The 67,897-nt window shown below is 39.3% G+C and overlaps 1 protein-coding gene and 1 pseudogene across 1 annotated transcript; one reads left to right on the forward strand and one right to left on the reverse strand.

Moving 5' to 3' along the window:
• Nucleotides 1–30,508: 30,508 nt before the first annotated feature.
• LOC122003808 (serine carboxypeptidase-like 34) lies at nt 30,509–33,104 on the reverse strand. Its single transcript, XM_042558813.1, has 8 exons — nt 32,831–33,104; nt 31,937–32,203; nt 31,763–31,855; nt 31,607–31,695; nt 31,228–31,524; nt 31,004–31,140; nt 30,841–30,933; nt 30,509–30,764 (listed from the first exon to the last, which is right to left on the reverse strand). Exons 1-8 carry the CDS (start codon nt 33,102–33,104, stop codon nt 30,509–30,511), a joined length of 1,506 nt encoding a protein of 501 aa, XP_042414747.1.
• Nucleotides 33,105–42,091: 8,987 nt separating this feature from the next.
• LOC122004413 lies at nt 42,092–47,180 on the forward strand (annotated as a pseudogene).
• Nucleotides 47,181–67,897: the final 20,717 nt, after the last annotated feature.

Below are 67,897 nucleotides of genomic sequence, written 5' to 3' on the forward strand. Positions count from 1 at the left end.
ACACTGATTAGCACAGTATTAACAGAATTCAAGTATAACCTAGGGTTACCTTCTAGGGTTGCCTAGCTTCACTCACTAGGACTTCTATTGCCTGGCTTCACTCACCAGGACTTCCTCCACCTAGCTTCACTCACTAGGGCCTGGCTTCACTCACTAGGACTTCCTCCACCTAGCTTCACTCACTAGGGCCTGGCTTCACTCACCAGGACTTCCACCACCTAGCTTCACTCACTAGGGCCTGACTTCACTCACCAGAACTTCCACCACCTAGCTTCACTTATTAGGGCTCGGCTTCACTCCCCAGGACTTCCACCCCCTGGCTTCACTCACTAGGGCCCTGCTTCACTCACCGGGACTTCCACTTTGCCTAACCTTTGGTTAGGACTTACCTTTGCTAGTCATCTAGTCCTGACTAGACTTCTCTCTCCCAAACATCAAGTCTTGTTTGGGTCAACCCTTGATCATATTATCAAACATCGAAACCCTAGAGGTCAATTGCGCCAACACTAGATGCCTCTCCAGATGGGCTGACCAGTTGATCTCCCCACTCGGCTAAAAGCGTTTACTCTAGCCTATCCATGTTGTCCTCCTCCATTTGAAGAGACTCAAATGTTGGGTAATCTAACATGGGTGCGTCCCATAACACGTTTCATAAACATGTGCAATAGAAAATAAAAACAATAATAATTCCTAATTATTACATCATACACCACACGCATACAAGGATACAACATGCTAGACATGATCGTATAATTAAAATTTTTTGAAAAGTAAATTTACGCTAGGTATACCTGACGGATGATGCGTAGAAGATTCCATCGGATAATCAAGAGTGGGAAGGAGATCAACCAAGTGACGCACGAGCCTCGCCTCTACTTGTATCCACACCGAGCTATCTTCGAGACGACTTTAATAAGTCCAAGTCATGTCTCCGCTTTAGTATTAGCCAAAGGTGAGAGACGGTTCGATCCGAAAGAGGGATCACGATCTAATTTGTACCTGGCAACAATTGCAACCAAACGGTATAAATCTGTTGGTTGGTCCTAAGAAGATCATACCGGTTCTACTGTACAAAATTTTTGTACAAATGTCGAACCTTTCCTAAACAACCTATTGTGTTATTTAGAAGTTAAATTAGGAATCACAAACGGAACTTAATATTATTGATTCCAAATTTAACTTATCTGTTCTTAATGGTTTAGACTTGGATCACAAGTGGAACTTAACACTATTGATCCAAATCCACCTATGTTATAAATTCAATTAAATATTAATTTCCAAAATTGACTTCCAGGTTAAACATGGCGAGGCACTAGGCCTTCTTGGATATGGGAGCAACCACCACTTCCTAAACAAAGTCTTTTAAGGAAAGCTAATATTTAATTTCCTTATATAACTCTAGGTTTAACCAAAAGGAACAATCAAATCACAAATTCGAAAAATAAAAAAAAACACAAACTCGAATAACAAATTCAAAAATCTAGAATCTAATGCCTCTTGTGTTTGGAATTCATACAAAGAAAAATAACTAGCATGATGCAGAAAATAATTACTAGTTATACCTTCCTTTGTATGCAACGACCTTTTGATCTTCTACCGTATTCCTCTTCTTATCCCGGATGTTGTGTGGGCAACGATCTACCGAGATGAGAACCACTCAAGCCCTTCTTCTTCCTCCTTGCAAGTTTCGGCCAAACCAAGACTCCTCCAAGGATGTAGAATTTCGGCCACCACCACCAAGCTCCAAGGGATGCAAGAAACAAACCTCCTTTCTTTCCTTCTTCTCCTAGCTAGAACTAGCCACCATCAAAAGCTCCAAGAGAAGAATGAAACCGGCCACTAAAGAAGAAGAGAAGAGGAGAGGGAGAACCTCTAGGGCCGGCCACAACCAAGGAAGAAAAGAGAGTAAGAAATAGAATAGAGTTGTTCCCCATGAAGGCACCTCTACCCTCTCTTTTATAATCCATGGCCTTGGCAAATAAGGAAAATTTAAATAAAAACTTCCTTATTACTTTGCCATGAAAAGAAAATTTTAATTAATTAAAATTAAAATCCTTTTCTTAAACCATATGGTCGGCCACTTTAAAAGCTTCCAAAACTAGGTAAGTTTTAAACATAATTAAAACTCCCTTATTTGTTTCCAGAAATTTTAAAAATAAAATTTCTCTAATAATTTTTCCCTTCATGGTGGGTTATAAAAGAAAATTTTATAAATTAAAATCTTTCTTTTAAACATGTGAATGATTTCTAAAAATGAAAGTTTTCCACTAAAATTAAAATCTCCTTTCAATCTACAAATAAGGAAAGATATCAAATCTTCTCTTAATCTTTTGTAGAAACATATAAAAGAAAATATTTAATTTTAAAACTCTCTTTTAAATCATGAACATGGTTACAAAAAAGGAAAGTTTTATCAAAATTAAAATCTTCCTTTCAATCTACAAATAAGGAAAGATATCAAATCTTTTCTTAATCTTTTGTAGAAAGCTATAAAAGGAAAGATTTAAATTTTAAACTCTCTTTTAAAACCATGATATCCACATAAGAAATAATTTTAAATAAAAATCCCTTTTTATTTTCTAGTGGCCGGCCACCTAAGCTTGGGACCCAAGCTTTGGCCGACCACCTAAAATTGGCTCCACCATTAGCTAGCTTGGTTGGCCACCTTAAGGTGGGTAGAAAGGTGGGTATAAGTGGATATAATTCTCTATATACAAGAGGTTACGATAGGGACCGAGAGGAGGAATTGGTTTTGGTCTCCCAATGAAATTAAGCTTCTCGTGTTCGCCCCGAACACCCAACTTAATTTTAACAATAATAATTCATACCACTAAAGAATTATTATTGAACTACCGCACCAATCCCAAATTACATTTTGGGCTCTTTCTTATTATGAGTGTGTTAGTCTCCCTGTGTTTAAGATGTCGGATGTCCACTAATTAATTGAGTTACTGACAACTCATTTTAATTAATATCTCAGTCCAAGAGTAGTACCACTCAACCTTATTGTCATGTCAAACTAAGTCCACCTGCAGGGTTTAACATGGCAATCCTTATGAGCTCCTCTTGGGGACATTATCAACCTAGATTACTAGGACACAATTTCCTTCTATAATCAACAACACACACTATAAGTAATATCATTTCCCAACTTATCGGGCCTATTGATTTATCATGTTAAATCTCACCCTTTGATAAGTTAAAGAAATGAATACTAAATATATGTGCTTGTTGTCATATTAGGATTAAAAGCACACACTTCCATAATAACTAAGGTGTTGTTCTTTTATCAAGTCAGTACAAAAAGAACTTACCTTAAATAGTCCTGCTCAGTACACTCAAAGTGTACTAGTGTAATTTATCAGTCAAGATAAATTAACACCTAATTACACTATGACTATTCCAATGGTTTGTTCCTTTCCATCTTAGTCGTGAGCAACTGTTTATAATTTATAAAGAACTGATAACATGATCTTCTGTGAGTGACACCATTCACCATGTTATCTACAATATAAATTAATTGAACAACTACACTCAGCAAATAAATGTAGACATTTGACCAATATGATTCTTTTATTTCTAAATAAATGTTTACAAAAGCTAGGCTTTTAGTATACATTCCAACAAAATCAACCGACGACAACAACCTTTGTTGTCACTATTCAGAGGAAAAACCCCGCTGCCCAAAACAGGACAGTGGATCTGACATCAGTTCTGTTCTGGCAGCAACAGTTTCTGGCTAGAACAGTGCTTCCGATGACGAATCAAACCCGGCTACGACGAAAGGATATGACGGCAGTGACAATTGCTGTTGTTCGCAGTTGATCCTGTCGGAAGTTGTGAAGCTGGAAAGCCAGGAAGGTGGCAATTCCACTGATTGGATGAAGACCTCGCTTCTATCTGCAAAATAAAACTAAAACCAGAGAAGGGATCCCTAGTGTTGGCCCTCCGATGCTTAAGTTAGAAACAAGAGAGGAAAAAAGTGAGAGTACTAAGGATAAAGATTTTTCTTGCCTTTCTTTATACCTAGCATGTCCTTTTTATACCTTTTCTGGTGACCCTCCATCTTCCCCTATTTAATGATATTGATTATTGACAGAGGATATCTTTATCTTGTCTTCTTCTCATTTAATGATAGATGAAGTGTTCTATTTGATTTTCACTGTCCTTTATTAATCATCCGTCTTTTCCTCTTTTATCATTTTATCAATTCATTATGTGTATAATGCCAATGCCATTCTTTGAGCCAGACGGGTGGCTAGCTCAGCTCGGGCTCCCAGTCTGCTTAGCTTGTTCTCCTGCCGACCGGGTTAACTATACTTATTTACTTAGATGGTCGATCGGACAAGGATCCCTCCGATCGGTCGATGAACTACTTCCCGTTCAGGTGCAACCGAGCCTTTCTTAAGCCCTGGTGTTGATCTCCATGACTTTGACCTACACCGTGGAAATTGACTCATGCTAGATAGGCTCTTCCTTATCTCCACATCACAAGCCTTCCCTTCAAGTCTAGTCGAAGGAGGTTGCAAGTTCGACTGACTGGACAGTTGACACCTTAGGTGATATCCATGCCCGATCGGATTGTGTTCGGTCCATTAACTGCTGAGCGACCCCTGAACCAATGACAATCAGCTACTTTTCCTTTGCCAATCAGGAAGATTTGATCATCGATCAATACTTCGTAAAATTTATGTCCTTCATTGTATCCCTTCGGGCTAGCATGATTTTGGCTGATGCCATTCTAATTTCTCGAACTTTACATAAATCCTCAAAGATTATGGCTAAGTACGTGGCCATACCCTTTTAATTAAGTTCATTAAATACTATCTGGTGACCGCAGGACGTGTGCCCCTTACTAACACTGCACGCACGATGTGATAGGTGGGCATCCACTTGTGACGAGACGTGCACTTTTTCAAAATCAATGGTTGGATCTGCCTCTAGGTTTTCGTAACCTTGGATTGGACGACTGAGGTCGATCGGTCGCAAGGTTTATAAACCTCACGTGCTTCATTGTCTTCCTCACTTTGCGTCTTCATCTTCGTCAGTGAGCACTCAGGGACACTGCGTTCTTCACTTTTACGGCAATCTCAGTGATCTCCCTAGTAAGCCATTGTATCTGTCCATTGTTCTTAGCATCCTCCTTTTCAACCGAATTTCTTCGTTGTTTCTCGTCGACCTTTATTTCAGATGGCAAGCTCCTCTCAACCTTCTGCCTTCGTCCCTGGGCTCTGGTATACGTCCATTGGGATGAGGTTTGATTGAGGTGATGCAGAAAGTTTGAGAGTTGCCTTTGAAATTCCCTCCGATTATCAAATCGGTCTTCCCTCGGCTTTTGACTGCCCGAACGAGCCACCTCCAGGTTTTATATACATTTTTAGGGACTAATTTACCATCGGTCTGTGGTTCCTTGTCCACTCCTTCTTCTCTACAGTTTGCAAATACTTTCATATTTCTCTCCATCAGCTAGTGTCCAATTTGTTTCGGTTGTTGTGCGGCGTTGTAGTCCTTTTTCGTCTGCACGGCATTCCTCAGTCCGCCCAGCTCTTCCACTACTTTATTATCCAAAACTGTCTGAGATGGGGACTTTCCTATTCCAAGCCCAGGCGGGTTTAGTCTTTTTCGATAAAATGATGTCCTCCAATAAACATTAGAAGGAATACTATTTTTTTTGTCGAATTCCCTGATCATCCTGATTTTTTGATCGGCTGGAAGCTAGAGGTTACGAATCCACCATTGATCGGCAGGTACAAAGGCTGATCAGACTACCTTCAGGCAGCTTCTAGCTTGGCTGGTCAGAAATATGATATTCAAAAGCTACTGCTGGAGGGTGTCCTCTACGTATTTGGCTTGAGTCCTATTCGTACAAGGCTTCCGTTCAACCTAGGTATGCTCCTTCTTAGTCTAACTTTTGAATCTAACTAATTTCTCCTTTTCTTTTGCAGCTCAAGTCATGTTGCGCTCACGCCTGGCTGGAAAATCAAAACTTGCGGACGCAGAAATCAATGTTACGGTCATGGCAGAGTTAGAGAGCCACGGTTTGCAGCCGGTCGGCCCTCATGAGGATCTGCTCAGAGAGAGCACAAGAGCCCCAGCCCAAGGGAGTGACAGAGTATCCAGCCATACAGTTGGTGGTGTAGCAAATTTCGCAATGAACCCCCTGCCCGAGCGTCTTCCGGTAATTTTTGTCACCGAGGCCTCGAAATCGGCTTCTTCCGGGGAGCATTGATAAGCCGAAAGAGGCACCGCGCAGAGATTGTCGCCCGATCTACTACCTCCGTGACACAAACTCCAACCAGGACCAGTCCACATCTCTCATTCGAGCGAGGTGAGACCTCCACCCTTGTGCCCGAGCAACCGATGGTCGTTCCACATACTTCGCTTTCATCCGATCGGATGTCATCTTTATCCGAATTGCCGCAAGGGGCAATCTGTGCACCACTGGTCGCTTTCATACCACCTCCACCGCCGAAGACTCAGAAGTCCAGCATCTGTCCGGCATCAACATCTAGGTTGGCTGCCAGAGCAACCACAACCCCGTCTGCCCAAAGTGGCTAGCGCCACATAACAACGGTCATTCATCTGCCTACGGACGAGTGGTGCTTGACCTAGAGTACAAAATAATCATCCAGGGATCGTTAGCACAGATATGGGTCGACGCCTAAGCCCGTGCTGCGTCTAGGGGCGCTTGCCGATAGTCACACCCAGATGTCCACTGGGGTAAGTATTTTACAAGTTACTTTTTGTCGCATCTCATCCCTAAAAATTTCTCATTTCCTCGCAATATTGGGTAGAGAGTCTGGCCATGTGCCAAAGGTTCACATTTTTAGAGTAAGAAGTCAAGCAGCTGCAAGCCCCGAGCGGCGAATCATCTACTTCCCAGGCGTAGCTGGCGTAGCTGGCGCAGCTGGCGCAGGTGGCGCAGCTGGCGTAGCTGGAGCATATGAGTGCTGAGATGGCTCAACTAAGAGCTAATCTGAATAAGAGCTCCGAGCAATTGGAGGCGGAGAAGAGAAAAGGCACCGAGCAGGTTGATCAATTGGCTCGACTTGTTAAATAGGTTAGCTCCTTCGAGTCCAAGCTCAATTTAGCCAACGCCAGAAAGCTTCAGACCATTGAGGACTTGGAGATCAAAAATAAAGAGTCCCAAGTGTTGGCCCAAAACCTAAAGGAGGTGGAGGCCACATTGAAGGCCAAGCGGGATGGACGATTGACCGACCAGACCTCAGCGAAGACCTAGCTCACTGAAAAAAATGAAGAGCTAGCCAAGTTGAAGGAAGAGCTAAAAGCTTCCCGAGAGGCCTTACAGACTTACCAAGGAGCTGAGTCAAGCAGGTTCAACCTCATGAAGCAGGCTTACATCCGCTAAGACACTTTTAACAAGAAGGTCGCCGATCAGGCACTCCGTCTATTCGACCTTACTATCGACAGGACTCTCAATCAACTAAAGGAAGGTGACTACCTCCCCACCGCTTAACAAGCAAGATCATTAGTCGGGATAAGCTGACTGAGTCGCTACCTCATAATATTTTAGATTATCTTGAGTGAACCTGCTCGTGTGAGTTTTACTTTTGTATTTTTTGAAGTATCAATAAATGATAGTCCGTCTGGCGAACCATTATTTTTTTTTGTCTCTTTCTGGTCGTTCGGCATTTTCGACTTGTATTTAGATCAGATATCGCATAAACTATGGCCTCATGTTCTTCCGATCTATTTTCTTAGTCGATCTATCTTTTCTGATTTAAGGTCGACGCTCGACCATTTTCATGGCGCAGATGTGGGTTTAAGGTCGTCACTCGATCTTCGTTAAAGACATGGGTTTAAGGTTGCTACTCGACCGTTGATGATGACAAGAGTTTAAGATTGCTGCTCGACTGTTGATGAAGACATGGGTTTAAGGTCGTCGCTCGACCATTGGTAAAGACATAGGTTTAAGGTCGCTTCTCGACTGTTGGTGAAGACATGGGTTTAAGGTCACCGCTCAACCATTGATGAAGACATGAGTTTAAGGTCGCCGCTCGACCATTGATGAAGACATGGGTTTAAGGTCATCGCTCGTCCGTTGATGAAGACATGGGTTTAAGGTCGCCGATCGACCGTTGGTGAAGACATGGGTTTAAGGTCACCGCTCGAGCGTTGGTTTAAGGTCGTCGCTCGATCGTTGATAAAGACATGAGTTTAAGGTTAGAGCTGTCAGACAGGCCAACCTGTGGTGGGGCGGGTCGGCCAGTGGCGGGCTAACCATTTGCCGGGGTGGGGCGGGCCAACCTGCCAACTTGGCGGGGCGGGGCGAGGCGGGCCAACCCGGCAACTTGGCGGGTTGGGGAATTTCCAACCCAACCCATTCTAAGGCGGGTTGCGGGTTTGGCGGGCCAACCCGCGGGCCCATCAAAAATTTTTAAAAAAATTAAAAACTATTTCATATCTTCAACATTTTACTTCGAAAAAGTTTTCTACAATTAAATGTATATATAAACATGTATTTTAAATATAAATGAACACAAACGAGTGCTTATGTTGGATGAAAAGTACTATTTTTATTTCAAAATTATAACAAAGAAAGATAATAAATTGCCCTAAAACTTAGCTTACATGTGTTTTGTAACCCGCGGGCCAACCCAAGCCCGAGCGGGCCGACCCGCGCAGGTCGCGGGCCTAGGCGGGTCGGCCCACGACAGACTTGGGTTGATAAAATTTCAACACAAGCCGCTTAAATTGTTTGGCGGGGCGGGCCAACCCGACGGGCCCAACCTAAATTGACAGCTCTATTTAAGGTCGTCGCTCAACCATTTGTGAAGACATGGGTTTAAGGTCGCCGCTCTACCTTTAGTGAAGACATGGGTTTATAGTCATCGCTCGACTTAAGTTGTTCGACCGACTCATGAGTCTGGAATGCTTGTAATTTTATTCATATTTGTCCTGCATTTGGAAGATATGCACGCACATACAGGTAAATATAATCATTCACACCTCTTACCCGACCCTATAGGGTTGGAGGTGGTTCACACTCCACAGTCACCTGAGCCATCTTCCATCTTCGTCTTCCAAATAATATGCTCCTGAGCAGAGTTTCTACACGACCTTATAGGGACCCACCCTTAGATATTCGAGTTTGGTGACTTCGCAGACCGGCTTTATCTTCTTCCACACTAGATCGCTGACCTGGAAGGATCATGGGATAACCCTCCGGTTGTAGTTCTATTTCATCCACTGTCGGTATGCCATCAGTCGAACGGTAGCCTTATCTCGTGCTTCGTCGACCAAGTCTAGCTCCATCAGTCTTCGTTCATCGTTCTCCTCGTCATAGTGCTGCACCCAATTGGACTCCACTCCGACTTCCACTGGGACTAGTGCTTCACCATCGTACACCAGATGGAATGGCATCACGTCGATCACTTCCTTTGGGGTCATGCGCAGGGCCCATAGGACGCTAGGGAGTTCGTCAACCCAGCTGCCTCCTGCGTGGTCGAGTCAAGCTCACAATCCTCTAAGAATCTCCCGATTGATGACTTCCGCTTGGCCGTTGCTTTGGGGGTAAGCCACCAAGGTGAAGGCATGCTGGATACCATAGCCTTCGCATCATTCTTTGAACCTTCGACCGACGAATTGCCTCCCGTTGTCTGAGACAAGCCGTCGGGGGATGCCAAACCGACATAAGATATTTTGCCAGACGAACTTGATGACCATCTGTTCACTTATCTTTGCCAATAGTTTGGCCTCCACCCATTTTGAGAAGTGGTCCACAGTGACGAGCAGGAACCTCCGCTGACCGGTTGACATGGGAAACGGTCCTATGATCTCCATACCCCATTGGTCGAATAGGCAAGACACTGTGGATGCTTTCATCTCCTCGGTTAGTCGGTGTGGGATGTTATGATACCTTTGGCAGGACAGACAAGTAGCTACTATCCGAGCAGCATCCTCTTGAAGATTTGGCCAAAAATATCCGGCCAGGAGGATCTTTCGAGCCAGCAAATGGCCGCCCAGATGGCTTCCGCAGGAGCCTTAGTGTCCTTCCTATAGGATATACTCTGCGTCCTCTAGTCCAACATGCTTAAGTAAAGGTCTGGAGAAGTCTCTTTTATACAGCTGATCTCTAACCAAGGTAAACTGTCTATCCCTCTTCTTTAATAGTTGTGCTACCTCTCGGTTGACCGGCGTGATACCTGATTGGAGGAATTCGATCAGTGACATCCTCCAGTCGCTCGAGCAGACCATTCTTTCCATTTGGTCGATGTGCGCCACCAGCAAGACTTGTTCGATCGGCTGACTGATCATGACTGGTGATAATGAACTAGCTAACTTAGCCAGTTTATCTACCGCTTGATTATTCGATCGGGGGATCTTCTGTATAGTGACCTCTTAAAAATTTACCTTTAACTTTTCGAAGGCTTCTGCATATAACTTGAGTCAGGAGATGCTAATTTCGAATGTCCCTGATAGCTGTTGAGCGGCCAACTGAGAATCTGAGTGAATGAGGACTTTTGTGGCTCCGACATGGCGTGTTGTTTGTAAGCCAACTATCAAGGCTTCATACTCAGCTTCATTGTTGGTGGCCTGATAATCCAGCTAAATGGAAAGTTGTATCCAGTGTTCTTGTGGTGAAATGAGCAGAATGCCAACCCTGTTGCCTTGTCGAGTGGACAAAACATCGACATATATTCTTAAAGTTGTTATCGGTTCGGCGTTCTGGACCTCTATAATAAAATCAGCCAAGGCTTGAGCTTTGATCGCTGTTTGGGGTTGATATTGGATATCAAACTCACTTAGTTCGGTTGTCTATTTGATTAGCCGCTCGGACATTTCTGGGTTGAGGAGGACTTTTCCTAAGGTACTGTTGGTCATGACAATGATCGGGTGAGCAAGAAAGTATGGACGGAGTCTCCGAGTGGCAAGCACTAGAGCATAAGCTAACTTTTCCAGACCAGTATAGTGAGATTCAGCATCTTTCAATATATGACTTAAAAAATACATAGGCTACTGTTCATGGTCATTCTACTTGATCAATGTTGATCCGACCGCATGCTCGATGGATGACAAATAGATCAAAAGAGGCTCTCTAGCATTCGGCTTAGCTAGCACAAGGAATTAAGATACTCCTTAAGTTCCTCTAAAGCCCGATCGCATTCTGCGTCCCATTGGAATCTTGTAGCTCGGCGCAGTACTTTGAAGAATGGCATACTCCGATCGGGCATCTTAGAAATGAACCTTGAAAACGTGGTGATCCGTCCGGTCAGTTGTTGAGCCTCCTTCAAATTATGAGGTCGAGGCGTGTCTTGCAGGGCTTTTATTTTACTCGAATTTGCCTCGATCCCTCGATCGGTCACAATATACCTGAGAAAACAACCACTCCTCACACCAAACAGGCACTTACTGGGATTCAGCTTTATTCCATAGGTTCTCAAAGTTTGGCACGTTTCCTCGACGTCTGCACAGAGGTCGTCCACTCAGAGGGATTTTATTAGTATACCATCGACATAGACCTCCATGTTTTGGTCGATCTGCCTACGGAACACTTTATTCATCAACCTTTGGTAAGTTGATCCAATGCTCTTCAGTCCGATTGGCATGATGTTGTAGCAATAGGTTCCGTCAACCATGATAAAACTGACCTTTTCTTGATCTTCTCAGGCGAGCAACACTTGGTGGTAGCCTTGGTATGCATCGAGCATGCATATTAATTCACAACCCGCTGTGGAGTCCACCATTTAGTCTATCCAAGGAAACAGATAGAAGTCCTTCGGGCATGCCTTATTTAAGTCACGGAAGTCGAAGCAAACCCGCCATTTATTGCCTGGCTTGGAGACTAGTACCACGCTAGCGAGCCAACTCGGAAATTGGACTTCCCGTATATTGTCGGCCTCCAGTAATTTTCTATCTCTGCCCGAATGATCAAATTCTACTCCAAGCTAAAGTCTCTCTTCTTCTATTTAACCAGCCGGGAGTCTGGTCGGACATGTTGCTCATGCTGAGCCACGCTCGAAGAAATGCGAGACAATTCATGCGTCGACCAAGCGAACACATCATAGTTTTGTTTGAGGCAGGCGACCAACTCTGCTTTTTTCTTGTTCTATAGATTGGTGGCGATAAAGGTTGTCACCTCCAATCAATTTGGATGGATCTGGACCTCCTCCTTCTCATCGTAGACTAGAGTAGGAGGCTTCTCCATGATGGCGCTCACCTCCAAGCATGGTGTCTTCCGGGCGGCTCGTGCTTCTGTTCTGACCATCTCGACGTAGCAACGCCGAGCGGCCAATTGATCACCTCTGACTTCGCCCACCTCGTCCCCTACCGGGAACTTGATCTTTTGGCAGAAAGTGGATACCACTGCTCAGAACTCATTCAGCATCGAGCGGCCCAGAATGACGTTGTAGGCTGACGGTGCATCCACCACGATAAAATTGGTCGTCCGTGTCCTCTTCAACGGCTCATCCCCGAGCAAGACGGCCAAACACAGTTGGTCGATCGGCAATACTTCGTTGCCAGTGAACCAGTAGAGTGGGGTCGTCATGGACAGTAAATTGCCTCAGTCGATTTGCAACTGATTGAACGCCTTCTTGAATATAATGTTCACTGAACTTTCTGTATCCACAAAAGTACGGTGACTAACATAATTAGCTATTACTGCTCAGATAATCAGGGCGTCATCATGGGGGATCTCTACCCCCTCCAAATCCTTCAGGCTGAAGCTGATCTCAGGTCCTTCGGCATTCTCCTTACTGCAGCCAACCGTGTGAATTTCAAGCCACCGAGCATGTTGGTGCAATCGACCTCTAGGGTTTCGATGTTTGACAATATACCTAAGTTTGGTCAATTTGACCAAGGGTTGATCCAAACAGGACTTGATGTTTGGAAGAAAGAAGTCTAGTCAGGACTAGATGACTAGTAAAGGTAAGTCCTACCCAAAGGATAGGCAGGTGAGAAGCCTACTGAGTGACTAGTCCTAACTGGAGGTTAGGTAAAGTAGAAGTCTTGGTGGGTGAATCTAGGCCCTAGTGAGTAAAGCTAGGTGGTGGAAGTCTTGATGAGTGAAGTCAGGCCCTAGTGAGTGAAGCTAGGTAGTGGAAGTCCTTGTGAGTGAAGATGGGCCCTAGTGAGTGAAGTTAGGTGGTGAAGTCCTGATGAGTGAAGCTAGGCCCTAGCGAATAAAGCTAGGTGGTGGAAGTCCTGGTGAGTGAAGCCAGGCCCTAGTGAGTGAAGGTAGGTAATGGAAGTCCTGGTGAGTGAAGTCGGGCCCTAGTAAGTGAAGCTAGGTGGTGGAAGTCCTGGTGAGTGAAGTCGGACAATGGAAGTCCTAGTGAGTGAAGCTGGGCAGCCCTAGGGGAGGTAACCCTAGGTTATATGTGATCGACTGGTTTCCGGTCAACCACGCGCGGCCGACCAGACCAGCGAATCTTGAAATCTGTTAACACTATCTTACTTTACTGTTTTATCTATTGTGCTAACTCAGTATTGTAGGGAAGTCCAACTAGGTCAACGGGCTGATCGGATAGTTAGCATGAAGTCAAGATAGGTCGACGAGCTGACTGGATGTCTGGCAATATGGTAAGTTAAGGTAAGTCACTGGAGGAGAGTGAGTTGTTGGATCGAGAAGCGCTAGAGGAGGGGGTGAATAGCGCTCGTGGCTATTTTGTTCGATTATCGGAATCGTAAGAATTATCGGAGTAATTAAGCAGCGGAATAAAACAAAACAAGCACACAGAGACAGGAGGATTTTTACTTCGTTCGGAGCCTTGATCGACTCCTACTCGAAGGCCCGCGATCCTTGATCGCTTCCGGTGGGCAACAACTATAAGTTCGATAAAATGATTACAAGATGAAGTACAAGTAAATGGAAAAACTAGTTATACCGACGACAAGAGTAGAATTTTGAAGCTTCGGGTCGTCGGAGACTTGTGGCAGCACTTCCGGGCGTCTTTCGGAGCATCACGTTGAAGAGAGCAGACTTAGAATGCGTTGTACTGAAGTGCTGGTCGAAACCCCCTTATAAAGGGTGTTCAAGGCGCCTTGAAGGCTGTTCAAGGCGCCTCCATGCTGCCTGGTCTTCCGCGTGGATCAAATCTGACCTGGTCGAATTTCATCCATTCAAGGCGCCTTAAACCTCACTCAAGGCGCCTTCCAAGGCGCCTTCTCCCTTCTTCAAGGCGCCTCCAATGGTGCTTCGCAGCCAGCTCATCCTTTGCACCCGAGGCACCTCCAAGCTCCATGGAGGCGCCTCGGACACTGTTCATCCGAGGCTTTAGGTTGTTCCTTTGCACCTGCAAGATACGTTAGTCCCAAACACTATCCTGCAACACAAAGTTAGCACAATAAACATGATAAATGAAGTATAGACAGTCTCCGGACTGTCCGAGTCTGACTTCGGGTTTCTAACCGGAAACCCTAGGTCGACCTGACGCCTACTGTTCCCTCTACGGGGAACGCGTCCTCACCTACTCCCCTCAGGAGAGATTACCTGATGCCAGTCCGGTCCTCCAGACCGACTGGACTTTCTGCCTAGGGTTACCACCCCCTAGGACCTAGGGTTACCGCCCCCTAGGATTTTTCTCCACCTAGGGTTACCGCCCCCTAGGACCTAAGGTTGCCCCCCCCCTTAGGGTTTTCCTCCACCTAGGGTTACCGCCCCCTAGGACCTAAGGTTGCCCCCCCTTAGGATTTTCCTCCACCTAGGGTTACCACCCCCTCGAACCTAAGGTTGCCGCCCCTTAGGGTTTTCCTCCACCTAGGGTTACCGCCCCCTAGGACCTAAGGTTTCCGCCCCTTAGGGTTTTCCTCCACCTAGGGTTACCGCCCCCTAGGACCTAAGGTTGCCCCCCCCCCTTAGGATTTTCCTTCACCTAGGGTTACCACCCCCTAGGACCTAAGGTTACCCCCCCTTAGGATTTTTCCTTGCCTAACCGCAGTTAGGACTTTCCTGAAACCTTATTTAACCACGTTAGATAACAAGAAATCTTAACTTTGAATCCCTTTGTCATTATCAAAACTGAGGTTCGATCGTCGGACAACATGAGTTTGTGAGGACGCGCTCCCCATTTGAGGGGCAGTAGGCATCGATCCAACTTTGATTCATTTGGGAAATCTAAGTTGAGATATTGACTAGATTCTGGTCTCGAAGAGACAGAATCTAATTACTACTCTATTTGTTATACTGTGCTAAGAACAGTAGGCGTCGATCCAACTTAGATTCATTTGGGAAATCTAAGTTGAGATCTTGACTAGATTCCGGTCTCGAGGAGATAGAATCTAATTACTACTCTATTTGTTATACTGTGCTAACTTTATTTTACAGGGTAGTATAATTTTTATTGCCTCGGACTAACCTTTTCTTGCAAGAAAAAGAGTTGCTGGAAAAGGGGGGTCCAGGCGCCCGGAATGACCGAAGCTTATCTTGTCGCCAACGTAGAGGGCAATGATTGGTTGGTCGACGTCACGGCCCAGGCGCCCGGAAGTGATCCGGGTGCCCAGAACTACTTATATAAGCAGTCTTCCACCAAGAGACAAACACAACTTCTTCTACGATTGCTCTATTGCGTGCTGCTCCAAAGATGCTCCTGCGACGCTACTAAGCTCCTCCGATAACCTGTGACTCAGTTTCATTTTCCTTGTTGTCAGTATTTTTTATAGTTCATGTACTAAATTATATAATACTTTTTTTGAATTATTAGTGATTGCCCAATGAAAGCACTCTCATGTGCGGGCCTTAGAGTAGGAGTCGATGAAGACTCTGAACTAAGTAAAATTGGTTTGTTAGCGTTGCTTCAATTTTTCTCTTCCGCTGCGTACTCGATTTAATTTATGATTTTTGACGATTGCTATTCCCCCCCCCCCCCCCCCGGCTCTAGCAAACTTTATGATCCAACAAAGCGTGAAACTTTCTTGCTCGATTGGAATCATCGCCGATCGGCCCCCCGGCAATCATTCCTATCTCACCTCGAGCGGCGTTGCTCCTATTTTCTTCCTCTCAAGCTGAGAGTCATCTTCGTTCGGCTTGCTCCCGAATAGAACTTAGATTGTTCCATTGTTGAGATTGATTACGATGTGGTTCGGCCTATGTCCTTTCGCCTTCCCTTCGCCCAGCTGATCAGTGCCTATATCTTCGATCGGACGACGGTGACTGATGATACTACCTTCTTGAGGTCGGTCTGTTAGTCAGGCAGCAGTCCCGGGTATTACAAGTCATCGGCTAATGGAAGGTGCAAAATTTCGGTGTCCACATTTTGCCCTTGGAGGCTTTTGGGTGTCCGACCCCAACGTGTTGCATAACATGCGTCCTAGGCTCATGTTGTGATTGAGTTCCTTCCGATCGGTGTCCTTTAGGAGGCTGATGGTTGCTCAGTTGACGTCGCTCGGATGCCACCGCTGGTTCGATGGGTGCCTCTTTTTTCCTGGTCGCCTATGATGTGAACCCAACGAGAAAGATATCTCAAGAACCCACAATGAATGGAAGAAGAAAGAAAGAAAGAATTAAATCGATAAGATTGATGAAAATAACCTCGACCCAATGCTTAGGAAAGCATGAACCTTGGAATAGAAGATGGAAGATGCCACAACCTTGGGATAGAGGTTGATAAGTCTTCGAACACCACAAGGAAATGCCTTGATAAGTTCTAATTCAATGAAGAATCAATAAGTGAGAGCCTCACCATACTTTGGATTGAAAATACGTCAAAGATACATCTGTGGTCGTCACCCCCTTTATTTATAACTATAAGGTGACTAAAAAGGCAAAAATCCTTAAAAGGTGAAAAGAAAGCCCATTTAGTAAAGGCCTATGTAGACTACTTAGCCATTTTAAGCTTATGGCTTTATTACAACCCAAATAAAAATAGAAATTGAGTCTAAATTGAGCCTACATATCCCTACTACATAGACATGAGACTTAGTGCTAATTAAGCTCATCTAAGGCTTGAATTAGGTTGACTATGCCGAATGACTTGCTCTTGGTCAAACCTTCTTCAATGATAGCTTTGGCCTCCATATATTCAATTGCTAGAATCAATGATAATGCTTCCTTCATCTTTCTAGCCTTAGCCCTTGTAATTGGGGCTCCATTGATGCATAATGGATCATCATTAACATCTAGAGTGGGTTGACCATGATCCATATCGTTTAGCTTATTGCTCTCTTTCTTTGACTCCATCATTCCCCCTTTCCCCAAAAGGATTCATCCTTGAATCTTGATCACCTACATCAAAGGGAGAAAGATCAGAAACATTAAATGTAGTACTCACATTATACTCACCTGGTAAGTCAAGCTTGTATGCATTATCACTGATTCTAGCAATGACTTGAAATGGACCATCTCCTCGTGGATGCAACTTAGTACGACGTTTAGTAGGGAATCTTTCCTTCATCATATGCACTCAAACCCAATCTCCGGGTTCAAAGATCACTTTCTTTCATCCCCTGTTGGCTTGCATAGCATATTATTCAATCTTCTTTTCAATTTGCAATCGAACGTTTTCATGCAGTTGCCTCACAAACTCAGCTTTTCTAGTACCATCTAAATTGTCACGCTCAGAGACAAGCCAAGGTGACAAATCTAAAGGAGTTAAAGGGTTGAACCCATATATCACTTCAAAAGGTGCAAAAATTAGTAGTAGAATGCACAAATCTATTATAAGTAAATTCAACATATGGTAAACAATCTTCCCAACCTTTTAAATTATTTTGAATGATAGCTCCCAATAAAGTAGATAAAGTTCAATTTACTACCTCAGTTTGTCCATCTGTTTGTTGATGACAAGTTATAGAAAACAAAAGCTTTGTTCCCAATTTTCCCCATAGTGTCTTCCAAAAGTAGCTTAGGAACTTTGCATCACGATCTGAAACTATGATCCTCGATACTCCATGAAGCCACACAATCTCCCTAAAAAATAGATTAGCAATATGGTTAGCATCATTTGTTTTCCTACAAGGAATAAAATGAGCCAATTTAGAAAATCTGTCCACAACGACAAAAATAGAATTCATACCTTGTTTAGACCTTGGTAGTCCTACAACAAAGTCCATGAAAATATCAACCCAAGGTGCACTAGGAATTGGTAAAGGTGTATACAATCTATGAGGTAAAGATCTAGATTTTGCTTGCCTACATGTAATACACTTCTCACAAAACTTGACTATATCTCATTTCATGTGTGGCCAAAAGAGATGCTCTACCAACACTTCTAAAGTTTTTCTTACTTCAAAATGTCCCATTAGTCCCCCACCATGAGCTTCTTAGATTAATAATTTCCTTAATGAACAATTAGGGACACATAACCTATTCACTCTAAAAAGAAATCCCTCATGCCTATAAAATTTCCCAAATGCATCATGTTCACAAACATCAAATATATTTCCAAAGTCAGGATCATTAGAATATAGATCTTTAATGTATTCAAATCCGAACAATTTAGTGTTCAAAGTAGAGATCAAGGTATACCTTCGAGACAAAGCATTTGCAACAATGTTTTCCATACCTTGTTTATATTTAATCACATAAGGGAATGATTCAATAAACTCCACCCATTTTGCATGACATCTATTCAACTTACTTTGGCTCTTCAAATGCTTCAACGATTCATGATCAGTGTGAATGACAAACTCTTTGGGTCACAAGTAATGTTGCCAAGTCTCTAAAGCCCTCACCAATGCATACATCTCCTTGTCATAAGTTGGATAGTTCAAAGTTGCTCCACTAAGTTTCTCACTAAAATAAGCAAGAGGTCAACCTTCTTGTATTAGCACAGCTCCAATACCTATTCCTGATGCATCACACTCAATTTTGAAAGTTTTAGCAAAGTTAGGTAATGCAAGTAATGGTGCAAAACTTAGCTTCTCCTTAAGTAAGTTGAAAGCTGAAACTTGTTCACTATCCCAATGAAACCCAACATTCTTTTTAACAACTTTAGTCAAGGGTGCAACTATAGAACTAAAATTTTTAATAAACCTCCTATAAAAACTTACCAACCCGTGAAAGCTACGTACCTCAGTTATCGTTTTTGGTGTTGGCCACTCACGAATTGTGTTAACCTTTTCTTCATCAACTGCTATTCCCTTAGCACTAACAATGTAACCAAGAAACTCTATTTGACTAGTGCAAAAAGAACATTTTTAATGGTTAGCATACAATTTTTCATTTCACAAAACAAGTAGAACTTTTTGTAAATGATTGACATGCTCATCTAAATTCTTACTATAAATCAAGATGTCATCAAAATATATTACAACAAAGTTCCCAATATAAGCACGCAAAATATGGTTCATTAATCTCATGAAAGTACTAGGGGCATTAGCTAGCCCAAATGGCATAACTAATCATTCATACAAACCATACCTAGTCTTAAAAGTAATTTTCCATTCATCTCCCTCATGCATGTGAATTTGATGATAACCAGACTTCAAATCAATTTTAGAGAAAATGTAAGAACCATATAGTTCATCTAGCATATCATCTAATATAGGAATATGATGACGAAACTTTACCATAATTTTGTTGATAGCTCTGCAATCAACACACATTCTCCAAGTTCCATCCTTCTTAGGCACAAGCAAAACAGGAACCGAACAAGGACTCAAACTTTCTCAGACATACCCTTTTCTCATCAACTCTTCAACTTACTTTTGAAGCTCCTTCATCTCCATAGGATTGCTCCTATAGGCTGGTCGATTAGGAATGGTTGCTCCTGGGATGAAGTCAATTTAGTGCTCTATTCCCCTAAGTGGTGGCAATCCATTAGGAACTTCTTCATGAAAGACATCATCAAATTCCCGCAAAAGAGATTTAACAACACTAGGCAAAGAAGGGTTAAGATTGTTACTATGAAATAAGCATCCTTGTACAAAAGTACAATCATCGACTGTTGAGAATAAAAAGCTCTCTTAACCTCTCTTTTTTTTTGCATAAAAGCTCCCTTTTTTACTCTCTTGCTCTAGATTTTTTGTTTCTTTTTCATTCTTTTTTTCACTCCTCTCATCCTCACTTTTTCTTTTCTCACACTCCTTTTCTTTTCCATTTTTTTTTCTCTCACAATCTTTTTTTTCACTCTCTTTTTTTATTCTCAATTGATCTTCATATACTTGCTTAGAAGTTAATGGTACAAGAGTTACAAGTTTACCATGCATCTTAAAAGAATATTTTATTTGTGAAGCCATCGTGCATGACCCTCCTATCAAATTGTCATGGTCTACCTAAAAGCAAATGGCTTGCATGCATTGGTACTACATCACAAAGAACATCATCATGATACCTACCAATGGATAATGAAACCAACACTTGCTTAGTGACCTTAATTTCCCCACAATCATTCAACCATTGTAGTTTATAAGGTCTAGGATGTTTAGTGGTAGGTAAGCAAAATTTCTCAACCAAGATAGTACTAGCAACATTAGTGCAACTTCCCCCATCTATAATCATACTACATACCTTGCCTTTGATGTGGCAACGAGTATGAAATATGTTGTCTCGTTGTTCTTCATCTTCTTCCTTCACTTGCACATTTAGAGCATGCCTAGTGACAAGGGCTTCACCTTTGACGAGATACTCTTCTACATCACTTTCCATCAATGGTGGCACGGCATTATCATCTTCGGACTCACTCTCAGTTTCAATATCACCATTTTCTTTCAAAAACATAATTCTTTTGTTTGGACATTGTGAAGCAATATGTCCTCTTCCCAAACATTTAAAGCATTTAATATCTCTATTTCTTGGAGATTGGATAGGTTCTTTACCTTTGACCAATGGAGAACCAGCATCTTTATTCTTCAAAAACTTGGTCTTACTCTTTGATGCAAATTTATCATCTCTTTTGTTCCAACTAGATTTCCAAGTAGATGAATTTTGACCATGCTTGATTGAACCCTTCCTTTTGAGTTGCCTTTCAACTTTCATGAACATATGCACCATATCTTCCAGCTCCACATAATGTTGCAACTTCACTACATTTGCAATTTTTGAATTCAAACCTTGTAAAAATCTTGCCATGGTTGCTTCTCGGTCTTCCTCCACATTAGCTCGAATCATGGCAATCTCCATCTCCTTGTGATATTCCTCCAAAGTTTTGGATCCTTGGGTTAGACTTTGTAGTCATTGGTACAAATCTCGATAGTAATGTGATGGCACAAACCTCTTTCTCATAATAGATTTCATCCCTTCCCAAGTGCCAACGAGTCTCTCGTTGTTTCTTCTCTTGCTTTAGATAATTTGATCCCACCAAATAATAGCATAATTAATAAATTCAACAGTAGCTAGTTCTACCTTCTTCTCTTCAGAGTAGTTGTGACAATCAAACACTAATTCAACTTTCTTTTCCCACTCCAAATACACGTCTGGATCGCTTTTGCCTTGAAATGAAGGAATCTTTATCTTGATGTTTCCTAAGTTTCTATCAACATAATCATTCATTCTTCCTCTTCTACCACCAATTCTAGCATGACCGGATCTGCCACTAGAAACTCTATTATCAATGTTCTCAGATACGCCATCATCATCATCATCATTGTTGTCATCATAGTTATATTGCTTTGAATTTCGTATAGGAACTCTACCAGCTTGGCTATTTTGCAATCTCGAAATTACAGCATCTTGTCTCTCTAATCTATCGAGGATTTGATTGAATCTGATTTCCATGTGTTCCAAGTGTTGTCTCAAGGCTCATTGTTCAAGTGTTTCTCTCGGTCTTGCTTCCTCTCCCCTTATTGCCATTAATGCAATTTGTTGACACTCAATCACTCAACTCACTAATGTTAGCTTTTTAAAGAACTTAGAATTGTGGCAATTTTCCTATAAGCATTCGTTGACTAATTTAAACTCCCAAGGGTATTAGGATAAAAGATAGGAATTGATATAAAAATACAAGTTGCAGAATTGAAAACTGATATTAAGGACTGAAAGGAAATTTGCTAGAATTAAATCTTGGCAGAACTTAAAAGGAAAATACGAAATTAGAAAATGCAAATATACTAGGAAAGACTTTAAAGGAGATGCGGAGTATACTAGGTAAGACTTTAAAGAAAATACAAAATTAGAAAATGCAAGTATACTAGGCAAGACTTTAAAGGAGATGCGGAGTATACTAGGCAAGACTGTAAAGGAGATGTGGAGTATACTAGGAAAGACTTTAAAGAAAAATATAGAATTGGAAAATGCAAGTATAGTAGGCAAGACTTTAAAGGAGATGCGGAGTATACTAGGCAAGACTTTAAAGAAAAATATGGAATTGGAAAATGCAAGTATACTAGGCAAGACTTTAAAGAAAATACAGAATTGGAAAATGCAAGTATACTAGGCAAGACTTTAAAGAAAAATATGGAATTGGAAAATGCAAGTATACTAGGTAAGACTTTAAATAAAAATATGGAATTGGAAAATGCAAGTATATTAGGCAAGACTTTAAAGGAGATGCGGAGTATACTAGGCAAGACTTTAAAGAAAAATATGAAATTAGAAAATGCAAGTATACTAGGCAAGACTTTAAAGGAGATGCGAAGTATACTAGGTAAGACTTTAAAGAAAAATATGGAATTGGAAAATGAAAGTATACTAGGCAAAACTTTAAAGGAGATGCGGAGTATACTAGGCAAGACTTTAAAAAAAATATGGAATTGGAAAATGCAAGTATACTAGGCAAGAATTTAAAGGAGATGTGGAGTATGCTAAGCAAGACTTTAAAAGAAATATAGAATTGGAAAATACAAGTATAGAAATAATAATTCTCTATACCCACCTTTTTTTTAATTTCAACCCTTTTTTTTGCTGAAAATATTTTTTTTGAATTTCGGCCCCTTTTTTTGCTGATTTTTTTTTTAATTTCGACCTTTTTTTTTATAGCAACAAGATGACTAAAACTCACTAAGATTGAGATGATAATGATATGGAGATAATGTTGAACAAAATAAAAAGATTCAAGCACAAAAGAAAAAGGATAATGAAATCAATTTAGAAAAGTCAAAGCTCTGATACCAAATGATGTGAACCCAACGAGAAAGATATCTCAAGAACCCACAACGAATGGAAGAAGAAAGAAAGAAAGAACTAAATCAATAAGATTGATGAAAAGAACCTCGACCCAATGCTTAGGAAAGTATGAACCTTGGTATAGAAGATGGAAGACGCCACAACCTTGGGATGGAGGTTGATAAGTCTTCGAACGCTACAAGGAAATGCATTGATAAGTTCTAATTCAATGAAGAACCAACAAGTGAGAGCCTCACCATACTTTGGATTGAAAATATGTCAAAGATACATGTATGGTCGTCACCCCCTTTATTTATAGCTATAAGGTGACCAAAAAATCCTAAAAGGCCAAAAGAAAGCCCATTTAGTAAAAACCTATGTAGACTACTTAGCCATTTTAATATTATGGCTTTATTACAACCCAAATAAAAGTAGAAATTAAGTTTAAATTGAGCTTACATATCCCTACTACATAGACATGAGACTTAAGTGCTAATTAAGCTCATCTAAGTCTTGAATTAGGTTGACTATGTCGAATGACGTGCTCTTGGTCAAACCTTCTTCAATGGTAGCTTTGGCCTTCACATCTTCAATTAGTACATTAAGTGCTTCCTTCATCTTTCTAGCCTTAGCCCTTGTAATTGGGCCTCCATTGATGTATAATGGATCATCATTAACATCTAGAGTGGGTTGACCATGATCCATATCATTAACTTGTTGCTCTCTTTCTTTGACTCCATCAGCCTGGGCTTCTTCAACATTGATGTATTCATTGGCCCTTTTCTGTAAATAGCTAAAGTCCTTTAGCGGCTTCTGGATGAGTGACCGGAAGAATTATCCTTTAGTGAGCCCCTGAGTGAAAGCATTTACCAATACATCCGAGGAAACCGCCGGGATGTCCATCGCCACCTGATTGAAGCGTTAGATATATGCCCTTAAGGCCTCTCGAGGCCCTTACTTCAGTGAGAATATATTTACGCTCATCTTCTGGTGGCGGCGACTGCTAGTAAAGTAATGCAGGAAGGTTGCTCGGAAGTTTTTGAAGCTATGGATCGAGCCGCTCAACAAACGTTTGAACCAGCGTTGTGTCGATCCAGATAACGTGGTAAGGAATGTTAGTCCGGGTCAACCGGCTGGAGAGGGTTGAGTCACCTGAAACACTTAAGACAATACCTTCCTTTGGTGGAAATAGAATAACAAACTCAGGTTAGCAGCAACAACAAATAAAATAGAAAGAATAACAAACTAAAGAAAGAGGCACCAGAATTTACTTAGTTACAACCTAGTTGGTTGTTAATTCAAGCCAAATGAAAGCTCTTAAAAATCTCCTTTGGTGAAGGTGGAGAAGCTTACACTCGTTAATAGCTTAGACTATTGCTAGGAAATTAATACACAAATTGTTACATCTTTCCTAGGTCTAGAGGTCATTTTATAACCCTTGGAAAAACTTATCCTCAGGTTAAAGGCGCCTTCCATAGGTTGGAAGGCGCCTCCAGCGAAGCAAAGGATAAAACTTTATCCTTTCTGCCAACGGCCAGATTACCTAGTCGAAAGCGCCTTCCATGGCTGGTTGAAGGCGCCTTCTACCTGAAGGTCGTGGAGGCGCCTTCTACCTGAAGGTCGCGGAGGTGCCTTCAACTCCTGTTGAAGGGGCCTCTAGTAGCTCCATAGTTCCACTCTAGCTCTTCCGCTGCTCTGATCGCCTAGGTGATTTCGACTAACAAAATAGGACTCACCCGAACTCAATTTCCGGCCTTCTCCTCAAGCAGGCTTCCGCTCCTGCTTCTTATCCATCGAACGTCGCGCACGTCCTTCTCATTCACTGACGTACTCTTTTGCAGTGTCTCGTCCCTCTAATGCACATAGCCCGTCGGCTCTCTCCCGTGTCGTCCTTCTCGCTAGCCGCATCTTTCACTCGATTTCCTGTGCTCCTAAGCTCCTGCACACTTAGACATAGGGATCAAAACACAACAGGACCTAACTTAACTTGTTTGATCACATCAAACAGCCTTGGGGTTCCAACAATCTCTCCTTTTTTGATGTGAGCAACCCAAGTTAAGTTAGGGTAAACAAATATAAAGTTAAAGCAATAAAATTACAAGAATGTAATAAAGTGTAAAAATATTTTTAAATTTTAAAAAAGATTTTCAAATTTCAAATAGAACAACCTTCCCCTAGACTTAATCTTCCCTTCTCCCCCTTTGATCACATAAAAAATGGGGTAACAAAAAAAAAAAAAAGCTAAGGGTAACTCTCAAATAAACTTATCAAGGTTTTGAAAATTTTGAAAAAAAATTGAAAATTATTTTGATATCACTTTAAAAAATTACAACAATTTTTGAAACTCTAAGTTTTAAAAAAAAATTCTAAGTTATGAAATTGTCAAAAATTGAAAGCATTATTTTAACTAATTGTTTTATGTTTATTAGTTTGTCAATTAAACATTTTATTTCGTTAATCAGCTTCCAGACTGTGGCGAGGCACTAGGCATTCTTGGTTATTAGATCATCAACCACTTCTAGACAGAGCCTCATAATAAAATCAAATATTTAATGTACTCTCTGAAAGGCCTAAGTCTAATTAAACTTTAATTTAGACAAGTCTTTGGAATCCAATATAGGTTCCTTTTAACTAGGTTAATTAAAAATTTTGGAGGTACGTAACTTTTGGATATTTTTTTTATTTGACCCCTGTGAAATCTAAGATACTAGTTCATATTTTTATATTTCCTAATATTTTTATTATATAAGCATGCACGATTTTTCATATATTCTATCTCTATTTTTAATTTGTCACTTTATATTCTCAAATTATCATATAAATCTAGTGGGCATGCTTTGGACAATTGTATTTTCAAATCTATATTTTTTTTTTCTAACTTGCAACAATTTTTTGATAAGAACTTAACAAATTTGAATAGCTTATCAGGTGGAAGAGATCGTACCTGACTTACCTTGTCGATCCCGTCATCTGTAGCTCCCCTTGAACTACTGCTTTCTTCTGATGTAGCTCCCCCTTCATCGATGCTCTCGATGCTCATTTCGGAAGAGCTTTCTTTGTGTTCATCTTCGTGATGACTTGCCATCAATGCAAGTCCGAAAAAGGCTTTGACCTCCGATTTAGACAACGTTTCGTCCCACGTCGCCTTTAGGATCTTGTATTTGTTCTTTTGAACGGGCTTCTTATTCTTGCCTTTGTCCTTCTCATTGATCATTAACTTAGGGTAGTTGTCTTTAACGTGCCCTCCTTCATTGCAGTGGTAACATCTTATTGTCCTTTTCTTTCTACCCTGCAGATGGTTAGATTTTTGAGTTTTAAATAATTTCTTAAACTGTCTTACCATTAGGGATGGCAATTTCACCCGAACCCGATGGAGGATCCGACATCCGACCCGAATGGAGGAGGGTATGGAGGGACTATCAATTCCCGATACCCAACCCGAATACCCGATTAAATAATATAGATACATATATTAAAGAAAATTTTCTTTTTCCAAAATCTACCTACTATTTTTGTTGATATTAGGAGGAGACTATATAGATGTTTAATCTATTTTTTTAATTATATATATATATATATATATATATATATATATTAATAGGTTGTTAATTTTAATATATTTTTCTTAAATGATAATAGTTGGATAGAAAGACGAAAAATTATAACTATAGAAGATATCCGATCATTTAATGGGTATGGGTATACCCATCAGAGATCCTATACCCGATGGGTATGGGGACGGAGGGTATAGAATCCGACCCGAACCCGATCCATTGTCATCCCTACTTACCATCATTACCGTTTCGTTGTCGTCGAGAGAGGATTCTGAAGTTTGTTCGTCCATCTTTACCTTAAGGGCAATATTGTGCTTCGGCTCCTTCGGATCTGCACATCTTGTTTCATGGACTTCAAAGGTAGAAAATAATTCTTTTAACATAGTTGAATCTAAACCCTTAGATATGTAATAGGAAACTACTAATGATGCTCATTCAGTACTTCTAGGGAATGCGTTGAGCGTGTTACCTTAGTGAATCTCAGTTACTTACCTTTTCTCCAAGATTCATGATTCCAGTGATAAGCTCCTTGATCCTTGAATGAAGGTGTGCAACTGTTTTGCCTTGTTACAATTTGATGTTGCTGATCTGGTTTTTGAGCAGATCCCTTCTTGTGAGTTTCGCCTCTAAGGTTCCTTCATGTAGTTCTGGGAACTTCTCGCAGAGCTCCTTCGCAGACTTGTAGGTTCCGATCCGATTGACTTCTTGTGGTGGTAGAATGCTTAGCAAATAGAACTCTGCTTTGCCGTTTGCCACGAAATCAGCTTACTCCTTCTTGGTCCAGTGGTATTTATCTTTACCTTCGGGTGATACAAAACCAAACTCCATTATTAAAAATAAATCGAAATTATTTTTGAAAAATACCTCTATTTTCTTTTTCCAGTTGGCGAAGTCCCCCTCAAACTTTGGTGGGTGGATTCTTAAATTGGTCATTTCGTGTGCTTCGTTCGGCGATTAGTCCTCCTAAATCTGTTAGGCTCTGATATCCCTCAAAAACTTACATCAGAAGCCAAAGCGGCAAGAAAAGTCTCCACTGCATAAAACAAAGAGGATCTTAGTTAGTGATAATATGAAAGCCAAGTTAATCAAGTCTTACTAAAAGAACACGGAAGCACCACTTAAATAGGGCTCAATCCGAACAAGTAGAGCAGGTCTCTATGTAATAATTTCGGAGCCTTGAATTTCAAGCCAGCCAGCTTTTTCGAGATAGAAATAAAGGTTGCATCATGCTTGTAGTTTCCCAGGCCGGGAATGGGAGGAGGTCAGATCTTCATTTGGTCGACCAAGAAATAGACTCAGACCTTTAATAAAGAAGAAATGGGATTTTCATCCCTTATTTCAGGAATACAGGTCCTTAAAGAATGCTGCCATGGGGTGGGACTGGAACAAGAAAGACCCCCGGTTCTAATTTTTTAGGGTAAAAAAATAGTGGAAGCTATGGGGAGTCAGAGGAATGTCGTACAAACAGAACAAAATGAACATTTCACACATAATGCGAAAGGCATTGGGTGCAAATTATTGGAGAGGAATATTGAAGTAGTGACTTATCTCAAACAAAAAATGGGGAATCGAAAAGCATAAACTTGTGAGAAGTTAGTCTTTAAAGAAGGTAATAACCAAGAGAGGGACAATGAGGACGGTCTTGGGAGGTTGGAATGCGGATGCGAAAGTTTTTAGGGATTTTTAAAGTAAGGTGAAGCATTCCTAGGCCATTGTTGTCAAAGTCAGAACGGGTAAAGGTGTACCAGGAGCGAAGGTTTCTTGAGTCATGGATGGATGAAAGGAAGACAAAGGAAGATAGGAGGAATAACTTACTACTATAGGTTGCAAGAAGGGGAAGTTCGTCGGTAGAAATCTCAGGAAGAAAGGGTTAGAGAAGACGAAGCATAGATAATTTTCTTCTATGATGCTTAGATTTTTATAAACAAAAATCATAAGTGATTTTTCAATCTCAACCCTCTGACTAAAATGGCTTGATCATCGGTGATCGTCGGATTGGAAAGGAGGAAGCACCGTTGGTTCGTTTGAAAAGGCGTGTATCAACTGTCGCTTCAGAGAATAAGGTAGTGGGACACATGGTAGCTACCCATAAATGAGTATTTATGATGGACAAGACAACCCAAATCATTTCGCTAAAAGTGTTTTTCCACGTATCACTAGCGCATTACCTAGCATGCCAAGCGTCTAACATGTATTTTTCCAATGAAAATAATGTTGACTATAGTATTAATGGGCGAGTAGAAGCATGACCAGCTGGTCGAACTAGTAAATTGGACGATCGAATGGAAATAACACTTGGATCTAGTCAGATGAGCATTAACTTCCTTCGACTAGACTTGAGGGAGATGCTAGTGATACGGTGTGTTGTAAGTGGACCAGAGATAACCTGCCAGTCAAAATCAATGTGATGTGGTGGTCAAAGTCAGGGTGAAGTGTCAATCAAACTTGGAATAAATGTATTTGAACGGGTTATTCTCACTAAGCCTCAACTCTTTACTCAGCGCTATGGTTCTCAAAATAAAGTCGATCGGCCCAGTAGCTAGTCGGACTTAAAGGACTCAAGTCCCCATTCTTTGGGTACAAGTTTCTCTATATACGGTCGGCTAGCCCTTAGGATCGACCGAACTTGGAGGTCTTATTGCTCCACTTGATGCTAAGATATACAAAATAAACCCGAACAATCCTAATATCGATCGAGCAAACAGGGCTTAGCTCCCTACCCTCCAGAAGTATTCTCTCAACGTACAGTAAAGGCAATATCTCCTAACGTACAACCGACCGAGAGGATATCCGGTCAGACATCCAGATCCTAGCATAATAATTCCGGGGCAAATCTTTGCATATGGCTGCTCGGTCTAAAGTGCTGGACGGACCTAGAGTCAAGCTCTCCACTTCCCAGCAAAAGCACTCTCAGTATATAGCAGTCGGACTCAGTGTCGTTCGGATTTAGAAGATAGCTCATTGCTCACTACTACAATACATTTCAACATATAGTCCGATCGACCTAATAATCAGTTGGACGGGATGGACTTAGTTCATCATTCTTATTACAGTCTCATATTATATATAATCGGTCGGATATAGGTCCGGTCGGATCATCTCCTGGAGATAACATTATCAAGGAATCACAACAACCCTTCAGAGAATAACAACTATTCACTAGGAAATATTCTGATATATGATGCATACATATAACAGAACTTTCTTATGAAAGTGGATACTCAGCTTCTATTATGAGGTTGCAAAAGACTGCTCATTCGCGTGTAATAGAAGATTTTTCAAAGAAAGACTATACATCTTCCATTACCAACATATATTCCTTATCGTGTCATTATTACAGAGGTTATAAGAGACGATATAAAAAGGATTCTCTCTGTTGATGAGGTATGCAACATTACGCTTTAATACATTACATTACGCACTCTCATCTACTATTCATCCTCTCCCCTTTTCGCTAAGTCATATCGGATTGATTTGAGCGTTAGAGGACCTATGCTAGGAACCTCCTCCTTGATTTTCATCATAACGTTCTGTTTACTCTTTTGAGTATGTGCTGAGAGGAGTCGAAAGAAGTACAAGATGTCATCGTTTATCGCTAACAAAGTCATCTCCCATTCAATAACAAAGTCACATGTTTAACACCATCTTCATCACTTTCAGATAATATCATAACATATTGTCCCTCTTAAAAACTATACACGAAAAACGTAAAAAATCCATACCCATAACTCTAATAGAGAAGCAGGACGTAAGATTCTTGTCTTGATGAAGATTTTTACGTAAATACAACTAAAACACAAGCTAATGCTGACTGCAAATTTGTCATTTCCAACAATCAAGCGGAGATTTATTTCCGATATTTAATTTCAATCATTTGACAGTAATTCAATATTTTTATTGCATTAAATTGAAGACTCTTAAATCTATTGACTTGGGCTTCCTTATTTAATCCCTTTACAGTCCAACTGCCATAAGCTTCTGTGAGGAAGGCTAGCCAAGAACACTTATGGTACTAAAAAGGGGAAGAAGGCAATTGCTGATCTGCCAAGAAGTGTCGAATGAGCTGCCGCGCTTGCCTGGGAGCAAATGTAGGCACTTGGTGGCCAGCACCGCGCATCGTCACAAACGTTAGCCCCTCGAAGATGATCGTCCACCCGCCGACCTGCATTCTGTCATACCATGGCTTCCATTCCTCAATAGTTTTCAGGCCAAGTTTGTTCAGTGTCAGTCTTGTGGAGGTCACCGGTATTCTTCCATCAGTATCTCCACTGCAACACACAATTCAGATATGAAACTCACAGTTCATGGTCTAGTTCAGTAATGGCTAGTCCTTGCAATTCTCACCTGAAAACCCACACTCGAATGCCGCCATCGATGAGCTTGCGGATCACCGGGAGCACAGAGGAAGGTGCATCATTCCACTTAGAGATCGCATCGCTGCACGAGTTCAAATGCTGTCAATTAGACGACAAGAACACTGCATTTTGCCAATTGCCTGTGTTTTTACCTGCAATGAGTCCAAGTGTAGCCAATCTTAGTGGCATTGGCATGTAGAGCTTCTTGCACATCTGGCCTGTTAAAGTATTTCTCGGTGTAATTTGGAACGCATGGATCGTAACCGACTGGCTTTCGATGCCATCCACTCTAAAAGAGAAGGAAAAAAAAAAGATAAACTAAAAGTTAATTTCATAGATGAACAAGAAGACTTGCTAAAATGAAGGAAGAACTTACATGTCTAGAGAGTATCTTAGGGGAGGCACCTTCAACAAAATAGGACCTTCTATTTGAAGCCATGGTGGAGTTTGAATCTACACATACTGGAGAATATAGGCTATACATATCGATGATATCGTAAACGGCAAAATACTCATCCAATGAACTACTACAGGCGTCGGTGACATTTTCTTTACTGAAATTGCAATTGTTCTTCACATCATGGTAAACTCGATCGGATATCACTGCATGATCCCATGCATAGTCTATCATACCAGTCTGATCTGTTTCATCATCCATCAAGGCATTCCCGATCTAAGAGAGCAATAGTTTCACCTCATTGTTAGCTTCGATACCACTAATTCATGTAAACAGAAGGAGAGGGCATGCATCTTACAATGAAACCTTTGAAATTTATGTAGTTTTTGGCCGGAACAATCTTATTCTCATCGAAAATCTTCTCCGAAAGTTGTGGCACATAATGCCCTATCATGTAATCATAGAGAAGTCATTTAACTTTCAAGAATTCAAGGTAAGTCTGTGACTTACTTACCGGCATAACTTTCCCCGGCAATATAAAAGTCGTGAGACTTGAATCGTGGAAACCTCTTAAACCAATTCACAAGAAAGATGTAGGCATCTTCAGCTACAATTTGGTAATCAGAAAACAGTCAAGTTATGAAACTTATTTTTGATCCAAATGCCTCCATCAAGCTATGAAACTTACCAGTGATCGCGTCTCCTAGTTTGTTCAAGTCAGAGCTTGTATTAGTATATGAAAACCCCACTCCGACCGGCGACTCCAGGAACAGCAAATTGGCCTCTGCAATCAGACAACTATCAGAAATGTTCACACTTCCATTAAGATGTAACTGACAAGGCTTGCCTTTGTTCCATGAATGTCTATTGAGTCCAAGTTCCGGCACACCCTTTTGGATCAAGAAAGGCCCCAATTCTTCTGCCTCCCCATACCCTATGGAAGAACAGCCAGGCCCTAGACACAAACAATGCTAAGTAAAGACTGAAAACAAGAAATTTGTAACCTTCTTTACTGACAAAGAAAAACAACAAAAGAGATCACTTTTTTGAGACACACTCCATGAAAACATGGCTAAGCAGAGGCACTCCATCAACACAAATACATCTACCAGTAGCTTCAGATACTTCCATGGCCATTAGGCACTTTCCCCAGAGCTTAATTCAGCCATGCAAACAAAGTATTTGACCAAAGCTGGTCAAACAAGAAGCTTTGCTTATGATGAAATCAAGAGAAAGCAGATCCAAGGAGGATATATATATATATATAATTTTGACCAAGGATGAGATAATAATCCAGTAATTAATACTCAATGTCAAAGGCCTTGTTTTGTGTCATGAATGTGAAGAAGCAGAATTAGTTGCTGAGTGAGTTCACCTATAAACCTCTGAATATTGAATGTCTGAACTGGGAAAGAAAGAGAAAGGAGCAAACTGTGCAATGATTGACTGGAGTGCTATGTTTGTTGATGTGATTTAAACTGTCAAATGATTAATTGCTTTGTTTTTCTTTGAGTTATGGCGTGAGAGATTAACAACCGTGACAGTGATTGATCGAAGAGAAGGTAAATAGATGAGGAAGTACCTCCGTTGAGCCAGAGGAGGAGGGGCTTGTTGTGGGCGTCGTGAGTGGCTTCGAAGAACCAGTAGAAGAGGGCGCGGCCGTGGGTCTCGTTGACGGTGATGTAGCCGGCGAATTGGCGGAAGGTCACCGGAGGCTGGCCGGGGAGGCGGGAGACGCGGTCGGCCTGCTGCTGCGCGAAGGCTGCTTCATGGCCGGAGGAGTGGGACGGGGAGAGAAGGAGAAGAGAGAAGAGGAGGAGGAGGAAGAGAGAGGAAGAAGAAGAAGGAAGCGCCATGAGGTTGAATTGAGCAACAGAAGGAAAGGAATGGTGAATTTATAGTTGTGGGTGATTTTGCAAAATGCCTTAAATAGCCGTGATGAATGAATAAGTGCCAGAGGAGAAAGATCCAACATTAGTGTTAGATGTTAAAACAATTTAATTCGGTTGGAAAATTGGTTTTAAAACTTTATCAGCAATTCTAAGGTCCCCTTTTATTGATGGAATAATTAGTAATATAATTACGGCCGGATCTTACTCATAATTCTACCATAATTATATTACATACCATCCCTAGTAAAAATAGACAGAGGATTCAGTACTTTACCGTTATTTATTTATTATTATTATTTTAATTCAGTTTCCAAGTCTCTGGGATTTGGACGAGATATTTTTTTTAATATCCTCAATTTTAAATATCTCTAATTGAAAAGGAATATTGCGAAAGAAATTTAAAATTATTGGACATAGAGTTATGTATGCCCGTGATTTCTCCAATTTTATTTTTTAAATAAAAAATATATATTTAATGATGAAATTTGAAACATTTGATAATGAAATATTTAATAAGTGGATTCCATAAAGATTTAATTGATATTTAATTGATGAGATGTTTAATTATAATATTTAGGATTGGTAAGAAGTAACATATTTAATTGATAATGTATATATAGAAATTATTCTTATATGCATGGCTAATTGTACAAAGTCCAAAATAAAAATATAAAAATAGATCTTACTCATAATTTTATTATAATTATATTATAGATCATCCCTAGTAAAAAATAGATAGAAGATTCAGTATTTTACCTTTATTTATTTATTTATTATTATTATTTTAATTTAATTTTCAAATCTTTATGATTTAGACGAGATATTACTTTAAATATTCTCAATTTCAAATATCCTAAGAGATATTGTGAAAGAGATTTAAAATTATTGGACATAGAGTTATGTATGTCATGTGATTTCTCTCCTTTTATTTTTTCTAAATAAAAAGTATATATTTAATGATGAAATTTGAAATATTTGATAATGAGATATTTAATAAATGGATTCCATAAATATTTAATTGATGAGATGTTTAATTATAATATTTAGGATGGGTAAGAAGTAACATATTTAATTGCCGACGTATATATGGGAATTATTCTTATATGCATGACTAACTGTACAAAGTCCGGAATAAAAATATAATTAATAAATTATTATGACTTTACATAGTGGTTCCGGTGATAAATTTTAAAATCAATTGAAAAACAAAAATTAGGTAAAAAAACAAAATTATCAAAGATACACGTCAATTTTTGATCTTCTTTATATTCAACCATCTATTCAACCGTATTGCCAAATCACTCTTTCTTAAATCCCGATCTAATTAGACGCATTGTAGTCACTATAATTTACTTAATATATTCAAAAATATTATAATTTACAACTCCTATAATATAAATTTAATTTTATTCATCTACCATTTACATTTAACTACTACAATATTACAAATGCATCTCATCAGTTCAGGATTTAAATGGAAAGATAATAATAAAAATACCAGAGTATATATTTTTAAAATACTTAATTATTAAAACTATTTTTTAATAAATAAAAAATAAATAAAATGAGTTCAACTTAATCGGTCGTTAGTCGTTGATTCTGCGAGGACGATCTGTAGCATGGCCGTGCATAGCACCGACTAAGCATGTCCATGTCGAACATAAAACAATATAATTTTGTTGGAAAAATCATTTTAAACTAATAATTGTTCAAAATAATTTTAAATGAGTTCAATCCAATCCGTACTTAAATCATGAGGGCTGTTCGAAGTACCGATCGAGTGTGTCCATACAGGCATTGACACCTTGTAGTGCACTTTACAGGCATATATGGGTCTTCGTTTCTTATTCAGCGATTTATCAAAAAGCATATGTAAAATTAGAAAATTACTTAAAAGATATATCATAGTGATGTATTTATTAAAGAACGTAGTTAAATGATGTGAAATTTTTATTTTAATCCTTTCGTCAACTTTTTATTTTCAATCGTAATTTTTCAGACATCCGAATCACATTTTGAATCATTTTGATTTAAAAATTATCGTGCAATCATTTTTCTCTCTCCCACTCTCAACTTATGCATATTTGAGTGCTCTTCGTAACTCTCTGATTGCAACTTAATTTTGTGACAAAATCATCCCCCTAGTGAAACCCTACGTAAGTGTCTTCGTGTCTCTCTCAAGCGACATCAAACATTTCGACCTAAAAAGCTACAGTGTTCGCAAGGCTCCAGGGAAGGGTTTTAAGGTTTCCGTCAATAATCTTCTTTCATAATAGTGCAAAGAAGTGGATCGAGTAGATCATTCTCTCCACTTCAATTATCTGTAAAGGTATCACTTTAGAAACTCTATGATTTTGAAAAGTTCAATGAGTATGATTAAAAAATTTTAATTTTTATAAATTGTAGGATTTAGTTGATGTTAGACAGAAACTGTATTAGAACAATGTCTTAGGTTACTTTAAAAGCTTTTTCAAGGATCCACAAAGAAAGGAAGACATCATGGATCTGTTATTTTACATGACTGACACATAGCGTTGATCAAACAGTCACCCTTTAGTATTTTTTTTTTACATACAAGATATGCAGCATATCCGTAGTATTTTGGCCAATATATTTTAAAATTGGGATTCAAGTACTCAAAACATTTATATTCTCAGATACAATTTATAATTTTGCATTTTAAGCACTAAGTAGTTGTATAGTAAAATAAAATATTTTACAAAGATGAATATTTTAGTCAGCTAATGCATTGATAGTGGGGTCTTATGGTAAACGAGAGCCTGATATGACATCATATCAGGTATAACGTAGGCCTGATATGACATCATATCAAGCCTAACGTAGGCTTGATATTGTTGGTGCGATTAGCACTAACGATCTAACTCAGATTTTGATAAATGACAAAGTAAGTTAAGTTAGTTTCATTGTGATCTAACGTTATGACCAAGTGTGTAGGAGAAGCCCAGCTAGGTCCACGGGCCGATCGGATAGCTGACACGAAGTCCAAACAGGTCGACGGGCTAACCGGATGTCTAGCACGAAGCCCAGCTAGGTCAACGGGTCGACCAAATAGCTGGCACGAAGTCCAGATGGGTCGACGGACTGACCGGACATCTGGCTAGTAAGTTAAGGTAAATCACTAAAGGGGAGTGACTGTGAGGACGCATTCCCGGAAAGGGAACTTAGGCGCCGATCCAACTTAGAACCATTTCAAAACTCTAAGTTGAGATCCTGGCTAGATTCCGATCTCGGCGAGACGGAATCTAATTACTATTCATTTTTAAACTGTGCAAACACTTTGTTTTGCAGGTTAGTTTTGCATTTTGTCTCGGACTAACTTTTTTTTGCAGGCTGCTGGAAAACAGAGGTCCGGGCACCCGGAGTGCAAATGTTATCCCCTTATCGCTTCGTCACATGGAGCACTCTGGTTGGCCGGGCTACGTCACAGTCCAGGTGCCCGGAAGGGATTCGGACGCCCGGAGCCCCCTATATAAGGAGGGTGAGCCCTGGAGCAAAGAACAATTCAACCACAACGCCTTCCAATGCTTGCTCTACTGTGTTGTGCTCCTGTTGCGAAGCTTCTTCGACAACGTGTGGCCTTTCTTCTTCATTCCTTATTCTTGTCGGTATTTCTATTTTAAAAGCATTTGTAATTTCACTTGTAATCATATTTTTCGAACTGCTAGTGGATTGCCCAACGAAAGCACTCGACGAGTGCGGGCCTTGGAGTAGGAGTCGATGAAGGCTCCGAACCAAGTAAAAAATTACTTGTGTTAGCATTGTTCTATTTTCGATTTTATCTTTCCGCTGCGTACTCAATTTTCTACTTAAATTTCTAAATCGCTATTTACCCCCCCCCCCTCCCATCTAGCGAATTACTCGATCCAACAAGTGGTATCAAAGTAGGTACCGCTCTGATTTGGTGCAACCACCAATCAGACAGAGGGTGAATTTCTTTTCCATTTTTTCCCCATTTTCAATTTTACATTATAAATCCAAACTGGTATCGTTACCTTTTTGAAAATATTTTGGTAGTAATTAAGCTGAATTGGTGCAACACCAATTCAGTTTTAGATTCTTTTTAATTTTATTCTGCACTACTAATCCAAGACCAAGTCTTGGAATTTCTTGTCTCTTTATCTATTTGTGTGCAAGATAAAATGTCTCGAGTCGAAGGCTTCAGCACAATACATCCCCCCTATTCAACGGGGATGACTTCCCCTACTGGAAGAAATGAATGGAGGTCTACTTGAAGACCGACTTCGACCAGTGGTTCAGCGTCACCAAAGGTTACAAGGTGTCGGTCAACAACTCCGGAAATCCACTAGACCCGGAACAGTGGACTCCGGACATGAGAAAGAAATCCTCGACGGACTTTAAAGCTCTCAACATGCTGCAATGTGGGCTGACAAAGGAAGAGCTGAACCGAGTGGGACCGCACCAAAATGTGAAAGAATTATGAGACAAGTTGATCGAACTACATGAAGGAACGAGCGATGCCAAGGTAACTAAGCGTGACCTTCTGTTAAATAAACTATTTAATATTAAAATGTAGGAAGGAGAAATAGCGAGTCAACTTCATGCGAGTATCAAAGACATCATCAACGGACTCCACACGATAGGCCACCAAATGGAAAATCGTGACTTAATCAGGTACGCAGTAAATACTTTTCCGCGAAATACATTATGGGCATCTATCATGGATGCCTATAAAATTTCAAAAAATCTATCTAAATTGAAACTAGACGAATTATTCTGCGAACTTGAATTACACGAGCAGACTAACGTCGGAACTGAGAAAGGTATTGCTTTGTTTATAGGTTCCTCCAAGGAAAGGAAAAAGACCAAGCCTGACCCTGAAGATGAGTCTGACCAAGATTCTAAAGATAAAGAGTACCTGGTGAACCTGGTAAGGAAGATGTTCACCAAGAGGAAGAAGAGCTTCAGCAAAAAGGACTTGTAGATGATCAACTCCCCATCTGAACCAAGGAACGTGATTTGCTTCGGGTGCAATAAGAAAGGTCAATACAAGAACGAGTGTCTGAGATTAAAGAGTGACAAGTCAAAGACAACCAAGAAGAAAGCTCTCAAAGAAACATGGGACGACTCGTCTTCAGAAGAATCGGAGGCCAAAGATCAGAAGCACCAGAGTCACCTCGCGTTGATGACCCGCGAAGCAGAATCGGAGGACGAATCGGAAGACGGGTCCGAACCCGAATCAAGCCACGAGTCCGTACTCGTTTCCGAATGTCCCAAAGAGGTATATCTGAATTTAAATAAGAATTTTTTTTTAAATAATTGCTTGTTTAGATAAAAAAAAATTAACTACAATAGAAAATGAAAATAAATTGCTCCTTGAAGAAAACCAAAACCTCAAAGAACAAATCACAAATTCTAATCCAACTCAAGACCTAACACTTGAGGAGGAAAATTTAACATTAAAAATAGAAAAAATAATAAATTAAAAATATTTTAGAAAAATTTACAACAAGATCTAAAAATTTAGATCTTATTTTAAATAGTCAAAAAGCAATCTACAATAAAATCGGACTTGGCTACAAGTCAAGTTCAAATAAAACGTTTAAATCACTAATAACCCAACATAAACAACAAAATAATGCTTGGGTTCTGAAAATGTGCTTAACCACGCAAGTAGGAATTAACCAATATTACATACCCAAAGATAAAATATACTATGTAAAATCTGATAACTCAAATCAAAAACTAAAACACAAACCTAGACCAACAAAATCAAAATCGAAAAATTTTAGAACCCATCAAAAATCAGATTATCATCAAGTTAAATATAATTATAAAAGTAACAGACATAACCCTAGAACTAAAACTTAAAAATTCAGGCCAATAATTCAGGGGGAGGCTCCCGAATAGCTGGCACCTCCAAAAATAATCTACCCGACAGGGTAACCAAAACTAATCTACCCGACAGTGTAATTAGGATTAGAGTAAAAAGAGACAAAATTTAACTTGACCTACGGTACTGGTGAAGTTTTGGATGATAGTAGGTTAGGGAAGCTTAGTCTATGCATGTCTAGGAAGATATGGCTTCGACCTGGTGCATTTAGCTAAGTAGAACTAACTGAAACTACCCCTTACGGATCCTAACTAGTTAGACCAAGGTTTTGTACTAAGTTCAGTGGATAGGACTATTTGGAAAACTTCGAAGGCATGGTTAGTCTAATGATGTCCAAGTGACTCACCATAACCCAGAAGTTTATTCAAACAATGCATATTTGTTGAGCCCAAAGCTAAACCTGAATCTAACACAAAGTTAAACCAAACTCTAAAACTTAACCTAATACATCTCACAAAATTATAGGATTCACTGGTTGAAAATTTAGATCGGGTCAGATAACTAAGGACTGAACTTTAAAAGTAAATTAATTTAAATTAAATTAAAATAAAATAAAATAAAATAATTTAAAATAATTTAAACTAAATTAAATTAATTTAAAATAATTTAAATTAAATTAAATTAATTTAAATTAAATTAAAATAATTTAAATTAAATTAAAATAATTTAAATTAAATTAAATTATTTTATATTAAAAAAAATTTAACTTAAAATTTATTTTACAAAATTTTTAAACTTAAAATTTATTTTAAAAATCTTTTTAACTTAAAATTTATTTTAAAAATATTTTTAACTTAAGAATTTATTTTAAAAAAAATATTTTTAATTTAAAATTTTATGTTAAATTCTTCTTAACTTTAAAATTTTTACTTAAACATTATTCTTAACTAAGCAACTAAAGAATCATGTTAAGTAAAGTTAGAATTGAACTCAAACTAACCCTAACTCCTACCTATTGTAGGAAACTAAGTGGATCTTGGGCAGTGGTTGTTCCAAACATATGACTGGAGATCACACCAAATTCACTCAACTTATCTACAAAAGTTTAGGAGCAGTTGCCTTTGGGAACAACGACAAACTCAAGGTAATTGACATAGGTAATATTGAACTTAAAATTGACTTTATTATTACAAATGTATTACTTGTTGAAAACTTCAAGTATAATCTTCTTAGTATTAGCCAATTATGTGACACTAGATATAAGGTTAGGTTTCTATCTTCGGAATGCTTAATCAAGCACTTAGATAACCCTACGATAAGTCTAAAAGGGTTTAGAAAAGATAATATCTATGCAATTAACTTAACCACTTGTTCAATTAAGTGTTATTTAACACAAAAAGAAGAAATTTGGTTATGACATAGAAGAATGTCACACACAAATTTCAGAAATATAAGCAAATTAAAAAGACTAGTTAGAGGATTACCAAAATTACCTAACTTAGATTCAACAATATGTAATGCTTGTCAACAAGGAAAACAAACAAAATCTACTAATAAACCAACTAATCAATCTCAAACTAACTCAATACTAGAACTTCTACATTTAGACTTATTTGACTCCCATGGGGTCAAATCAATACATGAAAGTTTGTATTGTCTAGTAATAATATACGACTATTCTAGGTTCACCTGGGTAAAATTTTTAAAAAATAAGGATGAAACTTTTGAAGTCTTTACAAACTTTTGCAAGCAAGTTGAAAATGAAAAAGACCTTAAAATTAAAAGAATTAGAAGTGACAATGGAGGTAAATTTAAAAATCATAACTTTAATAAATTTTGTCTTGAAAACGGATATCATCACAAATTTTTGTGTCCTAAAACACCTCAACAAAATGGAATTGTAGAAAGAAAAAATAAAACACTACTTGAATCCTCTAGGACAATGCTAAATGAGTATAATCTATCTAAGTACTTTTGGGCAGAGACTGTTAGTACAACCTGTTATATGCAAAATAGAACAACACTAAATAAAACACATAACAAAACCTTCTTTGAAATATATTATAATAAACAACCCAATATAAAATACTTTAAAGTATTTGGGTGTCTGGCCTTCATACTAAACACAAGAGAACATTTAGAAAAATTCACTTCTAAAATAGAAAATGGAATCTTTGTAGGATATTCACTAAATAGTAGGTGTTACAGAATATACAATAAGGTTATAATAAGAATTGAAGAAACCACAAATGTAAAATTTGAGGAATCCAAACAAAACCTAGAACAAACCCAAATTCAGCCAATTGAGTTTATTCAAGGCAACAATAATCAAGAAAGAACCAATGAATATTTAAATCACGAAGAAGAAGAAGAAGAACCTCAAGAGAATCAACCTCCTAGAACCATAAGAGTCAACTCAAATTATCCAATTGACCAAATAATTGGTGATCCAGACTTAAGGGTTCAGACTAGGTCATCCTTTAGAAACCTAAGTCAAATCTCTCTGATTTTAAAAATTGAACCAAAAACCATAGCTGAATCTTTACTTGATCCAGACTGGGTCATAGCTATGCAAGAGGAACTAGCTCAATTTGAGAGAAATGAAGTTTAGAATTTAGTGCCACCACCCAAAAATAAAAGATAATAGAAACAAAATGGGTGTTTAGAAATAAGTTATGTGAAACTGGGAAATTACTAGAAACAAAGCTAGGCTAGTTGCTAAAGGGTTTAGTCAAGTAGAAGAACTTGACTATGATGAAACTTATGCCCCAATAGCAAGATTAGAGTCCATTAGAATGTTACTCAGCTATGCAACCCATAAAGGGTTCAAGCTGTATCAAATGGATATCAAATATACCTTTCTAAATGGAGTAATAAAAGATGTAAAATATCAAAAATAGGCGAATCACCATAAGGGAATTTTCCGAAATTTTTGAAAAAATTTCGGGAATTTTTCGGAGCTCGTATGGCTTAAGTTACGAGGATAAAAACTGGGCCCAGGGAAGCTTGTTTAGGCTACCCATTTAAGCGAGAAAATGTTTATTTTAATTCCTTTTCTTTTCTATTTCTTTTATTCTTTTTTTTCACTGTTTCCTTCCTAATCCCCGCCAAACCCGTGCCTATGCTGTGCCTCGCGACGATGTGCCCTAACCTCCTCGCGCCGAACGGTTTCCTCTCCCCCTCTGCGTACAAAACCCCTCGGCCAAGCACTACAAGAAAAACCCTCATAGACATCGGTGGAACAACAATGGTTTTAAGCAAAAACCGATGTCTTTGAGTATTTTACACCGATTTTTTCAAATACCGGTGTCTATGAGCGCAGATTTTCGCTCATAGACATCGGTTTTTTAGGCGATGTCTATGAGCGCCTTTTTTTCGTTAATAGACACCGATTTTAACAGCGATTTTTAAAACCCGGTGTTAATGAACCAAAATAAAATATTTAATTTTCCCACCAGCCAAAATTTGCAACACTTCACAAAGTTCCCTCCAAACCTAAACCTATATCGCGCTCCTTCCTCCGACCATCTCTCTCAGCCTAAACCTAAACCTGATCATCTCTCTCAACCTCATCTCCCTCTTCCCCTTCCTAGATCTACGTCCCTTCCTTCTCCATCTAACCACACCGCATCTCCTCCAACTCCTCCCTTTGGGTGAGAAGAGGAGACCTTCTTCACATTCCTGTAGCTTTTCCTTCCCCATCTCCCACGCATTCCCTTCCCCAATCCACACCCATACTCTATCCTCTTCCTCGGCGTACCATCCTCAGCGAGGACTGCTCCGATTCGTCGCCGCCGCCGCGAAGAAGAAGAAGAACCCTTGGCTCGACCCCTTCGACTGCGGAGAGGACCCCGACATCGAGTACGGATCCCTCTTCACCGACGGAAAGCAGGAGAAGGACCCTCGCCCTCCCGACAACCCCTCCAACCCCTACGACTTCCTCAAGTTTCCCATGGGATTCAACGTTGAGCTCGCCTCGCTCGCCTCCAAGGTCCGCGACGACGTGTGCCTTTGCTGCTGCGTCATCTCCGGCGGAGTCTATGAGAACCTCCTCTTCTTCCCCGTGATCCAGCTCATCAAGGATAGGTACCCCGGCATGCAGATCGATGGCGTTGCCTCGCCCAGGGGGAAGCAGGTGTACGAGGTGAACAAGAATGTGAGGTGGGCGAATGTGTATGACCCCGACGAAGATTTCCCGGAGCCGGCGGAGTACATCAATATGATCGGTCTGTTAAAGGTACAAATGAAAGGGGGGAAAACACATGATCCTTGAAATGGAATGACAGCAGAAATCTCACTAGCTTTTTACGAATTTGTTGACAGAATCGATACTATGATTTGATCTTGTTGACCAAGCTTGCTGGACTTGGCCATGCGGCATTCCTGTTCATGACATCTGCTCGGGACAAAGTAAGCTATGTGTACCCTAATGTCAATGTAGCAGGCGCAGGCCTGCTGCTCACAGAGACCTTCACTTCTCCAACCATAAACCTCTCCGAACGTGGATACCACATGTGAGGCAACCACCATTGATGCCTCAATTGTAAACAAACAAACAAAAAAATCTTTTGTTGTTGTGGATTGTTCATTTGTGATACTTGTGGTGTTTCAGGTACGATGAAATGGAGGAATGGTTAGGGAGACCATTTCGCAGTGTGCCAAGGCACCCAGTGTCTCCTCTAAGAGTGTCCATCTCAATGAAGCTCAGGGCCTATGTGGAAGAAAAATACAGCAAAGTCGGAGTTCGAAAGGGGGGATTTGTTGTCATTCATGGCATTGAAACAGATTCTGTGGCTTCAATGAGATCCAAGGGGGGCAGTGATAGCTTGTTGCCGATCCAAGTTTGGGTTGAAATAGTAAAAGGTTTGAGGTATGCAGAACTCCTTTGTAGAGATACAAGTTTATAGAGTGAAGCATGCTATCTACAATAAGTTCAGTCAAGTGGAAGAAACAGTCAAGAACAAAGTATACATGGATGACACTACTGCCATCATGTAGAATCTATAATCTAGACATGAATGACACTTTACTATATGTTAACTCATGTGCATACTTTAACTACTAGATCAGTACACATAAGATGGGTTATTTTCAGCTCATGAATAAAGAAGCCAAGACAATATAATCTTATAGTTCCCTTTGTGATGGTGGTAATGTATCCTTGCTTTGCATAGAAAATTTAGTTCACTGTCTAATTCATACAGTTGTTGTTCTTGATGGTCTGCAGAAGAATACTTACTCTTGGAAAGTGAATTTAGAATTCTGTGTCCTATTCTTATGGATATCAAATCTTCAAGAATTGATTTCATATTAGATACATCTTATTAGCTTGTGGAAATAGGGGTGTGAAACCTCTCATTGTCATCCCACATGAGAAAGTGAGGGAGGATGTAGAGGAAGTGGTCGGAGATAACACACATATCCTCTTCATTACCACTCCTGGCCAGGTATCCTAAATCTAATTGCTTATCCTCTTCTATATTTCAAGTGTATTCAGTACTAATTTTCTTTGCAATTGTATCCTTAGCTAGCAGCTCTCGTTGATGATGCAATCGGAGTAATTGCCACAAACACTGCTGCCCTGCAACTCGCTAATGCTCGCAACAAACCGAGGTCATTTTTTCTTAACTCTGTGTTCAATCCTTTTATTTGGTTATCTAGGCCTTTAAGTTGTTATTTAAGTAAAAGGTGTGTGAAGGATAACTATGGTATTACTAGCAATATAAGATAATTGGTGAGTTAAGATTAATATTGTCAGAGCCCCAGTTAGTTGAACCTTTGGGATACAACACACTTTGAAATTGTGTTACAACAATGTCAATGTCTTACAACAATTATAAGTTATTGGGGGATGGAGGCTCAAGGGCTTCCTTTATATATCTTTCTGAAAAAACAATCACAAAATTGCATTTGCTAACTATTTAGATCAATTATACACAATTTTGTGAGAACTTGTGGAAAGAATAATATTCTTGATGATTTGTTCAGCATTGTTCAGAGTTCATAGTTAACACAAGCAGTACTTTAGCAGTTACATAAAAACAATGGACAAGAATAGAGAAAAATCACATCATGCGAAAGCAATTAGGAATTTTAATATGGTAATACATCAAGCTAGAAATGATCAAGGCAGAATTGGTTATGAATTAGACAACAATCACTTTAATCTTTCCTTAATACCTCCATAAACTGATGATACTGAATGCATATAAAGTTTGCATGACATATATCATGAGTTATAGCGCATAGGCATTGTTTTATATAGAGGCTCCATGGGAGGGTAACTCATGGAGCCTCTATATAATACATCATTGATATTCATCCTTCCTGATTAGATACTGTAACTTATGTGAAGGTTTTGAGCTTTCATAATGCGCACACACAATATCTGCAATCTTTTTTACAGAAGCAACTAGCATTTACAATTGGCCAATTTATTTTCTCATCAGAATTTGTTAATTTCTAAATTTTATGTGTTACACGATTCTCACTTATTTAATCTATGGAATGTTGACTGTGCCACATACTGTGTTAGGTAGTGCAAACACTATAATGGCACTTGCTGGTAACAAAGCTGACCTGTTGGAATCTAGACAGGTTTCTGCTGAGGCAAGTTTATTACATCATCACTGCTATTTCATATCATATTGTAACACATTTTACTAATAATATGTTTTGAGGCCTTGTTCTTTGAGGCGGGCTACTGGCATCTTATCTAAAGCTGAACCTGTAGCAGTAAAGGAAATATGCTTCTGATTAGGAGGAAAGAAGTTAACCTAAAATCATATATTTGATAGTGTGTATTTTGTAACTTTAAGCTTATCTCCAGATTAATTGGTTTTTCTGCTGCTATATATACTAAATAAATCAAGCTTGAGAGTCAAGAGTGGCCAGCAGGATTATATCAAATGATTATTCTGCATAGATTCACTAGTTCTGTTGTTTAACTTGAAAAACCTCAAGATAGTCAAATCACCTAGGTGGTAATTCAGACCATGAATTTGTCTCATTTTCATTCAATTGCCTTCTGATCAACATAGATCGTTATTGGTCCTTTATCATCTCTTTATTTGGTCATTTATTGTTTCCAACTGTTTGAAAAAAAAAAACACTCGCCTCTTGCTCATCTCTGGGCTTATAGGTTGATCTATTGAATTCTCAAGTGGCTTATGCAAAGAGGCTTCCCTATTTTATACTCGTCTGTTCCGTGATTGGCCTACATTTTTGCTACTTGTCTGTGACTAAACCAAGTTCATTTCCACCTACTCTAATTGAGGAAGTGGTCGTTATAAATACATGGTAGACTAGTCAAAGTTGTAACTTTACTTTTTAGCCAAGAAAATGGGCATCCCATGATTGCCAAATTGACTGTTTAATATATTTTTAGTTTCGTCTGAATTTATCTTGAGTGGTGAAAATTCACAACCGGTAGGAGGTTGCTATGGTGTTCATTAAATCCTAGTTTTCCCTGGCCATAATGGAGCAATTCCACTGTTTGTCTTTTCCTACTCGTTCTTCAGACTAACGCATTTTTGGTTTTAGCTAACACAGTGGATATCATTGTTCCCATGTCTTTGTGGTGTTAAAAGTATAGTAGTTGGATTTTTGTGCTCGGGTCACCTCTTTGAAAATCCTAGTTTCATCATGGAACGTCGCATCAGGATTAGTATATTATCCATGTCAGTTGTTGGCTGATGATATTGAGTTTCAACAGTATACGTATGTCATTAAGTAGGTGCCAAGATGGAAATATGGATATATGCATTACCATTTTGTTTTATAAGGTGCATAACTAGTAATGCATTTGTGATACTGCAGGAAGCCCAGAGCTATGCTCAGGAGAATGGTCTTTTTTTCATGGAAACTTCTGCTAAAACAGCAGTCAATGTCAACGATATATTCTATGAAATTGGTAAATCACTTTCCGGTTTTTCTTTAATCTAGCAAGCATGGTTCTATTTTTTCTTGGATGTGTGTTTGCATCATATTGTCAACAGTGTTTCTTGTATTAGAATTTCGTTCGAGTGTCAATAATAACAATTAACAATTAGCCGTGAATTGCATTGTTTTCTTCTGAAGAAAAAGCAAACACCTTTGTTCCTAATGCCCGAGAAAAGAGGTGTTCCATCATTGCATCAAGCATAGGAAAGCTAATAGACATTGATGTTGAGTCTGTGAAGAGCGCAGTGGGAATTTTTTAAGGCTCTAAAGTACTGATTAATTTTTGAGCGCAGTGTCCAATCATTGTTGCTACACCAAGACGTTTGAATGATATTCTGAATATGAAAAGATTGAACCTCCATCAAGTACTGATTAATTAAATTGCAACTATGAGAAAATTTTGTTGCAATAATTTCTGGTTTGGAATATATTAAGTTCCTAGGAATGATAGATCTATCACTATATGATGTGGTTGAGATAAATGATGAATGTGTCTCTTTTTAAGCATTCAAATTAGTCATCTTGTTACCTGGTGCTCTTACTACTTTTTCAACTATGATTTTTGGTCTTGGTTTACTAATATATTATTTATGTGTTTTTACAGTTTACAAATCTCAAGTACTTCAGAGTTGAAATTGATGAAGTGCGGTTCGAGTGGGTTGAATGCATGCTAGATTACATTTGAGTAGGAAAGGTATTTGATTTTTGAAAACTTTGGATGATGCATGCATTTGCATGGAATGTAAATTGCGTATATTGTCCCATGTCAATTTCTTTCTGATGGTGATATTCTAGGACTTCTGCAGCATGTATAATTCTTCTATTTTTGATCTTTGCTGTAGTTAAGTAGACCAAATGATACTTTTGTTTGACAGATTAGAACAGTGGATGTTTTAACTCAGAAAACTAGGCATTTGAAGGTGAAAAGTGGTGAGATTAGGGAAATGAAAGGCGCAAGAAGAATGGAGCAGTATAGCAAGTTGAACAGATTCTGATTCTCATAATTTAATGTAGCCTCAACTTGATTTTTGACTCACGATGTTCTACCTTGATGTGTTGTTAAAAGAATGTTCTACCTTGATTCTGATATCTATTAGCTTTTGATGTAAAAAGAATGTGTGTGTATTTTATGGATAGTGTTGTAAGAAGAATATTTATGTAATTTGTGAATATTTGTGTATTTTATGGATCCTGTTGAATGAAGAATATTTGTGTAATTTGTGAATATTTGTGTATTTTTTTTGTTATTGTCGATTTTTCACTGTTTTGGAAATCAAATTTGTGAAAATACTGATATTACATCGGTTTTCCACCGCTGCAAAACCGGTGGCATTAACTAATATTACATCAGTCGGTTACCGCTGCCAAAACTGGTGTTATTAACATATAATATTATATCGGTTTTACACCGTTGATGAAACGATGTCGTTAAGTGATACTACACTGGTTAATAACCGATTCGAACACCGATGTCGTTAAGTGATACTACACCGGTTTTAAACCGATGTCTAAAATAGCAGACCTTTTACATCGCCTTCATAGATATCGGTCGAAAATGTAATAGACACCGGTGGAAAATCGATGTCTATGAGGGTTTTTGTTGTAGTGAAGGGCTTCGCCTCTTCCCCTAGCCACTGCCTGTCGCCCCTCGCCGTGGAGATCCCCAAATCGCGTCGAGCAGCCGTCGCCACTCTGATCCGGAGCCAAGCCTTAGCACTATGGCCAACCACCAGGTCCGACCCAGCGCCGGTCGCTAGCTAATCTCCTTTGCCCTAGCCGCCGCAATGAGGGGGAAGTCAGCAAATTTCCACCGTCGCCGACACTCGAGCCGTCGCCTGTGCCCTAGCACCCTTTGCCTCTCACGGCGATGACACCCACTGCTGATCCAGCGGGTCAATTTCTCCTCTACCCTAGCGTCGACAGACGACCGCCTTCTCATGCCCTAGCTTGGTCTTCATTGTCGTGCCCTAGCTCTGCCCGTTGTAGCCACCAGCAACCACTTCAGCTTTGGGTAAGATTGATCTTTATAAGAGTTAATTTGAGTATATGGCTTGGAGGTCAATTTCTTCTTACTGCTCTAGTCACAGCTCCGATAGTAAGAGTCCCTCTAGCCACAACTGCGACAGTGGGTTTTCTGGATCGTGAGCCAACAGTAGAGTGTTGTTGGTCAGATACACAATTTGCCAAAGAGGACGCGATTGGCACCGATTTAGGTAAGACATGGTTGATATCAGATTTGGTAGGGATTGGAGTTGTGTTTTATGTATACGGGTGTATTGATCATTGAGTAGTAAATTATAAATATGGATTAGTTAGAATCGATTGAGGAGTTAACTGATCCAATTAGGGTTTATAATTGGATTTGAATTTATGTTAGCTTCTCGAGGATTTGATTTAGCTAATTAATTTATATGTAATTAGCTAAATCTGTATACCATGTGACATGAGACTTTGACGCGAGACGAGTATCTCGACGTCGGATTTGGACCGGATTGGACCTTTCTATCGGAGGTGGGTACCTTAACTTATCTTTGATAATGTCATGTTGATATGTTTAGTAGGTTATAACCTTTAGTAATGATTATGTTCATCTTTGCTTCGGTTGGTCGCTACCCAATACCTATTACAGCTTGTTTCGTTTACTTATTATGCACTTCATGATAGTACCTACCTGAATATACATGCTTATTGGGGTAGTGACACAACCATGTGTTTATTGTGTTCAGGATCTAGGTTTTATACCTTATCTGATTTGTGTACCTTTGATTTGGTTCATTGCCCTATGGTACACATTTTATATATATATGGATATTGCTATGTTGTTCAGGATATTACCATGCTTAGTGTCATGCATCATCTCGCATGATTGCATGCTGTGCGATAGTCAGCTCCATTATTGTTGAGCACATCGCCAATTACATGGATCTGCACACACCACCACTCATGGGTTAGTGGTATATCAGGCAGGTGTATGGAAGTTCTGCTATTTGGCTCCGCTGGTTCGGTGACTCAGCGTGGTAGCCGGCAGACAGTTCTGCTCTGTTAGGCTCCGCTGGTTTAGTGTAGCAGCGTGGTAGCCGGCAGACGGTTGGAATTTGTTTGGCTCTGTTGGTCCGCTCATGGGTAGTGTGATGCAGCGTGGTAGCCGACAGAGATTCCTCTCCGTCATCGTGTACCGGGAGATGAGAGCATTGTGCTCCTCCACTTATGATTTGGGGTAGGAGGATAGGTGTACTCCGACAGCATCCCGTCCACTCGGTCACTCATCAGGAGCAGTGACGACAGAGTGCATGGTTGTCACAGCCCTACTGATAAGGCGAATCTGTCACATCCGCTAATCAAATTGTACAAATGTATTTTCCACTGAACCCCTTAATTAAATAATAATATCGTAGTAACGAGCCCAGGATCGCTCTCGAGGAATCAACAGTATGATGTAATCTAGGATTGTCTTTTTATTCCTATTTTTGGGGTTTTCGATATAAAAATGGAGTTGGGGGTTTTAAAGCTTTGAATATAAATCTACAAAGGAAAACACAGCAGTAAAGAAATTAATCTAAAGCATAACTAAAACCTACCTATGTGCCAACAATCAAACCTTAACGCATTGTCACTCCTACATTGAGATTAAATCATTGACACACTCTTAAGCTAAGAATAAACAACAAGACATGAATGAATACGTTCTAAAGAAAAAAATTAAATCTTAACTACTAAAACTAAGCTACTCAACAGTGCTGAAATTTAAGCTAAAGCTAAATTAACAACAACTTCAAAAGCAATTAAAACTAAATTACTCAAACACTTGAATTAAAATAATTAAGCTAACAAGAACTATGCTTACTGAATCCAATAACAGAAACTGAAATCTAAGTCTATCAACAATAAAAAAAATGTAAAAATTAAAACCTAAACCATCTCAACTCCAAATCTCTTCTCACGACAATTTCTCCTTGCCGTCACACAAGGAAACAACGGAGAACACTCCAACTGCAATCGGAGAAGACAATCTCAATAGCTACACTCAGCTCAACCTTTACCAGCGCCATCGAAGACCAATCCAAACAGAACTAGTGAAAATCGGAGCCGCCCAACTCAAGAAATCTGCAAATCTGCGACTGCAACCTCAGATCTGATGTGGAGAAGATGATGGATGGAATGTCGTCGGGAATGGTCCAGTAGCAGTGGAGGAACACCGCCAAAGCTCACTGATGGAAGCAGAACCACCGATTGGAGGAACACCTCACAATCGGCAGCGGTAGATGCAGAGGTTTGCGGAGCAGAATTCTCGCCGTAGGAACACCTTGAACCGAGATCAGATCATCAGGAGATGGTAGCAAGCAGCTGAGAACGTCGTCGGCGATGAAATTGGCCGGAAAATTGATCTAGAGATCGAGATGGTGGTCAGAATCTCACTGGAGAAGAACGCCGCGGGACGCAAACAGTGCTGTGGAGAATCGACACTGGAAAACACTGTAGCTTCTGTGTTTTGAATCTGTTCCAGATCTGAACCGACGGCTGGGATCAATTTGGAGCTAAATCAACGGTGAAAGTTCATCCAAAATCTGATCCGAAGGTACTGATGTTGATCTAGGGTCTGGATCTACCCTCCCGTAGGTCGGATCGATCAGATCATCACTGGATGGCCCAGATCTGCCGATCTTCAATGAACGGCCCAGATTAATCCGGCTGGATCAATGGCTGGATGAACTCAGATCTGGATCAAAACTTCTGTATCTTCATCAATGGCTCATATCTACTCCCCATTAGGTTGGATCGGCCAGATCTTCAACGGATGGTCCAGATCTGTCATATTCTTGATAAACGGCTCATAACGCTCCAAAGCTTGATCTTCTTGTTTGAACTCCGATTCGAGTCCAATTTCGGTCCAAATAGATCCAAATTCACGATCCTTTGATGCCTACAAAATAAGAATCAAATATTAGCATCAAATAACACCAAAAATAATATAATTTGCAATTAAGTCCAAAAATACACACTATGCACAACATGTGATGTAACCATGATTTTAACCTATGAAATCAACATCAAACCATGCATATATGAATCAAAATAATGCAGTAAAATCATGGTTATCAAATCCCCCACACTTAGTCTTGAACGTCCCGTGCAAGTAAATAAAACTAAAAATCATCTCCATAGAAAATTCCCTAGCAATATCTAAAAGATAGTAAAAAGAATTTAACTAAGATCATCTAAAGATCACTAACAATCATGAATGCAATCCAAACAAAAATTAGTAGGTATGGTAGTTTCAATCCAATTGAAAAATTAAAGCAAGTTGCAATCTCACAAGGTGTTCACCTATTCTAACTCTCACACTCAAAATTGCATATATGTGGAGCTCACTCAATGCAACTCACAACACTTCACTACCATAAGCTTGCTTATTTTCTAATTCTCCACCACTATAAACATAGCATACATGAATCAAAAGGATTTATCAACAAGAATTTAAAATGGAAGTAAGAATAACAATGAAAGTGAATGAAATAGGCAAAAGAAAAGGCATCAATGAAGAGAATGAGAGTATGGAAAGAATTTACTTGATGAGTTGACCCATTTGATGTAAAAAGAAATGAATACCATTTGTTTTTATCAATACAAAAGACCAAGCCAAACTCTTCTTCAATTTGATGGCAAACCAAAATTCTTGATACTCTATCTCCACTCTTGATACTCTTTGTTTTGCCATTTTTTTTTCTGTTTTTCCCACTTCAATTCTGCTTCAATTCTTCAATTTCATCACTTGCAAACTCAAATAATCTCAACTCAATTAATGAAGAAGAATTCCCTCCCCCACACTTAAACTATTGTCCGTCTCGGACAATGCCACAATCATGTATCCAAAAACTTAACACACTCTAACCATTGTTTTATTCCTTTCCTGCTGCAGCTTCTGTTTTATCTAGCTTGAGTTCAATTCATTTCTGATCATCAATTAGCTTGAAATATTTGGCACGAACTTGCTCATATCCTGAATATTTCCTCACTGCAACAGCGTACAACATACTTCATTTACTTAAAGACTTCATGGATCAATTCTGCATCAGCTGTTACCTTCTCCATTCCAACAGCCACTGTACCATATCTAAATGACCTCCCAAAGATTTACTTTGATATCAGCATTGTAATGCAGCTGGAAAAATCAGCAATTTCAACAATCTGCAATTCCAGTAAGCTCAAGAAATTGAATTAAATATCAGATATAAAGCAATTAGAAACTCTTCACAATTTCACCAAATCAGTCACTCCCAGCAGTTGCAAGAAAGCTTTAAGTTTTGAATACATCCATGTAAGTTCCGAATTCAAAAACAAACTCAAAAATTTTCCAGATGATACATCAGTACAACACTAGAACCCTTCCTGAATCCAAACTGTTTTGGCAGAATTTTCCAGTAGCTGTCTCTGCAACCCACTACAATTTATCCTGACATTGTATACCTTAATAACTTAAATCAGCATCTCCTCAAATCTGTTCCTTTCTGCAATTCTGCAATCTTCTAGCATTTCTACAACAATTCAGCATTCATTTCTGCAGATTGTACAAAATTCCAGCATAATAGTATGGCACACAGATTATAACAACTAATATATCACAACTGCATATGTCAATAAGCTTCCCATTCAACACTCTATTTTCTGTTCTGTTGTAAATGAGATTCCCGGATTTGCAGATGTTGTTTCACAAGACATTTGGAAAGAAGAGAACATCAAAGGCCACAACTTCTGCAGTTACCACTTCTAAAACTACAACAAGGAATACAATTATTTTCAAAAGAAGCTAAAGTAAATATATTTAGTTCTTTGAATTGAGAAGCAGCAACAACTTTTAATTTCTGAAACTCTAGTTTCAATGAATTGCAGATTTTGTTATATTCAGAAATATGCACAAAGAATTAAGGACACCACAGATTGCAATTAGCACTCAACACTTCAGTTGATACACATTTTTCCTCATTCCGATTTAAATATGATACAAACTCCATCTTGGTATTTAAGTTCCTATCTCTTCAAAATCAGCACATCTGCAAGCTTCAATTGCCTGCAGATTCTTGATCTTCATCTGCAAATATCTGCAGAATTCTACCAACACATTATTCACATTCAATTGAGCTCATATCTTCTGCAATATTGTTCGGTTAAATACTTTCAGAATCAGATTCACAATAATATTCAGAAAAAACAACCCTCTTGCACTTTTGTTTCAAAACTTCAAAGAATAAATTTCAGAAATCTGAAATGAAACAAACCAAGCTCCCTTAAGAATTTCAGTACTGCAGGAATAGAAACAGATTTCTGATTCATTTAAACAGAACTCCAGAACCCAATTCTGAAATTACAGCACATAATAGCACTCAAGTACAATAAGGTTTAAAGAACTTAATAGAAAAAATTGACTCAATTCTGAATTCTGTTTTTAGCCTCTGCTGTGCACTTCCTAGCATTCTGCTCTTTTCAAATCCTGCAGCTTTCTTGTTCACAGAATTCAGCTTGGAAAGATGAATCATGTGGCACTCAAAGATCCTTACCAAATCATTCTCCAAACAGTTCCAAGTTTAAGAAACTCTAGCTTGTTATGACTCACTCTCTAAAAGGGCACCGAAATGCTTCATTAGCTACAATTCTGCATTTTTTTTTCTTCTCTTGTGGACTTTGTATCAATTTGTAACCATTCATTCCCAATAAACTTCTATACTTCTTCATCTTGTCTCTTAAAACTCTTACAATGCATATCTGAAGGTTTTCCTATAACAAGCAGCTCCTGCTCATCACAATCCTCTTCCCAAATTGGCACAAAAATACCTCTTCATTCCTGCAGATTCTGCATCTCCAGGTTGCTGTTTCTTTGTCAATTTCTGTCATTTTAGCAGTTTATTATTTTGTCTTCATTGTTCCATTTCAGATCTGCAGTTGTTTTCCTTGAATTGAATATCACTTCACAGCCCAATCAACCATCTCTGTCTTGTTTTATTTCTTCTGATGCAACCAGATTTATCCTTCACTGTTGTAACTGTCATTGCTATTTCATCTGTGCAGTGTTAAAATGAATCTTGATAGAAGCTATTGTTGCCAACATTCCATTTGTTTCTTCACGTTACAAAACTTAACTTAAGTTTCACATTGGCTTTAAGGCTACTCCTAAATTATGATACATCATTTGATACAAAACAATTCCGAGCATTTCAAATTCTGTTTCCTGCACTTCTGTGTTCTGCACCTTTGTGTTCTACAGATTTGAATTGCATCTATAGAAGACCACCATAGTATCAATTTCTGGAATTCCAAACTGTTAATAACATTTCTACTCACACATCAAATGTATCACTTATTGGCACAAGACACATAGCAGTACAAAGATTCTCATTTAGCATAAATCTCTTCCAGCAACTTCAAAAATCAGAAATCAGATTCAGTTCCCTTTCACTGCTGTCATGTTTTCATATTGGTACTACAATTTCAGAATTCCAGCATTTGAATACTGTCAGCATTCTGTCCAGCATGTTTTAACCTTGAATGAACTTGTCATCTCTTCCCAAGATTCTACTAATCCAGCCCCTTAAATCAAGCGCCAAATTGATTTCAGCATTTTCAAAAATCTGGACCAAGCAATTAAAATCAGCAGCTACAGCTTATAAAAATTTTCAGAATCTACCAACACTTCAACTAATTTGCAGATTTGTAAATTTACAGGAGTATAATTCTGTGCATACTGATAAGTAATGGCTAATGAACAACCACTCCTGCATTTCTGTAATCTTCCAGTTCATATTCCCAGCAATAAGAGAACTTGAGATTCCTTCATTTCAGTACTGTAGTAAGAGAAGCAGATTCCTGATGTTTTCAAACTTCCTGTTTGTTTTAACTTGATCCTTCAAAAGGTTATTTTCTTTATCATCCAGTAACATTTAGTTACCATTCAATCCCTTACATCTCTCAGCTTTTGCAACTCTGCACAAATTTGCATTTCTCTGTTTTTCAGTTTCTGCAATTCTGTTTTTGTTTCTGCGTTGCTGCCCCTTGATCCAATTTTTTCAGATTAGTTGACACTCCATTCGAATGCTTAGTTGATGAAATAATAACCACTCATTGAATTCCGAATTTTAATCCATTTAAATCACATTCCAGTGGCTACTTAAAGCTCCCTGTTTCTTCATTGTTTTGTGTCCAGATAAATCCCTGAATTCATCCTTTTCTTATCTTGCAAATGTCATACAAGATAGCATACCATTTATTTCAGCATCTTCCCCAATTCCAACTAAGCTTCCACTCATTTGGATATTGCATTCTACTTTTTGATACAAAACTGATACAAACTTTTCAGCCCTTCCCTGCACTTAGCCTTTATCATCTTGAAAAATCTAACTCAAAGGATGTTGAATTCTTGATGAATTAAGCTGAAAGTCTCTTGAGCACTATACTTCTTTTGAGTTGTAATGTTGAATCTGATTTTTGAAGCTTGCATTATCATTGTTTAGATTGAATCATGACACTTGCTTTTCCAAAACCTCCTTAACTTGATCTGAATCACAACTGGTTCAGTGTTGCAGCACTCTCATCCCACTCCATAGATGCAACAAATGATAGAAAATGGAAGCACAATACCTCCCCTTTCACCTCACTGTTTGAGAATCGATTGCTGCCCTTTTCTTCAATTTTCCAAAGTAATTTATACTTTTCTTCAATTGCTTCATTACTATAAAGATTTGGCACAAACAATTCTCAAAATGGCACACTCAACTGCTGTCCATTAATCAAAAAGCATTTCTAATCATTTCTTTACTTCAACAAGAGCAAGGACAATTTAATTGCATAAAAATTTCAGCTCCACAATTGCACTGAGCAACTCCATCATCAAGTAATTTTGCCAAAATATTTATCATCTCATCATCTCTCCCCCACACTTAAAACTTTGTCCATCATCAAACAATCTAACTCATCAAGATAATCAACCAAAACCCTCAATGAAATAATGACAAGCAAGGATAATCAAGGGATTGAATGCTAGACAAGAATATTTTAAGAAAATTCTGGAGAAAGGAATTTGAAATTGTGAGAGAACAAGAATGACAAATATCCTTTATATCCACGCATACATATGCTATTATGGCTTTGAAAAGAAACTAAGCAAGTTCTAGAGTTTCAATAGCTATGAGTGCATGTCTCACAAAGAAAATAATGAGGTATAGGCTTAAAGTGGACCTCACTAGGTAATATTCATGCAAACAAGCTCAATCAATCAAATTGGAATTCCCTACCATTTTAACCAATATCATGTAATAAAGGCATCCAATCATGTTAAATGACCTAAATTTAATGATCAAATTTAAGAAACTTTTACCATCTTACAAATATTACTTAGAAAATTCCCATGGTGACTTTTATTCAAATGAAATGCTATGTATACTAAGCCAAAATGCAATGTATGAAAATAAAATACAAAATGCAAAGTATAAAACTAAAGAAATGTATAACGAATTTATTAGAGAAAAACTAAACACAAAGCATGAATTAAAATGCAAGAGAAAACAAAATTGAAACCAACTCCCCTTTCATTTCCCGGTGGTTGAAGAAGGTTTAACAAAAGAAGCCACCCCGGAAGTGGAGTAATCATGGTTCTACTCAAATTCTTCTTATTAATCATTTTTCCTTTCAAAATTCTCTCTGGCGGTCTAAGGCGGTTCAGTGTAAGCATCCACTCCGGGAGCTTGTGTTCTCCTACAACATCAATAAAAGAAAATACCTCCCACACGCATGTGGGGTAAAAAGAAAATAGGAGAATATTAGTGTGGGTAAAATATATATCAAGAATTGCATCACAACTAATAAAATCAACAATTGGTACCTCAATAAAATTCTCTGAAAAATTACACAAAATACTCACCTTGTCATCTTGAGAGGTACCTGGAGTGGTGTTTGTTACCTCTTTCTCCTCAAATAAATGCTCAGACTTCAGTTCTGGCGAATGTTCAACTTCATGTAGTGATTCTTGGGTGCTTGGCTCCATAGCACAAGTTCCTACACTTACATCCTCCATTCTTGGTGATTCTTGAGGTAATGCTTCCAGTAAGCACTCCCCTACACTTATATCATCTTCTGCAACAATACGTGCATCTTCAACAACATCTAAAGCAACACTATCAATTGTAACACCCAAAGGGTCCTTAGCAAAAATTCTAGAATATTTTATCATGAATAAAGAAAAAAATATATATGCTTTAGTTAAATTTTGCTCCTAGCCGAACACTTAAACAAATAAAATAGAAATAAAAATATATAAGGTCTAGGACTTGAACTCTAGATCTCTCATTAGATGCCTGAATAAGATAACCACTAGACCAAGAGAAATTATTGTTAGAAAAGAGAGGGAAACCATAATTAAATGTAAGAAGAAAAGGCTCTTCTCTTAGAAGGAGAAGTGAGAGTTGTCTTCTTCCTCTCTAATGAAGAGATGCTCTAGAATATTCTTTTCTTACTCACCAAGAAGGGATGTATCTAGACTTTTCTCATAATTATGAAGAGAGTAAAGGAACTTCCTCCTCTCATGATGAATAAAAGGAGGAAATTAAAATGAGTTGGCATTTTTCCTCATTCACCTTCCTACTCCCTCCTCCTCCACCGTGACCTCTTCTTCACCATTTCCTCTTCTTGCCGAGACCAAGGAGCAAGGAAGCTTCCCCTCTCTAGGAAGGATCCACAACAAAGGTTAAATCTCTAAGGAAAACAAGCGCAAGGATGTGAGTATCCCCTCATTGCAGTACAAGTAGCTTCGATTTAAAATGTTTTTCGAAACAATACAAATTTTCTTGCAAGAATGTGGTCAAGATAAAGAATAGGTAGTCACTTAGGGTTAACAAGTGATAAGAGATGTTTCATGTTATAGAAAAAGAAAAAGAGAAATTTAGAGCCTTATTGCATGTTTCGGCCAAGGATGGAAGAGAGGACCTAGAACAAGTTTTCTTTGATCACATGCTTAATTTTTCTACTCTATGATATATGAATTTCACATGTTGTTAGTTAAGTCTTCATTCTTCATGTTGTGAAAAAAAAAGAGATACCTATTTATATGGTTCGGCCAAAATTGATTATAAGGCCTTAGGTCAAGAATTTTAGATAGAAACTATACTAGTTGTACCTCTTTGTGATGTATGAATTTTTACATGTTTATAACCAAGGTTTTTATGCTTCTTATGGAATAAAATGGTATGAAACCCTACTGATATGTTTGGCCAAATTGAAATAAATGGGCTAGGGTTAAAGTTTTGAACTCAAATATGCTTAGATCATGAAGTACAATGCCTTGTATGCACTTAGATTAAATGGGCTTGTTATATGTTTAAGTTTTATGCTCCTTATGGAATAAAATGATATGAAACCCTACTGATATGTTTCGGCCAAATGAAAATAAATGGGTTAGGGTTAGAGTTTTGAACTCAAATAGGCTTATTCATGAAGTATAGTGCCTTGTAGGTACTTGTACAATGCTCTATAGGTACTTAGACTAAATGTGCATGTTACATGTTTAAGTCTTATGCTTCTTATGGAATAAAATGATATGAAATCCTACTGATATGTTTCGGCCAAATTGAAATAAATGGGTTAGGGTTATAGTTTTGAACTCAAACATGCTTATTCATGAAGTATAATGCCTTGTATGTGCTTAGATCAAGTTTACATGTTATGTGGATAAGTTCTATGCTTCATATGGAACCAAATGATATAAGAACCCTACTGATATGTTTCGGCCAAATTGAAATAAATGGGTTAGGGTTAGAGTTTTGAACTCAAACATGCTTATTCATGAAGTATAATGCCTTGTATGTGCTTAGATCAAGTTTACATGTTATGTGGATAAGTTCTATGCTTCATATGGAACCAAATGATATAAGAACCCTACTGATATGTTTCGGCCAAATTGAAATAAATGGGTTAGGGTTAGAGGTTTGAACTCAAACATGCTTATTCATGAAGTATAATGCCTTGTATGTGCTTAGATCAAGTTTAGATGTTATGTGGATAAGTTCTATGCTTCATATGGAACCAAATGATATAAGAACCCTACTGATATGTTTCGGCCAAATTGAAATAAATGGGTTAGGGTTAGAGTTTTGAACTCAAACATGCTTATTCATGAAGTATAATGCCTTGTATGTGCTTAGATCAAGTTTACATGTTATGCGGATAAGTTCTATGTTTCATATGGAATGAAATGAGGTTGAAACCTACTGATATGGTTCGGCCAAGATGGATTAATTGGGTTAGGAAAGAGTTTAAACCTAACCAAACATGCTTATGCATTTTCATGATATGTAGCCTTTGATATATAAGTAGATTAAGCTTTCATGCTTTATGATGTGATGAAAATATGCTTTACGATATGTTGCATTTCTATGTCTTATGATAAGATGTGCCATGTTTATGATATGATATGATAGACTTATGACATGATAGGCTATGGTCATGATATGATATGCTAGACTCATGATATGATATGCCATGTTCATGATATGTTATGCTAAGTTCATGAGATGATATGCCAAGTTTGATGATAAGAAAATAACATGTTATACTTTATGTTATGATAAGAACATGTTATATAATGCATGTGTGAATGGCTTATGTAAGAAGAAAAGCCTAAAGAGTTGCTTCCCTTAAGTTGGGACCAAGAGCATTCTTCATGTTATGAAAAAGAGTTGCTTCCCTTAAGTTGGGACCAAGAGCACTCTTCATGTTATGAAAAAGAGTTGCTTCCCTTAAGTTGGGATCAAGAGCACTCTTCATGCTATGGTAAAGAGATGCTTCCCTTAAGTTGGGGATCAAGAGCTCTCTTCATGATATGACAAGAATTATGACATGTATGATATGATGAGATATGATATGCATGATATTTTACTTTGTATGGCTTGTACCAAGGGTGGGCTCCATAAGCGCCCCGGGGTCGACGGACTATGAACGGACCTCGTTAAGGGATGGGCTCCTCAGTACGCCCCTAGGTCGACGGACTATGAACGGACCTAGATCCCTAGTAGGTTCGGGGCTAGCTACCCTGTCCTAGGGATTGCGCGCATTTATGTTTACATGTGGTACAAGCCGGGGCCCTTCTCATGATGATGATATGATATTCAAGTATGTATACTATATGTTTTGAAAGAAGCATGATGCATATGTGCATTCCATGATACATGTTTTAAAAATATGCATATTGCATATACATGCACATATTTATGAAATTATGTTTATGCACCCTTATGAACAGGTATGAGTTATGATACATGTTTATATGATATGATAGGCTTCATGATATGTGCTTACAGAATGTGATATGAATCATGATATACACTCACATGCTATACTCTGATATGTTATGCTCCTTATGTGATATGATATATTATGTTCTGTTTTCCCTCATGTTATGTTATGAGATGTTATGGTTTTTACATGATAAGATATGTTCTATGTTATGATTCTCCATGCTATGTTATGCTATGCTATGGTTTCTACATGTTATGTTATGTTATGTTATGTGTTTTTCGGATTTATGGGTAGGCAAGGATCTCACTAAGCCTTTGGCTTATAGCTACACGTTTTCCTTGTACTGCAGATAAAGGCAAGGAATGGATTGTTTAAGGGGAGCAAAGCAGGAAAGGCAATGAGGATGTGTGTGGAAGTGCTGGTGGATAGATCTATTTAAGTTTTTGAATTATCTAAGTTATGCATGTGAACAATGTTGGACCTATGCTTATGATAATGTTCAGCTAGTATGATATCCTACTCATGTTATGTTGGTACGTTTGACTTCACATGCCATGTTAAGAGAACTAGATGCATATGGTATATGTTATGATATGAAAAAAAACAATTAATTATATATGTCTTCCGCTACCATTAATCCATATGCATTAGTATAATTGATGTCTATGTTTTAGTGACATCCGTCCCTCTGGGGTGGCCTTAGTGTTACCTGGAAGGGCGGGCGTTACAGTTTGGTATCAGAGCAGGTCTACCTTCCACTACACACACATCAAGCCTTTATCCTGCCGCTCCAAGTAAGAATTTTATGCTTAAATTTTATTTTGATGTGATATTTATGCTTGATCTATTTCTTTATGATGTTTGATAATATGCATGCTTATTATCTTATTTATTTAGTTATCACATTTTTAGCTTAGATATATATGATGGTAGATTAGGAACAATAACAACCTTAGGGTAGCCTGGTCATGAATAACGATAACTTATATTAGTTTATTGTGATTTATGAAGATAAAGCATGGTTAGAACACGAAATACCCGAGCAGATGAGACGGTACCTCCACCCGATCTGATGCATGTGATTACCGAGCTCCAGCGTCAGGTCACGGAACAGCAACAAACGATCACTGCATTGATGAATCAGCAAGGGAATCCTGTTACCCCACCAGGGAACCCGAATGCGATACCTATTATACCTGCGGCTGTACCAGTACCTCCGGCACCGGTACCACCGGTAGTTCCTATTCCAGTGGTCCGACAAGAGGCATACCTGATTCAGTGGCAGAGGCTGAAGCCAGAAGCCTTCTCCGGAAACTGTGAGCCATGGGATGCTCAGGCGTGGCTTAAGACTGTGGAAAGCATCGTGGAGCTTTTAGATTGGCCTGAACACGAGAAGGTTAAGTGTGCATCGTTTTGCCTTACAGGCGATGCCAGAATGTGGTGGGACCGAGTCAAAGCAAGGAGACAGGTGAATCAGATAAGATGGACAGACTTCGAGACTGAATTCCTTGAAGAGTTCTTCCATATGCAGGTGACCAATAAACACTACGACGAGTTCACCGAGTTCCGGCAAGGTGACCTATCAGTGAATGAGGTCGTGAAGAAATTTAACCGATTAGCACGCCTATGTCCAGAGCTGGTCAGTACAGAAAGAGAAAGGGTCAGACTTATGCTGAAGATGCTCAGACCCGAAATAGCCCTAAATGTGGCCGGCGGCGTTAATAGACCACAGACCACCGAGGAATTAATTAGCAGTGCTCTGATCACTGAACACTATCAGAAGGCGATGAATGAGGGTAAGAGTCAAGCTCAGAAACCTCAACATATTAGAACCAACTGGAAGGGAAACTCCAACGGTAAAAGAAAACAATGGAACAGTTCTCAGGGTGGTTCAGTGAACAAGCAACCTATGTTTCCTCAGTGCACCACCTGCGGAAAGAAGCATCCGGGAAAATGCCGTGTGGGCATGAATAAGTGCTACAGCTGCGGATTGGAAGGACACTTGGCCAGAAATTGTCCTACTCAGATGCAGACACCTCAGCAGCAGAATATCCAGAACAGAGGTGCCCCCTCACAGCTACATCTAATGCAAGCTGCACTAGAAGGCCCTCAGATTGGCCAAGGGAGACTGGAAGCCCCGCCAGCTATGACGAATGCCAGGATCCACTCCCTCACTAGAGAAGATGTGGCGAATGCTTCGACTGTTGTCACAGGTCAGATACTCATTTTCAGTCAGTATGCTACTGTATTATTTGACACTGGGGCAACACACTCGTTTATCTCTACACCCTTCACAAGTAAGATAGATATGCCACCGCAAGCCTTAGATGGCAAATTTTTAACAACCCTGCCTTCAGGAGAAGTAATGCCATCCACTCATATGCTGTGAGCCGCACCTATCCGAATCGCAGACAGGGAACTATACTGTGATCTGATAGTGCTGGATATGCAGGATTATGATATAATATTGGGCATGGATTTTTTGAGCAAATACGGAGCTTCGATTGAGTGCTGTAAAAGAAAGGTGGTCTTCCGGCCCGAGGCAGAATTGATATTTGAATTTAGCGGAATGCCAAGGGGAGAGACTGAGAAATTCCTATCAGCTCTGGAAGCACGGAAGCTGTTGGACAATGGATGCACGGGGTTTCTAGCACATGTGGTCGATGCAAGTAGAGCAGAGGATCAGAAGCTAGAGAATGTCAGAGTTGTATGCAACTTTCCAGATGTCTTCCCCGATGAACTGCCAGGGTTAGCACCTGACAGAGAAATTGAATTTGAGATCGAATTGATTCCTGGTACTAAACCGATCTCTAAGGCACCCTACCGTATGGCGCCAGCTGAATTGAAAGAGCTACAAGAACAGTTACGGGAGTTACTTGACAAGGGACTTATTCGCCCTAGCCACTCTCCATGGGGAGCTCCCGTACTATTTGTGAAGAAAAGGGATGGATCTATGCGAATGTGCATAGATTACCGAGCGCCGAATAAGGTAACAATCAAGAACAGGTACCCTTTACCTCGGATTGATGACTTATTTGACCAATTGAAAGGTGCCACCGTCTTCTCCAAGATTGATTTGAGATCTAGCTATCATCAAGTGAAAGTGAAACAAGATGATATACCAAAGACGACCTTCCGAACGAGATACAGACATTATGAATTCGTAGTAATGCCCTTCGGAGTTACAAATGCTCCTGCCCTATTCATGGAATTGATGAATCGAGTGTTCTCGGAATATCTCGATAAATTTGTGATAGTCTTCATCGATGATATTCTTATCTACTCGAAGACCCAGGAAGAGCACGCTGAGCACCTGAGCATAACATTACAAATTCTCCGGGAGAGACAATTGTATGCCAAATTCTCAAAGTGCGAATTTTGGCTTGACCAGGTGTCGTTTTTGGGTCACGTGATCTCTAAGGACGGAATTATGGTAGACCCAAGCAAGATAGAAGCCGTGAGTAACTGGAACAGACCAAAGAATGCCAGTGAAATCCGAAGTTTCCTCGGACTAGCCGGCTATTATCGGAAATTCGTAGAGGGTTTTTCCAGAATTGCAGCCCCCATGACGGCCCTCACCAAGAAGAACAAGAGGTACGAATGGACGGAGGATTGTGAGAGAAGCTTCGCGGAGTTGAAGAGAAAATTGACTAGTGCTCCAATTCTCACTCATCCAGAAAGTAACGGGGGATTCGATATGTACAAAAGCAACTCACAGCTGAATGTACAAATACTCGCTTGCCTTCTCGTCGACTGAAGTCCCGGATGAAGCAACAACTTCACGGACGAATGCCAACAAGCAACTCACAGCAGCAGCTGATCAGTCGAGGAAAGCTCACCCGAAGCTTCAAGAAGGAGCTCACACGAAGCTCAGTAAGCTAAGAGCTCAGCAAAGCTCGATCACAGTCAGGAGTAGGAAGAAGAAGAGCCTCTGTAGAAGCCCTTGAACTCCTTTTATAACCTGCACTCACCTGCGAAGAAGAAGCCAGAAGACAGCAGAAGACAGAAGACCGTTGTGAGCCAACGGATAGTTCTGGACCGATCAGGCTGAAGCCTGATCGGTCCACACTGTCCCTGATCGGTCTTGGGGACCGATCAGGCTAAGCCTGGACCGATCAGGCTATGTCCTGATCGGTCCAGGAGGAGTCTGATCGGTCCCTGGACCGATCAGCCTTTCTCCTTCTTCTCTTCTGTTTGCTTCCTGATCGGTCTTCAGACCGATCAGATAACCCACAGAAGCATTCTGTTTGGTTACTGATCGGTCACCAGACCGATCAGCCGTATCACTGGATCGGTCCCCAGATCGATCCAGAGCTTGGTTTTTCCCAATACCAAGTCCCAAGTCTCCCACACCAACATCCGGTCAACCTTGACCTATTGGTACATCATGCTTAGCATCCGGTCACTCCCTTGACCTGCTAAGACTCCCCACCAAGTGTCCGGTCAATCCCTTTGACCCACTTGGTCTTTCCAACACCAGATGTCCGATCACCCTTGATCCATCTGGATTTTTCCCTTGCCCGGCTTCACTCACCAGGACTTCCCAACTGCCTAGCTTCACTCACTAGGACTTTCCCTTGCCTGACTTCACTCACCAGGACTTTCCAACTGCCTGGCTTCACTTACCAGGACTTCCCAACTGCCTAGCTTCACTCACTAGGACTTTCCGACTGCCTGGCTTCACTCACCAGGACTTCCACCAACTGCCTGGCTTCACTCACCAGGACTTTCACTTTCACCTAGCTTCACTCACTAGGATTTTCACCTGGCTTCACTCACCAGGATTTCCTGACTGCCTGGTTTCACTCACCAGGATTTTCCGAACTGCCTGGCTTCACTTACCAGGACTTTTCGAACTGCCTGGTTTCACTCACCAGGACTTTCCGAACTGCCTAACATCCCAGTTAGGACTTCCCAGTCAAGTATCCGGTCAACCTTGACCTACTTGACTCTTCTTCATCCAACCTGATCAGACCCTGATCAGTATCTCTCCGCATGGACAACTGCACCTACATGTCTTTCTGTATTGTCAAACATCGAAACCATGACCAAGGTTTACGCTTGGTCAACTAGGTCAACCTTGACCTACTGGAAATTGCACCAACAATCTCCCCTTTTTTTATGTTTGACAATACCTTTAAGTTAGGCTAATCCAATAGCCTCAACTTTCTTCATGCCACTAGGTAATGAAACATAAGTTACAACCTTACATTCTCCTTCTAAGAAGGCAACCTCCTTCTTAGATAATGAAGGCCTAACTTAAACCCTTCATTCTCCCCCTATTGGCACACATCAACAAACTCTCCCCCTGAAAAGTAAGTTATCGTTGCTCACAACTTCACTCGTTGTGAACAACAAACTCTCCCACTAACTCCAATGTTCTTCCTTGAACATTCTCTAGACATTCTCCATTCTCCCCCTTTTTGACACACATCAAAAAGAGTGAATCAAGGTCAAGAGTTTCTTCCTAATGAAAGTTCCATACCTTTCATTAAAACCCTTAATTTCCCCCTTGATACTAATGTCAATAGTCAACTTAGTGATAATCCCATATCACTCATGTCTTTAGGAGTAAAAACTCCCCCTAAAAGTCAACTCCCCTTGACTAATAGGTAAAATTCCCCCTAAAGGTCAACTCCCCCTTGACCATTGCACCAACAATGTCTTGGAGAGTTTCAAAACTTCAAAATACCAACTCCCGAGCTGAAATTTCAGACAACCAGTCGAATTTCAGCAACTTGGCACGCTCTGATCGGTCACCAGACCGATCAGGTCTTCCCTGGATCGGTCACAGTGACCGATCCACAACTGCCTGGACCGATCAGACTCCCTTCTGATCGGTCCACGACCTCTGATTTCTGATTTCTGAATTTTTCTTTTCCCGAAATTCAGAAACCTCTAGAAAATCACAGAAAATTCTAAAAATTGTAAAATTTTGAGGATACACTCCTCACAACATATACTATCATGGAAAAATAGTTTTCTATGAAAATAAGTTCCATTTTCAAATCTTGATACAAAGTTCAAAAGTCTTTGAAATAGCTCAAAGTTAAGTCATCTTTGTATCAACTTGTTCAATGATGAAGGCTATTACTAGAAAAACTTCATCAAGGTTTTTCAAATCAATTTTGAAATGATTTTAAACCATTTAATTTAGGACCACAATCTTTGGGCTAAATGTACATGACTTGTACACAAGCTTTCCCTATGATCCCCAATTTCGAATTAGGCTCATCTAGGTACAAGAACTATGCACCTTGATCCTAACTCATCATCCTAATATCTCACACACATCTAAGGTGTATCAAAAACACATCCAAGTCAATTTTGATGTGAGATATGGATTTAGGTTAGCTTATTCTAAGTTCTCATGCATTTTTCTAAACAACAATTTGATCTCCATATCAAATTGTGTTTCTTATCCTTAAATCAATTTCATTGATTATAAATGTAAGAAATGATGACATGGCATAAAATGATATCATACATAATAACATGTGCCAATGTCATGATGTCATGGCATAAAGTATGAAACTTAAATAAAGCATGACATATAAATAACCTAAGCATTATCATGACATTTCAAATGATCATAGAATAAATATGATGTCATGACATGGCATATGACAAACAATATATGGCAAATAACATGTCAAGGTATAGAAAATACCTAATTCTAGCCTTAGTTGCCATTTTTGATAATTTTGATCATTTTGCCATAAATTCTATA

The sequence above is a fragment of the Zingiber officinale genome, chromosome 7B (genome assembly GCF_018446385.1).
Source record: "Zingiber officinale cultivar Zhangliang chromosome 7B, Zo_v1.1, whole genome shotgun sequence".
Classification (NCBI taxonomy): Eukaryota; Viridiplantae; Streptophyta; class Magnoliopsida; order Zingiberales; family Zingiberaceae; genus Zingiber; species Zingiber officinale.

What these genes read in the sequence shown, in the direction of transcription:
- LOC122003808 (XM_042558813.1), bottom strand. Translation starts at nt 33,104, where the DNA reads ATGGCGCTTCCTTCTTCTTCTTCCTCTCTCTTCCTCCTCCTCCTCTTC. An exon ending in TAAATTTCAAAGGTTTCATT is followed by an intron (nt 31,525 to 31,606) that starts GTAAGATGCATG and finishes TTGCTCTCTTAG; the next exon opens with ATCGGGAATGCCTTGATGGA. An exon ending in TACACTTGGACTCATTGCAG is followed by an intron (nt 30,934 to 31,003) that starts GTAAAAACACAG and finishes GAACTCGTGCAG; the next exon opens with CGATGCGATCTCTAAGTGGA.